Source organism: Hippichthys cyanospilos, chromosome 3 (genome assembly GCF_059441005.1).
Source record: "Hippichthys cyanospilos isolate Australia breed blue-spotted pipefish chromosome 3, RoL_Hcya_1.0, whole genome shotgun sequence".
In the NCBI taxonomy this organism is placed as follows: Eukaryota; Metazoa; Chordata; class Actinopteri; order Syngnathiformes; family Syngnathidae; genus Hippichthys; species Hippichthys cyanospilos.
In genome coordinates, this window is record NC_142371.1 from 28,298,004 (window position 1) to 28,366,001 (window position 67,998).

The 67,998-nt window shown below is 38.7% G+C and overlaps 1 protein-coding gene and 2 long non-coding RNA genes across 4 annotated transcripts in view; all 3 read right to left on the reverse strand.

The window, feature by feature from the left end:
- LOC148426683 (uncharacterized) overlaps positions 1 to 1,667 on the reverse strand; it is a 3,604-nt gene extending 1,937 nt beyond the window's left edge. Inside the window, exon 1 of the long non-coding RNA XR_015865158.1 lies at positions 1 to 1,667. This exon is cut by the window's left edge and continues 1,228 nt beyond it. This is a non-coding gene — a long non-coding RNA (uncharacterized LOC148426683).
- Positions 1,668 to 10,605: 8,938 nt separating this feature from the next.
- LOC148426684 (uncharacterized) lies at positions 10,606 to 21,999 on the reverse strand. Its single transcript, XR_015865228.1, has 3 exons — positions 21,856 to 21,999; positions 20,871 to 21,095; positions 10,606 to 10,741 (listed from the first exon to the last, which is right to left on the reverse strand). It is a non-coding gene; the product is annotated as an uncharacterized LOC148426684 (long non-coding RNA).
- A 2,935-nt stretch (positions 22,000 to 24,934) lies between these two features.
- Positions 24,935 to 60,702, reverse strand: LOC148426685 (receptor-type tyrosine-protein phosphatase U-like). 2 transcript variants are annotated; one of them, XM_088411671.1, is made up of 14 exons: positions 60,616 to 60,702; positions 60,455 to 60,531; positions 53,254 to 53,271; positions 50,005 to 50,041; positions 49,197 to 49,294; positions 46,672 to 46,788; positions 44,256 to 44,410; positions 42,161 to 42,296; positions 40,903 to 41,052; positions 37,877 to 38,191; positions 33,508 to 33,633; positions 29,977 to 30,134; positions 28,020 to 28,155; positions 24,935 to 27,934 (listed from the first exon to the last, which is right to left on the reverse strand). In XM_088411671.1, the coding sequence occupies exons 5-14, from the start codon at positions 49,257 to 49,259 to the stop codon at positions 27,872 to 27,874; spliced, it is 1,419 nt and encodes a 472-aa protein (XP_088267797.1). In that variant the 5' UTR covers positions 49,260 to 49,294; positions 50,005 to 50,041; positions 53,254 to 53,271; positions 60,455 to 60,531; positions 60,616 to 60,702; the 3' UTR covers positions 24,935 to 27,871. The 2 variants fall into 2 exon arrangements, with proteins under 2 accessions (XP_088267797.1, XP_088267796.1); XM_088411670.1 differs by lacking the exon at positions 53,254 to 53,271.
- Between the last annotated feature and the right edge of the window lie 7,296 nt (positions 60,703 to 67,998).

Genomic DNA, 67,998 nt, shown 5'->3' on the forward strand with positions numbered 1-67,998 from the left:
GGGGGCTAGCTTGCACTATTGCTTATTGAGCCTTTCAAGAGCGCAGGTGAAGTAGATGTTAGATCTGATGTTGCCAGCACCTTGAGCACCTAATGATCACCATACTACAGTGATTTGAATTGGACACTTAATAGTGAGAAAAATGGAAAGAAAGCAACACATTCATACACCTGCATGCACGCACGGGCACATGATCTTCCATACATTTACTAGATTTTTGAAAATTGTATAATATTTCATTGTGTATGACAGAAACAAAGGAGTTATTGTGACCGTGCACAAACACAGTCTGTCACATATGAATATTGCCTTGCATTGTTTTCTTTTTCCATATTAATTTTATTGTCCTTCACTAAAATTAATTAACGCTAAATCTGTATCATGAAGTCCCAGTTGCTCAAGATCTCTGACCCCTTGCTTGTGATTTTGATTAAATTTGGGGAGCTGACACACGCTGCCACAGAAACAAATTGTATCAGAATGCAAACTGTCTTAATGAGGGATTTAATTAATTTATTTATTTATTTATATAATTATTTATTTTGCTTTTCTGTGAAGCTGCTAGTCTGGCTGTGATAGCCCTCTTGTTATGCAATCCTATTTTTTTTTTGCTCACAAGCATGTCCATTACCATCTAAGTGACACTACCAATGTAGCATCTGAAAGGGTAACAACACTCACCTTTTTATTACATCATACTTGTGCCTCACTCTGCAAGCATGAGTTATCAATTTCCGCTCAATCAAAATGCACCCAAACCCCAAAGCAACGGTTGATTGGTCATGAAAGCTGGCGTAGGACGCCAAAAAGTATATATAGGTTAATTTCTCAATGACTAATGCAGATAAATGCAAAGGATAGGTGCCTGACGTACCATTTGATAATGGCCTAAGTTAGCACAATAGATTACAGTGAACAGCCAAATATTTATTTACAGGAAGACAAAAATAAAATGTGAGTCACATCACTGACAGATAAAAACTGAGTATTTTTGAAAAGAAGCTGCTTCATGATTAATACCAGTATGTTTGAATGCCACCGTATGTTACGACAACCCAAGAGTTTACCTTTCAAACAGTCGCCATATGAATGGAGACAGTGTGAAAACGACGCATAATAAAAGGGTGAATTATTTCTCATCCGTCGCACCAAAGGAGAATTCCCATATGTTGTTGTCTGTGACTGAATAAAGCGCACAGATGTTTAAGCATCTGGCTCATCCTTTTGGCATTTGCCAAGGCAGAAAACATCACCAATGAGGATTGAACATGAGCTTAGACCCATTTGTGTGTCTACAATTAGACTTTTCTTCAAAGGTCACAATGTTACAGTGGACTTTTTCATGACAAAGATGTGGTGCAGGTGGGATTTCTTACCAGGAAAATGATGGCTTTCAAAAGAGTAAAGTTTGAATTGAGTAACTTTTTCCCCTCAGCATTTTGTGATATATTAAATGCTTTTTGTTCAGTTTGCATATATTATTCCTCTCTCTGTGAGCTAATGAGAGCTATTCATAAAATGTTCAATTAAGTCTCACATTTAACCGAGATAATATTAGTTTTCATTATGATGCAGAGTTCTATTCAATAAACATAATTGTTTGATCAATTCGCTAAGAATGTTAATCGAACCTGAACAATATTAGCTTTGTAGAAGCTGGGTTTTTGATGCAGCTCTTTTACTGTGTATCATGCATGTGGTGTCTAAATTGTCCTTCGGTGTAACTGGGTGCATAAATAATTGTTTGTCCCAGTGTGTCCTGCGATTTTATTTTTTAGGGATGAAAAATACACATATATGCCGGAAAGAATGGTGACAACTGAGGTGGGTGTGAATGTATGAAGTACATAGTATAATTTTTGTATAAAGTGAACTATGTCAGTAGCACTGCAAAATAATGGTGCCACAATGATTGTTTTATTCTTGCTGCCCTTACTTTTTGTTGCTGTCTGAGTCAGGTTTTCTTTGCAGCACCTCACCAGACTATGATAGAACACAATGTCAGTGACGGCATTGCAGAAATGACTCAAAAGCTCCTGTCACTGTTGCCAAAGGAAAGCGGCTGTTAGCTTGGGTTTAAAAGTTACCATCTCATTTGCATAGAGTTTTCATTAGACTTTGTTGATGGGCTGTGGATTAACAGACGGCGTTAAATATAGTTATCATTATAGTCTATTATAGTAATCGTTTCATTTGCATTTCTACAGGCTATGTTTACAATGTTGGACTCCCATTGCAATATCTCTGGTTTTTCAAAGTGTTTTGAAGTCACCTTTTTTTATGGAAATATTTTTTGCGAAAGTCTGTTTTTGTCATAAAAACCCCACATCAAATGGTTTAACTGACCATCTTATTGGTAACCTTATTGCTAACCTTTCCTGAGGAAGCTCTGTGAGAAGCATTAGAGACATTGTTACATGGGCTCCACATCAGAATTTTTGTCAAGTGTGAAAGAGTCCACAGAGCACGGTATGAATATTCACAGCATAGCAACCAATTATCAGTAATTGTCACAAGTTCGTGACAGTACAGTGGAACTTTATACACTAGCCTGCTTGTTTTCCCCTTCCCTTCCATGTGTAATCAACACAAGCTGCATTATTCTGTATATGCTTGGATACAGTTTGACATTTTAGCGAGCGTGCATATTTACTCTCTTGCCAAAGATGAAAACGAACACTAATTGCAGTTTGCCAAAAGCCAGTTATCTTTGCTTTGCATAACCGCTGGATTTGGGAAGTAACCGTAACTGGCCAAGGAATAATCAGCACCGCAAGAGCACCTCAGTGTAACGTTTTGAACATACACACTTAATAGTTATGCAAACAATAGATGCAGAAAGGTGCTTCCTTTCTGGAGTAAACTTACAAGGCAAACGTAGAAAATCGATGAATTGGGCGTGTGATGGTACGCTGTAATTAGAAGGTAATGAAGAATGAGAATAGAAAGTTAGTAATTAAAGTGACAATATTTTTTACGGAAACATCAAATGCCTTGTCAATGAAGCTGAGTTGGAAGAAGGTTTCTGCACAAGAGAAGTGAGTACAAAAGGAGCAGCAATGCCAAAAGTAAGGTGCATCGAAAGTACTTGTATATGCACTAAAATACAGCATTGAACAAACTCCACATGTATTCATCGGTCGCCTTATTCCTTTGCCTTCACCTTTTGGCTCACAGATGTACAGGGTTTATATATAACCTAGTTAGTGGAAAAAAGGAACCACATAGACACACGCACACATACGTGCACACATACACACACACGCACACACAAAACATGTTAGTGATCCAGGGAAGGCCACAACCTTGGAGGTACATAACAAAAGATATGAACTCTCCAATGACTATTTTTAAAAAAAATGCCTGAATACTTAATACAGGTTCAGCATGTTTGTATTTCCCGTTATGCAGTAAATGTTTCATTGGAAAAAAATGTTTTGTTTTGTTTTGATACTGGTATTTTTGTACTGCAATATGTGAATTGTTATGATTTTCAGTTCCAAATGGACCTTGGTATGTTTATGGTGAGTTTTCGTAAGCTCGGCCTTTAACTAAATGTCATCCACCCAATCAACTTGGTCTTGAGGCTGACTTGGCGAGAGGGGCGGTACAAAGAGGATGCGCATGCTGATGAGCTTCGAAGACGTTCTAAGATGTTGTCAATAAGGGTTCATCTCAATTCCGCAGCAAAAAGTAATGTTACTTTTGTAATGCATTACTCCCAACACTGCGAGTATGCCTGTTTTGTTAAAAATAGATTGCTGAAGAAACTGGTTAGCAACAAAGGGAAGTGCATGCAAATCAATGAATTGAATAGGTATGCTATGACATCTGAAAATATTCTTTTGAAAATCTTGACTTGCCGAGATTCAAATATGACTTGGAAGAATTGTTCACTGTGGAGAAACTCCATAAACTAAAAATGTATAAACAATGTTGGTCTAATCCATTTGCCCCTTCTAAATATTCTCCATGAAAACATTGCGCAGGTAAGAACTGCAAAAGCAGGATTTCTATTTCAGATGATCAGGCTGTGATTTAACTGCAAATGGCATTTTGAGTGTCAACAGTGATTCAAGCGCAGCTGTGTATAATTTTCTTCTGTGCAGTCATACTAATTTGTTTTCATCTGAAAAGAAAATCATAAAAAGTTCTGGAAGACAACCAATTTATGTCAGAATTGCCACTTTAAACCCTTTAAACGTGTTGCTCAACTTTCTTTCACTTAAATGGCATCAGGTACATTGAGGTCCATTACTTCTCTCAAAGACTTGCTCTAGTCGAGAGTTTTCTAAGCTAATATACTTTCAGACACAAATTTCATCTGACTTGCTAGTTTTAACGAAACAAGGAACTCTTGGAAAGAGGCGAATTTCTAGCTGCTCAAATTTGCTTGATGGTTCCATTTATCATCAAAATATGTTATTAAACATAAATAAATCAATGCATAAATAAAATAAGTTGATACAATAATATATTTGATGTTGTCATCCATATATTTTAAAATGTAACATTTTATTGTCTTATTATCATTTCAAAAAATGTTAAATGAAAAAAAAAGTCAGTATCTTCCTCAAATCCCAATTTCTAAGTCGTTATGAAGTTGAGTTTTTCATTCTCAGGTATTTTTGTTTTTTACAGTTTTTTTTTTTCAAATCTTAAATTTCTCTTGTTTTCAAATTCTTTCATTGAATGAATTACCTTGCAATCCCCAACCATTTTCCATAATTTACCAAGACGTTACCAAGCACAGTGAAATAGTGGTGAGCACCTTTGCCTCACAATTCAGAAATCTGGGTTTGAATCGCCCCTACAGCTGCTTGTTTCATTCTGCATTCCAAAATATGCTTCTGGGAGACTGGAGACCGCAAGCTTTGTTCAAGAAATGCCATTGTGAATTTTTGATGTTCTATGTGATTCTTTCACTTGCAAAGCCCTTAGACACTCTGTTCTGATTAAGGGCTGTAAAAATAAATATGTCTTGATGACCAAATTGCGGATGTTAGTGTAAATGGTCATTTGTCTGTCACGTAATTACTAGCGGGCGACCAACACAGAATGTGGCCTGCTTCTTGATCACTTTATCAGGATCCAATCGTCCATGATCCCTATGAGGACAAGTGATTTAAAATTAGCTGAGAGGATTATGTATAAATCCACAAGAAAACAACCTTTCCGTAATACATTGATGAAAACATAAAGCTGTGTAAATCATTGTGTAGAGGATACAGCAGATATTAATAAAATAAAAAAAAGAGTGTGCGTCCCTTTGCCTTCTTGGGATCAATTAAGTGCTGAATGAGATTATCGAATTTCATATACGTGCTGTACAATCTGCACCCATATAGAATTTCAAATGGATCCGGCAGTTAGATTAAGAAAGACACATGGATGTGTCAATCAATATCAAAGTAAAATATTGCATATAGCAGTAGACCACAAGCTATTAATAGATTATTTTCTTCAAGTATTGATCAGCATGTGACGAACCGCGCAAAATCTTACAGGCAATATATCAAACAATTTCCCAGCTGCGGCAGACCTAACAATGAACTCGAATAATATGCGGCGAGATGTGTGTGGAAGCAGACAGTAAAATATTCTGGCCTCGTGCTCCCACAGAGCCGCAGTTCAGGTTTGTGGATAACAAGTAGCCTATGTTGTTTGCTGTTGTGATTTACACCGCTTCCCTATGCTCACAAGGCCATGGCGGGATTATTATGGCTGCATACACGCTGATAACCTTGTTTTCCACTGAATACACAAATGCACACATTAGTCAGGTGGCTGTGCTCACCTTGTGACACCTGCTGCAAACTCTCGCGTTGGATCTTAAATGTCTAAATCTGCATGAGCATCCCATTAATGCAAAGGCTTTTGTCGGTCGCGGCACGGTATGATAGAATCTCTGCGCTGATGCAAAATGGGTGATTGACTGTGTTCATGCCAGTGTGCGCGCGCGTGTCTCAACCAGAAACAAAGTACCTACACTGCGTAATCATGTATTTTGGACATCCGAACGTTGTTCTCTGCACAACAACATCAATAGTCAACATGATTGGTTCTTATGACGCCTCGCAACATGCACACAGTGTACGGCAGCTCTACCAGTGAAAGCCATTGCTACGATTGCTCCAAATGAAACCAGCGGGAGAGGAGGCTAGGACACCAGGCTCGAGATAAATCCGACTCATTTCCTGTGTTGACAGTCTGAGGCTGCTTCCTTGACTTGGTAAAATTAACGGGCCAGAACGTTATTTTCCCATCCAACATGCCTCCATCAATCATTACGTGCGGGCTTCATCACTTTCAAAAATGACGTGTCACTGTTTCCTCTAAAGGCAAAACAACCATTTTTAAACCTCTGAGCAGAGAGGTGAAGATGATGATGTAAAGTTTCTGGGCAATGAGACATAGTGGGGAAAAATATGTTCAGCTCAAGGCTGCACTGTATGTCAGCCTGATGTGCTAGTCAGGTTAATGCGGTGACATATTTGCCTCTTCTGCCAAAGACAAGTCGCCGGTGATTAAAAATATAAAGTGAGCAGTCTCATCATTCTGACACAAGCACTGACCTCACTTCTAAAGTGAATTAAAATGCATCTCAAAAGGTACGTACTGCTGTGAATGGGGCAGTTATCATTTTTGATCAATAGGCTGTATTTGAGTCTTATTGCATACATTCAATTAAGTTCCAAATGTTCAATTCCCAAACAAAATGTGAAGTATTTTAATGGATTTTTTTGCAAAAGTATGAAAATAATGGGGCTGAAGTAATAGTTCACATCATTGGGTGCTTATTCCAAATGGGCATATGAAAGCTCTAAAGGAGAAGTCAAGTCAAAAATGTTCTTCGCTGTAAAACCAGCATAATTAAGTATGCAGACGACCCTCACTGCAGGACATTTACCACACCAGCGTTCAGCGGAGGACACGCAACCTCGTCAAGGACAAGACACACTCACAAAATGAACCGTTTGAACTGCTGCCATCAGGTAGCTGCTACTGGGCCAGGAATGCCAGACTGGCAAACAGCTTCCACCCACAAGTCATCCGGATTCCCAACAAATCTCTCACACATTAAGATGCCTCTTAGTACATGAATAAATAATATTTTGCACTACATGATATTTGCCCTATTTTATTAGCACCATTGTTTCTGTTCCCCCTTCTCTGAGGTTTGATCAGGCGATGCTGATGTGTACTTATGATGTAAAGAAGTCGCTGTACGACTTCTTTTATGCAAAAGAAGTCTTGGTATGTCTTCTTTTCACCTGTGATGCCCTTTGAGACTTTGGTGATTCAGGGTTATACAAATAAACTTGATTTGATTTGTTGTTGTTTTATTGCTAATCTTATTTATTTATTGCTCGAGCATGGAATGTAGTCTGCTACACGGGGAAGTGAACGGAGTAAGAATTTCATTGTGTGGCATAATAATACTATACATATGACAATAAAACGCTTCAATCTTGAATTTTGCTACTTGATGTTTGGTTCTGTTGGCTACGTTCACACCAACTCCAGGGTGAGCATTCCGCGATGCTTTGTTCACTGTTGTTTCACCGCAGGACTGTACAGGGAAGCTGCATTCGCATGCACCAGCACAAAAAGAGAAGTGCGCCACTTGGTAGACACCTATTGTATGATATTTCAGTGAGCACTGCCAGTTCTTTCCTGGGACTAGAGTCAAGACACTTTTTATTGCCAGCAGCTTTTTTTTTTTTTCTTACGTGCCTCTCAAGCTTAACATTTCGCAACAAAGCCTGTCAATTTTAACGTCACAATCGAGCGGCCGATACAGTACTAAACATAATTTCTGTCTTGGTAAAGTTCTACAGCTTTTTAAAAAAACGTAAGTCCTGATAATAGAAGATATCGCGAGTTCCTCCATTCCATTCTTCGAGCCGGCTCTCGTTCGAATTTGTCTCCATGTTGTATGGTGAGGCATGCTGTGATGACCATAAACCACCATACTGTCTATACAACAGGACCCTGTGTGTGATGTTTTACGTTCCCCAAAGCTGTTTGGCACTTGTGAGGAGAGAAAAAAAAAATACAATACAGTGTATCTAACAAAGGAGCAACGACCTGAATTTCGGTGCGCGCCCCCACATCCCACTGCTCTAAACGCATTCTCTGCGCCAGCCCACACACATCTGCACCCCCACCACACGAATAACAATCACTTTAATTGAAATGCACCGCCAGAAACGCTCTCCTCAGAATCGGTGTCAACGTAGCATGAGAGTTCAATTTGCCAGTGTCATACGACCAAATGCAGAAACTAAGTAAACTACAGTTGAGCCATGATTGGTCGTTATCTTGTACAATTTAGAATATTACTATAAGATTTTAATTTTAGTAAGTTTTCACAATATCCCCATGAAAAGTGTGTGTGCACTAGCGGTGGGACATTTTGCTGTTTAAAGGGAACCATTCATTCACGAACCCAAGAGTTATTCAAATGACTGACTCTTTTATGTTTTGGAGTTTATTTTAAAACATCAAAATTTGCGCTTGCGCAACACCAAAACATCCATTACAGGCTTACGACTCTAATATGCTATGATGGTGCGCTCACTCGAATTGAGGTGCGAGGGTGCGGTTGGGGCAGGGTAAGGGGAGTGTGAACGGCTCGTTACAAAGACTCGAGTACAATCGTTCAGAGTGAAGAGGCGTTCAAAAGACTCCATTCCTTAGTGACTGACTGTAATAGAGGGTTTAAATATACATTCGATTTAGAATTCACTAATTGGGATCTTAGTAAATCAGGCTCTAGTCGTTCAAACGGAATGCTTTTAATTTCTCAGCCTTGGAGTGGCGTTTCAACGTTTTTCAAGCAATTTCTACCATCAGTATTAGAGGTTATACAAACATTCGAAAGACTAGTTCATTTGTAATAAAGTTCTCACAGTTAGGATGATAGAGAGGTGTAATATAACTGCAGGCTGTGACTACTCTTGCGTTAAGTTCCTTTGCCGAGCGGGAAATTGCAAGTGCCAGGGAACAGAAGTGAATGACACCACCGGAGGATGGTATGGAGAGGGAGCATGTAAAAGCACATCCTCCCCATTTCACTTCCCTGCCGAAGCTCTCCAACTCCCACATCACAGAACAGCAGGGCGGATGGGAAAGTGGAAGGAAGGAGGAATGTGATTTGAGGGCATCAAGCAGCGGAACTGACAGAGACGGATTCACTGTGGCCCAAGCATGGAATTGCTTTTCCTTTCCCCTGGAACTGAGTTGGAAGTGCAAACAATCTCTAAACAGCAGCTTTCACAACGTCCAAAAGCCAAAATGAAACCTCACAGGCAGGTAGGGGAAACACCGAACAACAATGATGGGAAAAAGATGAGGCATTGCAGTTTTAGTTTAGACTCCCTCTTGTTTCAACAACACAAACTTTCATGATATCCTTTTTTTTTTTTAAGTTTATTTTCCAGTGTGTGCCTTAAAAATAAATTCTTGCCTCGGATGTCTCCAAACACTTGCAAACGCTGTAAACACAAAAACAGCACCATGAGAAGTTCACACTACCTTGAGGTGTAGTGTTTCTGCACTCCAAATTGGATCAACAGGAAAAGAATGGCTCTACCTAAATGTTCAACTCAACGTTATTTATAGAGCTGTGTAAGATTTAGATTGTTTTTCATTAAAAACAAATAAATTAAATGATTACAAATTTCAATAAATAAATAAATCTGTTCTGAACGACCAATAGTGTGTTTTAAATATCACCGTAGGTCTAGTTATCATTCAATTATTTTACATGGGGGGTGGCACCCCTCCGGAGGCTGCCATGTTTGTTATAGCTACGGACAGCAGGTTTAGGAGGGCGTATTGCTGCATTTACCGTAATGCCCCTGAATTACACAACCCCCGTGGGAGTATGTGTAATTTCTCGCATGTGACTGTGGTAGCTTTAGGGGCATTATGGTAAATACAGCAATAAACACTTCTTCTGCTATCCATAGCTACTGTAAATCTTACAGTGTCACTTCAAAGGCAACCATTGCACTACATATAGATCAATGGGGAAAAAGGACAACCATGGACCAAGGATCGTGGACTCATCAAAAATGACAAGTCCGTAATGGAAATTTGGGGGGGGGGGGGGGGGGGGGGGGGTAATCATTGATCGCATGTCCTCTGGATTACTATCAGCACAAAGTTCAAGTCAAGTCAGAATCTATGACACATTTTGAATTAGTACTACAACAATAAATCAATAATTTGTTTATGTTCATCCATTTATCGGCCGATATCAAGGACCACCAAAGGAACATAGTTCCACATATGCATGCTGTAAAATGCCTTTTTGAATTCTGCTTTATTTTTAACTTTCCTCATTATATACTGAAAATCTACAAGCTCACACATCCATTCTCACAAGCGAAAAAAATAGGTGGCTGCAGTTTCACATCAGCATTGTGATCTGTGGCCTGTCCACGATCGCAAAGAGACTTCCACCCTGTCAAACTGAACAGCATTTTCCTCGAGCTACAATGTGGACATGCATTCATGTGTGAAATAGACCCCCCCCCCCCCCCCCCCCCCCCCACACACACACACACAACCACACACACATAAAGCAGTATCAGAATAGCGTGTACACCTCTGTTGTCAGACAGGATCCATTGAATTTGTGCAGAGAGAAGCTTCTTCGTTCGTTTATGTGCATTTCATGTGATCGTGAAGCAGCCCCATTGGTCCGAGCCATTGAAGCCTGCCGAATAGACTGAAATGGAAGGTGAGACAAACATCAATGATTACTTGCGACCAAACCCCTCAAACATTCCCCAAGACATTGCTCTATAAGTTTATCAAGCGAATACAAGAAAAATATCACATATATAGCATCCCCCACCCAAAGCTGTAGTCACAATTTACTCATCCTTGGGTAATTACTGTCAGAAAAAAATAAAAACATGTCAGGCTCAATAAAATATGAAACGCTGTTTAACATTGCCCACTATTTCTTCTCGTTCCAGCAGATTAGCATCAAATATGGAAATAGATACGCTGCAGTGAATTTGAAAAGAAAAGTACCATTGAGCAGCGCTTGGGAAACAGACTCACTTCATTTTTCACAAGAAAACAGCGGGGTGTCTCTTTTTTGAGGTAGTGCATGTCAGTGAGGGCCTGCTCTCCTTGCTAATTAAGGAAAAAACGCTCACCCTTTAGCAAGTCCACATCTTCGATTGTGAAATTTAATGCTGTATATTGTTGTAATGGATGCCTAAAAGGGGCGATTGTGCTGTTTGTGCAAGTGGGGGCCATTAGCCATTTTGTTCCCCCTTTGGTCATTTTTTAATGTGTGCCTCTGACTGACTTGAACCTTGTCACAGGGGCTCTGGATTTGGTTCCAATTATGACCACTCTAGCACTTGAAAAACAGCATCCTCTTTAGATTTACTCTTAGAGCTTTGTTTATCTTACTAAAGCCAGATTCACTTCCATAAAATGAAGCTACCTGTTTCCAAATTATTTTAAGTAAACTGTCAATGCTAAACTAGCCACAGTTAGCTTCAACTTTCAGTGGGTAAGCTGCCAAAGTTCAACTTTGAACTTTGAGTTTATTAACAAATCCGTCTGCATAATCCAGTCCTCAAGTAGTTTTTTGTTTGTTTGTTTGCCTTTTTTACCGTAATGGGTAAATGTAATGACCGGCATGGTTCGCACAGTTCAGAGTACCGAGTTCAATTCCAACTTGCGCCGGCCTCCTCTGTGTGGAGTTTGCATGTTCTCCCTGTGCCCACGTGGGCACTCCTTCTTCCTCCCACATTCCAACACCATTTATGGTAGGTGTATTAGGCATGCCAAATTGCTCTTCGGTGTGATTGTGAGCGTGAATGGTTGTTTGTTCTGGGAGAGCCCCTGCCCAAAGATGGCTGGGATAGGCACCAGCATACCTGCGACCCTAGTGAGGATATGGATGGATGGATGGATGGATGGATGGATGGATGGATGGATGGGTACATGCACTACTACTGCAAATAAACAGTAGATGGCAGTGGTGCGCTCCATTGTAAGCATGTGCACAGGAAGTAAAGAGCTGCAGACTTGATGTGAATGATGCCTGCCTGCATTTGTTTATGCAGCCTTGCTGGCAGGATTGTGGCAGTCATACTTAAATGAATAGGACATCATGAGATGCATGTGCAAGTTAGACACTGCACTAACATTACATTGCAGTAACATTACATCTAAGATAACAGGTTCCAATCAAGCGCCAGGAGTATTTTTTTACAACTTTTGCAATGGCAGATTTGTAGAGAATTGCCCTCTCTTACTACATACTGTAGTGTACAGCGGGGAGGCCCTTTGATCATACAGGTAGGTTACGTAGGTTACGGTAAGTTTTATCTATTGTGTTCCTGAGTTAAGGTGACTGTTTATTTCTATTTTATAGTTTTAGTAAATTTTATTTCTTGTAACACAGTAGTCAGTCATTTTAAGCATTAAATAGGGATTTGATTTCTGTGTTAATTTCAGGTAAATTTATGTCATTTAAATCTCTCATTGCAGACTAAAAAATAAATTTTATAATAATATTTTATTAAAGGCACAGCAGTAAAAAGTGAACATTTTGTCTGTAATTTGATAACTGCATTAAATGAATTTGAAACAAAATATAAACATTTCTAGTACACACGAAACTTGACCAACTAAAGTATCCCTTTAATGCTAAAAAAGATACAATGCTAATGCAGGGTTGTACCTGTAACAATTTGACACAAATGATGCAAGGCGGCGAAGCTTTTTTATTTGGGGGGGAGGTATGCATAATTACATTTGATATCTGTATTTCAGGCACTTTGATGCACAAAGTAGCTAACGGTTGTTAAAAGTTTATTTATTTTGCTTTTTTCCTTTGTTAATATTAAAAACATAAGGATACAATTCTAGGTATAGTCATACCATTTTATAGATAATCTTATTTTTAGTCAGCACGATGAGTGGGGGGGGGGGGGGGGGGGGGGCGTGGACGGTCTTCTCTTTCCTTGGGGGGGGCATTGCAAAAAAATAATTGGGAAGCACTGCAGTAACATCGCATCTGAGAAATAACACCTGTCAATGTATTTGAGACAAAGATTTCTCTTTAGTTTTTTTTTTTTTTTTTTTTTTTACATCTAATTTACACAGCTTTTCACCACATCAAGCTAAAACTGTCACATGTTATGACTCATCCATATTTTGTTCGAGAACTCTCATGAAAGCTAACTGATTTGGCTGCAGGGTCATTCCATGTCAAATAATATGTCTTCCCCATGAGCACCCCTTAAATTTGCAGGATTTTAATTTTATTTGTGCCTGATTGTCAAATGAAAGAATCCAAAGTTTGAGCTTCCAAGCACAAATGGCTTTTGAGTTACCGCCCTTTGAAGTTTGGTTACAACACCCACTTTGGGATACAATTTGGGAGCACATTTGGGTGCTCTCATCTTTTGGAATCTCATATCTTGGAAATGTTTTGTGTTGGTGAGGTTTAAAGTCATTTAAAGTCATCATATTTGAGAGCTCTACTCTGAATTTAGAGAGCTTGTGGGTGTACAGGAGCTCCAAATGTGGCTATGGAAGAAAATGAGCATTTTAGAACTTCCATGTGGCTCTACATGATGATGGAATAGAACTTCACCTACCCCATTCAGCAGATGAAACATGAGGGTGGCACCCAAACGTTGAAGCATCTAGGAGGCTCAATCGTTGGATTTCTTTTTCCATCTGACATCATAAGAATGAAAATATGATAATAGAATAAAAATGAGGCAGTTGGGGAGTTGTAAATGAAACTAGATTTTTTTTTTTTTTTTTTTTTTAGTTCAGTGTCCAACTTTCAGTCATTGTCAAACCATTCTGAAAGTGAATTTCTACAGGTCGGCAGTTGTGTATACAAGGATGAAAAACTTAAAAGCAGAAGAATAAACATGTCTATGGATCAACTTTTACAGAGTTAATGTGTGTGTTGAAGTAGCCCTGGAGACTGTCCTTATATCATGTCCGCTGCTCTGTGGGCCAGGGCATGACTTCAATGGAAAAGCCGCAGAGACAAATAAAGACAAATGGTTCTGTCTTCAGTGTAATTAGTTTCAAGTTTCGAAGAGACCAGACCGCAGCACTGCTATTGCCTCTCTTGGGACAGGACTCATAAAGCCGCAGACCAATTTGAAGCCAAGTTCCTCTCAAATCGGCCAGACAAGAAGACCAAAAAATAAAAAATAATAATAAAAAAAGAGGACATTCTGTGTCCTGTAAAAATGTTTTCTGAAGAAAGTTGAGTTTAGAGAAGTGTGATTCATGTTGAACAGCGAAGGTGGGAACTTTTTGCGCGAAGGTTGTGAAACCCGTTTGTCAGTCATGTGGGAACCCACTATAGCTGGCCAATTAAAATCCACAATCTCCACTTTGTTCTGCTTTTGACTATAACATGTTCTCCAGGTTGTTGAAATGATCAAGCCAAGCCACTAATGTTGTATACAGTCATATTAAATATTTTGAGTACTTCTGATCATTTATGAATCATTGGCTGTTCGGCTGGGTAATCTCAGTTAAATATTTCATATAGCGGACAAATTCTGTGGTATGAGAGAAGTGAAATTAATTTGAATATTAATATTTAAAATCAATATAAAATTCATAGGATTTACAGACTGTTGTGAAAGAATTTATACATTATGTTTATTCTGTGCTTGGAATTTTGTTACCATGATGTGTTTTTCGCATACTTCATTTCTTGCTATAAGCTCATTCCTTGCTTGAAGCAGAGGAATCTTTAAAGAAGACTAAGACAAAAGTGTGCAATAATTACTTAAACAAAAGTCGGCAGGTGCATAAATTTTGGCACGCCAACAGAAAAATTTCATCAATATTTAGTCGATCCTCCTTGTGCAGAAATACCAGCCCCTAAATGCTTACCATAGTGTCTGGATTCTGGTTGAAGATATTTTTGACCTTTTTTTTTGTTGTTGTTTTGTTTTGTTTTTGTTTTTTAACAAAACATCCCAGTTCAGTCAGGTTTGATTACTTCCCAGCATGGACAGCCCGCTTTGAAGCACACCACAGATCTTCAATCATGTTTAGGTCTTGGGATTGAGATGGCCATTTCAGAATGTTATACTTGTTCCTCTGCATGAATGACAAGTATGAGCAGTGGGTGGGGTCATTGTCTTGTTGGAAGTATCCAGCCCTGACACAACTTCAACTTGGTCGCTGATTCTTGAACATTGATAGCAAGCATCTACTGAGACTGACTGGAATCCATGCGACCTTCAACTTGAACAAGATTGCCAGGACTTGCACTGTGCACACAGCCCTACAGCATGATGGAACCACCACCAAATGTTACCATGGGTAACAAGTGTTTGTCTTGAAATGCTGTGTTTTACCCCCACACATATCACCCCTTGTTATAAGCAAGTAACTCAATTTTACTTTCATTAAAAAAAGCAATATAAATCAGGTTTCACTCAGGATTCACCTTAATTACTTTTGACAGTGTTTATATGAATTACAGCTTCTCGGAGAAGATACAAAGAGAGCAACCTTTAAATACCATTTCTCATGGTTGGCTTCATCTGTGTGTGCATGTCAAGGGTCATTGAGTTTGCCAAATATTTTTTCCCCAGTAATTAGTGCTAAAATGGTATTCAAATCAATCAAACAAAAAGGATGCCCAAATGTATACACACCTGTCTACTTTTGTTTTTAAGTTATTATTGCACACTTTCTGTAAATCCAATAAACTTCATTTCACTTCTCAAATATCACTGTTTGCTTTATGATATATTTAACTGAAATTGCTGAGCTTAACAACCGATGATTTCAAAAGGAAAATCTTGAAAATGTTCAAGAGTGCCCAAACTTTTTCTATCTTTATTCAATTCGTATTGTCTATGAGAGACGAGCAAAACCACAAAACGAGCTTTGTTTTAATGATCCAATTGTCAACAATTTATATTATTACAACAAAATAAAGATATGACTGACAGTAAGAATGTATTGTTCTGTGTCTTTGCTGAACCAAGTTTGATTTGCCGCTAAACTACCGATTACACCGATTTCAATTTATAATTGAAAATGCATTGTTCTAATTCATCAAATAAAACTCATTTGCATTATGTTGTTACATACATACATATTTATGTTGCTTTAAATCATTGCCTCGAACAATTCCAACAGCTTGTCATTCAAATTTTGTTTCAGAACAAATACTTAATTATTTAATGGGTACAGAAATCTAAATACTGTTGACTTGGTAAATATTTAAAATTTCTATCAATAAAAAAATGATTTTTCTTTCCAACATGGTATCAATCTCGAGTATTGTTTTGTTATTTTTGCTAGTAAGGACTCGAGATTAAAAATGTGGTATTGTGACAACACAACTGCACTGGAGCATACAGAAGAATTTTAATAGAGAAAAAGGTCTAGTGCGCTGTGGCAAAATTTTTAAAGTAAAGATAAGCTAGTTCTTAATACACTGTTTGAACTTATGTAAGAAAAGAAGCTATGTATGAATAGATTAGAAAGAATTCCCTCTAAATGTAGTCATGTTTTTTTTTTTTAATAAAAAGAAGATTATGTAAATTCTGCAATTTAATAGGCCTGCTGCAACATCAATGGTACTTCTGTGAATGACATGGATATTAATGGTGGATACTTGGATTTTTTTTTTAAGAAAACGCACATATGAAAATATGACGCTTAAGAGGAAAGAACCACCTAAAGTGCCCCCCAAAAAACAAAGAAAAAAAAACACACTGGAAGTAACATCTGAATCAATTTTCAAAATATGGGGTCATTAAATGTACCTTCCTTTTTTAAGGTAACGTTGGCAAAACTCTTTGCATAATGGTGACGTTTTGTCTCCAAAATAAATGAACTCAATTGACATGGTTTGGTTTGAAATTCATATTGAGTATTACCCACTGCTCCTAAACAACAACTGCAGAAAATGTAAATCTATGAATGTGTGACAAATACATAATTCCGATGCATTATTGTGATGTCACGTTTTATTGGCCTATACATGCCTTTTTTCACGAGGTGGAAAATAAATTAAAATTGCCTGTTTTCCTTTTGACGTTTGTCAAGGATCGCCAAGATATAAGATTGATGTTAGTCATTGCTGCTAGCCTGGTTTTTCTGCTCTAAATAAAGTGAAGGATAAAGCAGTCCCTACGATGGCTGACCTTTTATATAGGCCCATCTCTCACGTTTATGGCAGCTGTGTGATGCTTTACGGCCACAACCTACAAATGGTTCATCTTGACAAATTCCATCGACTACATCTCCATGTGTGTGCATATGAGGGCTTATGCTGCATTCAAGAATGCTGGAAAATTGTAAATATGCCACCGCCTGGGATTGAATTTTGAAAAGGTATAAAACTACATCCTTGGTATCGAATGAGTTATGAAAAAAAGCTACCATTCATGGCAGCTTCAATCTTAGCTTGCGCCTGCATGTTCTACAGGTTTGTTGATTAATTAGTGAATGTTGGTGGACAAGCGCCACATCTGCAGGAATTAAGCTCATTTTTACTCTTGTAAGAGGGTTACCTCAGAGAGCCCACTGCATATTCACTTTAGTTGGCGTATTTACTCAAACCAACAATGAAAATACTTTTGATACAGACTAAAAATGTGAGTAAAATTAGGGGTATAAGTATGGCAGATTACTTGCAATAGAGTAGTTAGAGTTGTAAGTGAAGTCTTTTTTTTTTTTTTTTACTTATTATTTGTTTTAATCTCTCACTTTGAGATGCTGAATAGATAGATCCTTTTTTAAGCATTGGGCTTCTTGTGCTTGAGTTGTTGGGGGTTGTGAAACAAAGGTCAATTACAACCTGAAATCGGCATTGATTGGCTGTCATTGTGTGTTTGGCATAACTGGGCAAGATCCTTTTGTGGGTGCGTGAGGGGGGACAGAAGGTAGACATAAAAATAGAAAAGCATGTGAGAGTTGTTGGGTCAATGAATGGTGGATTTAATTTTTCAAAATTCCTTGATGGCACCTTTGATAGGGGTAGACTAATATGCATTCTACGTACTACATACAATACTACTGCATTCTATTACTACATAATCGTCTTGAGTTTAGCCTACCACATAAATGCAAAGCACCTAGCTGTGACTACAGCCGCAGCTAATAGCAAAAAAATTGCTAATGTAGCAAGCCAGAGCAAAGCCAAACTAAACTCTAGAACACCCCGTGTTTCAGTAAGTCTGTGAAAGACGTTGTATTTGAATGTTCATTTTTTTTCTAATAATTTGACGACAAAACCATTCCTCCTGATGATAGAAACTAAAGGTTGCAGCCAGCACTTGGGACTAGTTTCAAAAATCGCAATCCCAATCCCTGCTATTTTTTTTTTTTTAATTTAACTCTTGACTATACTAAGGTAAATAATGAAACTTAACTCAAATGGAATGCTCACCACTGCCCCCCCCCCCCCCCCCCCCCCCGTTGCTACATAGAATGAAATTTACCCACCCAAATTCCTTCCAAATGGATAATACTACATTTCACCAAACAACCACAATGTAGGTAGCCACCATAGATGTCCGATTATTTCATTTGAATCAAATTGACGCGCATAGTTTTGCAGTTGTCTCGTGTTGGCCTTATTATTGCAAATGGCTGGTAGCATTCCGTCTCCACAATGCCTTAAGTTGATATGGAGCGTTTGTACCGGCAACACACGGCAAAGTTACGCTTCACTGAAGGTACTTATCAGTTGTGGGTTTCTTGTCCCCCCCTTTCATCTGAGCCGTGACTCATAGTGGACTAAGGGAAGCTTACCCCTCTGACTGGAGCAATGGAACCAGTGAGGAAACATGGTGGACGGCTCCATCTGGCCTGCGCCGCCACTTCCTCGCTCCGCTGACCAAAATACAAGAGCCACCTGTTGTCTGACTGCCACACTATCACACAGAAAGCACTCAGACTCCTGGACAACATTGTATGTGGTTTTTTTTCATATTTCACACTGTGTGCTTTTTGAAATCAACACAAACTGAGTGAACCTTTTCAGAGAACAGCAGTCTGCAGGCTTGTGTCTGAAGCAATATTTTAGTGTTATGACAACATTACAACATAAATGGTCCAAGATACTAACACCAAATACAGTGTGTTTATCAAACATTGTCACATTTCCGAAAACCGAGTACAGTATTCCCATCTGCTGACACGGAAAAGTACAACATCTGAGTTTATTTTGTTGTTGCACTCAATGAAAGGTTTTAGTTTTTTATTTTAATGTAGGGCAGGATTCTGACATGTAATTAGCTTGCATCATTTTGTGCAGCCTCGATGACATTCTAGAAAAAGATTATTTAGCCTGTGTCGCACATCCATTGCGGCACTTGACTTACACATGCCAATGCCGATATTACCAGTTTACACAGGAAACAACGGAAATGCATTTTTATTCCACATCATCCCTGAAAAACTGGCTTACAGATGTATCTGGAGTGTTAGTTTAGACATCTCAAGTACACCACATACGATACATACCATCTGAATATACATGCTAATATTCAATAAGTTAAAAATCAGTATGCATGGTTTGCAGTTGAGATGCTAATTTCAGACATAGCTAGACCCAATTGGAATGCTTTGAGGGACCCCAAACATCTTACTATATTATGTGGTGGCTTAACATGGACACACTTCGATCAAAAAATGAGAAGATTAAAAAGAATAAAATATATAAATTTTGGTTATTTTAAGTACCATCATAGGTATGTGTGTCTTATTTTTATGGCGCTCAAGCACCTCGAACCTGTATCCAAGCACCCCAAAAATATAATTAATCTAAAGATAAGTCATTTTTGTTTAAAGAGCTAAAAAAGGTACATGGTACAAACTTTATATTGTATTAATAATATATATTTTTTAAAACTAAGCATGTTTGAAACCGCTTTTTTAGTTTTAGAGCGATACCAGTAAGAGTTGAGTACTCTTGAACAGCCACTGATCAACATCTGACACCAGTAGTATTTTTGACACACAAAATCTTCCGCCCAAAATCACAGCTCATCTGAAAACAAAGACATTCCAGTATAGCATTTAAAACTTCACAAAATTGATGGCGATTATCAATTCTTCTAAATTTGAAACAGTAGAATTGGTCCAAGAGATAGTGTGCAGATACCTTGCGATAACACACCAATATTTGGTATCGATACTCGTCATCCCCACAAATATAGTGACACTCTCAAAGACAGTTTGATCTGGTGCTCTGAAACTAACAACACCCGTGAACGTCTAATCCTAGAATGGCCCGTATCAAGTCTCTTGAGCTATTTTTCAACAAGGGATCACCTGTTCCTCAACCGCTATCGGTTATCTCTCGCCAAACCTTCACAACGCCAGCTGGCACCGCTAGCTTTCGGCCGTGACTGCCATTTTGAAGACGTCTCTCACGAGAGGGCGAATAGCTTGAAAACTCAGCAGGGAAGCCAGCAGCGGCTGACATCCATCTCTTCTGGACGAGGAATGTAAGAACGCGAGCTCGGAGTAGGAATGACAAAGCTCAGCTGGATCTCAGCCCGGTGATAACTTAACTCGCCCAGGACAATTTGTTACACCGTCAGAATTAAATGATAAGATTCCAATTACTTGCTAATTTAAACCAAGGGGCAAGGATGAGCGGTTAAGGATGATGGAACATGCTGCAAAGGATTTCATGACCTAATAGCTTTCTTCAGGTGAAATGGGGAAATGGAGAAAATCTTGCCGCTGACATTAGATAGATAAAAGTTCTTAGCCAGGTCACATTGAATCTATCACATATTTGCAGATAAAGTGTCACGTGAAGGGCATATGCATGTGCCATTAGACTCCATATGAATCCCCATTACCTGCACTGTCTTCAAGCTGACACTGGGTGGTCTTGTCCTCTAATTATTCGGGCTTGTCTCCCCACTAAATAGTGGATCAGGTTGTCAGGAGCGCTGAATTATTCAACAATGCGGTGGCTGAGAGAAGAAGCCTGTGGACTGGTGTCACCTTTCTCCACAGAAAAGAATGGATGGAATAGGAGATGAGATGTTAAAATAGTCTTCAGTGCAAACCTTCATTGAGATCTGTAAATTAAGGAGAAAAAAGTATTTTATTAGCGAGTAAGCAGACTTCTTTCTGGATCATGACGGTTAATTCAGGACATTTTGACGAGATGGGTGGTGACATTTTTTTCTGGGGACAGAACGATCTATAGACGGCGGTGTGACTCAATCCAATCCATTTTCTACCGCTTATCCTGTTCAGTCACGCATGAGCTGGAAACTATCCCAGCGGACTGTCACACATGGCGCATAGAGATGCACATTTACAACTACGTTAGCTGAGCGGGGATTGATCCCACAATGGGTGCACGCAAGTCAGCCATGTGTAACATTTCACTACCAGTGACGGAAACGATGACTCAGTAAGCAAAACCGACAGGGTCCACAATTTTATCCAGACCCTCGCCAAGATTTGGAGCTAGCAAGGTAGAACCTCACATTGCCACTAAGTTTAACTGTGACTCAAATGGGCCCTATTTTCGTACCCAGTGCAAGTCTAGCGCTAATCGATTCATATACGCATCAAGATCCTCATTTACAACAACTCCAAATCAATGATAAAAGTCCCAAAATTGATTTTATGAATTAAAAATATAAAACAAATCCGCTTAATGTTGCTTCTGTGTATCTACGCCGAGGGAATACTGCCAAGGCAGAGACAACATCACAGCACAGGCTAACGGTGTTAAGCTAGCTGATAGTAATTTCTGTAAAGGCCAATTTCAAAATAAACACAACAACTAATACATTGATGTCAATGCCAAGGTCGTAGTACTCATACTTTGAAGCAGTGATTTCCAGCAGCTAGCTTTTCTCCTCCTTATGACTCAGTTCTTATTGTCATCACATCATGACCCACGTGACTGCCGCTTGAGGCAGCGCAGAACTTGACCGCTCCCGTCGGGGCTACTTCATGGCCACGAATGCCCCAGTCATCTAAATGTAGTGCAAGATAAGTTGTAGTGTCTTTTTGTTGGTGCATGTGCAGGAGATATATTTTTTTTTCCAGACTTGAGCCAGGCCCTCTATTTGGGGCGTGGACAAAGACTTTTTTTCCCCTCTCCCCTCCATCAGCCCCATTCAACCTTACCTCTGCTAAGATCTCAGCATTCATGACTGCATAAACATCAACATACTAATATCAGAAAAAAAATCAAAATTGAATTGTGGGATTAAGGACGCGAAGAAACCACTAGTCAGTTACACTGTCATTATAAGATACTGTGCAAGTCTCCAGCATTAATGCTAGTTGCTAACTACAAGGTGCATTCAAGTGTAGTTGGAAAGTCCATATATGCATTAAAAATTAATAAATTCTGATATCCAAAAAATGTGAGCTTTCTATCAATTCATACCAGCTGACAAATATCAAGAATGAAGGGGGTTAAATTACTTTGATGTTTTACTTAATTACAATAAATAGCCCATCAAGACCCTAACGAAGCTTCCATCTTCTATTCTAGTAGTTAATATTTCAATGTATTAAAAAAATAGAGTAGCAGTAGTTGTTCACATGTTGTTTTTGTGGAAAAAAGGCACATATCATACAATCCAAATTTAATAAATGTTAAAAAAAAAAAAAAAACTTCAATGTCAGAATCAAACCAAATTGTAGGACAAAGATTCCCATCCGTAATAGTTTTATTTACTTTGGCATTTTCGTAAATGTTAGAAATGGGTGCTTGCTTTGCTGCGGGACTGGACACAACCAACTTGAATGTGAATTTTCACCCGTGTCCGGGCCAAGCTGCCATAATGACTCAAAGGGTGTAATGTGAAACCGAATTCCTGGATACTTACTGTGTGCTTTGGCGGTATTGGACAATGCGGGTTACTGGGCTCCCCGTGGCTTGTCGGTGCTGGAGTCCCAGTAATTCCTTGGCTTCTGTGTCCTTGGGGGTGGCTTAGCTTGGGGGCGGGATTGCCTGCTCACCTTGCCGCACCGGTTTGGGGCCGATTACGTGATCCCAGCCCAATACATCAGCAACCACTGCAACCCAATCTTTAACTTGGACAGACCCAGAGTTGGTGCTCCTCAGTGTTTATTGCTGCAGCTGCTCCATTTATGAATTTGAGACTCCCAGATATTGGGGTGGCAGAGGATGCATTTACTGTAATACAAATCATAAATCTGCCACTCAAAGTGCTTGCTTATCCCTCTCTGACTGCCTTTGGCCGTCTTGTTGCATATAAGGCCTATCATCCCCGTTCTGGCATAATGAGATAATAAAATTTAATTAAAAAGAGGGCAGCGATAATTCACCACACTCACATGAGCAAGACTAAAACTTGTCAAACTGCAAGGAAAAAAAAATGTTGCCATTCTCTATAATGGTTACCACCAGTCTTGCTATTATGTACCGGTAGAATATACAGTATTACCGTATTTTCCGCACTATAAGGCGCACTAGATTATAAGGCGCACCCTCAATTAATGACATATTTAAAAAAAAATTCAATCAGAATATAGTAATACTCAAAGTAATAACAATAATAACTCAAATAATAACTCTAAACTCTCAATCGCATCATAACTCAATGTCAATATGACTAACCTTGTTCAACTGTAAACACAGAAAAGAAACAGGTAAAGCTTACTTTATCAGTTCATTCACCATTTACAAATCCCAATTTCAACATTGATTCATATATAAGGCGCACCTGATTATAAGGCGCACCATCAGCTTTTTAAAAAAATTAAGGGTTTTAGGTGTGCCTTATAGTGCGAAAAATACGGTATATATGCATACAGACAAAAGAACAGCTGAAAGTAATTGTAAGGGCCAAATGCAACATTTCTAGCATGTATCCTTGGGGTGGCGCTATAGCTTATATAAGCGCCAGGTTTATGGGTGAGGTGAGGGAGGATTGAACCTGAACGGCAAATGGTTTTGACCGCAGGTATGTTTTATTTTCAAATGTTTGGGAAAATTGTTTATTTTGCACAATATTCAATTATAGTTTATGTTTGAATACACGGATTCGACGATGTAATATTCGCTGCCGCTGAAAATAAATTCATGGACACAAAAGGTGCAGCTGTCAAGTGTCGAATTGTTTGACTGGTTTGCTGAAAATGAAAAATGCAATAAATTCTCACCAGAATTATTATTCATACCAGATATACCAATTTGACCTTTTTTGCTACTAATTGTACCTTTTTTTGCTGCCAGCATAGAAACATTTCTATCTCTTTTCCACATAAATCTCGAGTTGAATGCAGGCACTTTTTTTTGTCAAATCTTGTTCATAAAACTGAAAATCAATTGGCACAACACAGCATCCTAACATAAGGAAGGGTAACGTTCAGAAACGCTCAGACTGCTATGGCCTGAGGTCATCTTCTATGATTCTTCAAAGCAGAAAGTACTTCTGGTTCTGGTATGACGTGATTGCGAAAGTAGAGTTTAAAGTCCTTTTTAAGTGGTGTACTGCATGAATCGCATGACAGTTGTGTGATTGATGTGCACACGGCCCAAACAGATGGCTTTCTGACTAGATCAAAGAAAAAAAGTGACGTCGGGATCGACCTCCGGGAAATCGTTACAAAACAATGGGGCTTGCGAAATCTGTTGGCATTCGGGACACAAGGCTTAAAATCGGGGCTGTAGCAGTTGTTCACCCCACACAAACTGCGATCAAAACTGCTCCCATTCACTCTTTGCAGAGAGGATAATCGGGGAATAAGAAAAGGGGCGATCAAATGATGGATGTGAGAAACCATAGAAACGGTCAAAGGCTAGCAGTAGGAGGTATGCACTGTTCTTTCTTCTGGCAAGTCAATTATAAAGCCACTTTTTAACAGAATATGATTTTGTTTTGTTTTTTTTGTTTTACACTAAATGATGTTAACACAGCCATTTTTCGCCATCTTGTTCTTTTATTGTTAGACTTCCTTCCGAACAAACAGCACTCTTCTTCTCTTTCCGGCTATGTAAATACACACTTCTTCACAAACACAATGCTCAGAAACACAGTAGTCATGTATCATTGGTTCATACAGAAAACAGGTGAAGTCAACAGAAGTCTCATGGCAGTCAGAGCGCAATCATCGTTAAAAGCTTTGGAATGACAAAAAGTACAGTGCACTCACATGGCGGGGGTAGCTGCTGAAAAGCACAGCAGGGATGGGGTCTTTTCGAAATGACCACGGAGTCAAACATGCTGCACTCAAATGGACATGTTTGTTGAAACAGTAGATCAATTAAGAAAAATGTCATTTACAGGACATTCAATTTTATGATTATGGAGTAGTCACAATTGGGCAAACGCATACTATTCACAAAGTATTCACAAGACAATATACAGCTGTATATACACATTCTCTCCAACTGCCACAAAAAGTATTCAGGCACTTGCTGCTTTAATCCAGCGATTGTGTTTTGATCACTGGCTAAACAGTAGCTACCTCCCTCTCCTTCACGAGTCATTCTGTGAGTGTAAGCAACTCACATTATTTTTCTTCCGCGCAGCAGCAAAATGTTCACCTAGCTGCCATTTGTCAGCTTCTGTGGCTTTCAGGGGTCTATTAGGGCACGTCCAGGAAAAAAAAGCTGCTCTTTATGCTGTTTCGGGAGATATGCTAGCTAGAGCTTTTTAAAGGGCGATGATGGATGATAATGGTTGGTCGCAGGTAACATTTTCCTGCGTTTGGATCAAAACGCGAGGAAAACTGAGAACGAGCCTCTCGTGGTGCATTCATCTTTTTAAATGTGTTTCAGATGTGCGCAATATCTCGGTGACATTGTCACTATGCTAATGGGATTTATATAAAATTACTGCTGATGTGATTGGTAATATGTTCCAATTTATATCTAATTCATCATCTGATGACAACCCTGTAGCTTTTCTACATTTTTGTTTCACATCACTTCCATGAATAATATCCAACACCAATTGAGAAGAGAAGCCTTGACGCTGCTTAATTATTTCTGCAGTGCTAGCATGTGTTCGATAATTTCGCTAGTGTGTAAATGTGAATTCAATAGTTGTTTTCATTATGTTTTTGGTTTCAGCGGTGCATGGAAAATATTAAGCATTGAGAACAACAGAAACTTTAAAAGTTGTTGTGGTATGTACACTGTACTAGAGCTAAAGATGCCTAATGTACGTGTAGATCGCACCAACCATAAGAGACTTCCGTCTCATCTGATTAAAATGTTTTAATCGTAGTGTATTTGATGTTTGGAATCAATAATTAGCCACAACAATCTTTCATGACATATTTGACAACATGATTTAACAGTAAAACCTAATGCAGAGGATTACCAAATATTTATAAAATGAAAGCAAATGTTTTCATCCAACTGCGATGATGACACTTTTTATCCTACTCCCACTGGCTTTGAGATACAATCACAGCGTAAAGTACATATTGAATGTAGATATATATCAAGATAAAGCATTAAAACAAAGCAAATAGAGTAATCAAGTCAGTCGTAGGGTTTGGCACTGCAACAGTAATGAGTCCAGGGAAAAGCTCATCTGTGTGAGACCAACTCAAGATTGCAAAATGGAGAACATGGCTCAAAATCTCTTGGCTGGTCTGTCTAGACTTGGGTCTTATTGTGTTTTATTGTAAGAGAATAAGGCAGTTTATGGTATTATTTATGGTACTATGGTATGTTAGGTTTTATATATATATATATATATATATATATATATATATATATATATATATATATATATATATATATATATATATAGTTTTCACAAAATCAGGTTTACAGCAGATTACAGCAGTTTGAATATTTTCCATAATTTTCCATACGTTTTCGACTGTTCATTCAAGAGGCATCATCTGCCACACATTGCATGTTTTACTGTTGCAATTATTAGAGTAGATGATTACTCAAAAGGCATGTCAAGACCTTTACCTTTAAAATAAAAATCGTTGATCTGACTTGAAATATTCTCTGCCGTAAACAAACAAACATGCGTCAAAGCATGAACGAGAGCATTAAGTTCAAAGTAGGAATCGACTCAACGATCGAAATTGATGGTTAAAAACATTTGGATTATTCACTGATGTTCAGTTGAATGATCTGCCTTAAGGAAAGGAAGTGCACCTACCGTGTGTTACATATATCGCACATCCAAATGTTCGCTAGTGCTCGCCATCTTGACGGGATAAAAACACCTTAGCAACGGTGTATAGTACATCGTCAACTAATATATTAATTTCATACACTTGGATGACATTTTGAACCACTTGGCTACTGGGAAATGAAAGCCGAGACCTGGAGGGGGTTATTTTTGTAGAAATCCTTAAAATCCTTAAAACTACTATCCATGATATACACCTGCGTTTGTGAAAACACATTCTTATATATATATATATATATATATATATATATATATATATATATATGTATGTATGTATAAAGTACGGAAAAGAAAATGTCCATGTTGCGATAACGCTGTTGTAACTTGAGAATCATCTCCGTTTATAATTCGTTCACGATGAACCACGGCCAAGGTGACCCCACTTCACGATAACACGGGTCAATTTTGTCTTTCATAGAATTTTTTTTTCCTCTTTTTTTCTGGCTACAGAAAGCCTTGGCACAACAGAGCTTAAGTACATAGGCGAACGCACAAAAATATTAAAAAAGGTAAAACGTCACCACAAAAAGGAAATCACAGCTGTACATTAAAGGTTAAAATGTTGAACCACATTTTTTTCCATTCATGTTCATTTTCAGTTCCTTCAAAAACACAGGTCCAAGCAGTGACATTGAGGAGCCCCCCGACGACCTTAAATCAAGCATGTGGGATACTTGCTCTACATTTAGTTGCTATCTCCCCTCAAAGCAGTCCAGGTACTCCAGAATGAGGTCATAGCAGAATCGATATTGGTCCTGAGAACAAAGACAAACCAGTTTTCAAGTGATACTACATTGTGAAAGATCCAAACACCTTAAGGCGTTATTGACAAACTCTCACCAGGGATTCCACCATGTTGGGTTTGCAGTTGCGTAGTGTTTTGACCGCGTAAAAGATGTCTACCATGTTCTGGTACTGGATCATCTCCAAGAGAATGTTGCAGGCACAGAAGGTCCCACTGCGACCGCCACCATTTCTGGGAAGGAAATACCACATGGAAGAAATGTCCATGTGTTCACGGAAGACAATATAATATTTAATTAATATTTAATATAAAAACATCACTGTTCATTATATACTGCTAATGTCTCCTTAATTTCAGTAATTTTAGTAAAATAGTATTGAAAATTAATTGCAAAATCAGATATTCCAACATGGATTAATATGCGTTATGAAATGTTTTTACTTTCCATTCTTTCTTTTTCCATTCGAGGTGCAAAATTAACCAACAACTAACTGATAAAATATTTGATCATTTCTGATAATTGATTAATTCTTTTAGAAAACTAAAATTGTTCAAATCCTCAGAATTTCAGCAAATATGTTTTTCCCGGAGAAAGCAAACTCTTAGACTGTTAGACAACAAGAAGAGATTTATGAAAATCTGCTTTTACCTTGCTATTACTTACTGCTTTTCCTAGAAAAAATAATCAACATTTGCCTTTCTTTTAATAACATTACCAAGCAAAACAGGAACCGAATCATAAGCAGTTTGTGTTCGTAAACAACACTTTTAATTTGAAAAAAGTCCTGTTTTATAATGAAGTGATAGAAATTAAAATGTTTTTTTTTTAATTCGACTCAGTTTAATCCAAAATAAATTATATTAATCGATTATTGAGGTAAACCTCAGGGTCAAAAAGCATCAAATTGCATGATCGTTAACGATTCAATCACATAATTTGAAAAAGTCCTGTTTTAGAATTGACAGAAATTAAAATGTTTTTTTGAACTTGACTCACAGTTTAATCATCAAAATAATTGATATTAATCGATGATTGAGGTAAACCTCAGCATCAAAAAGCATCAAATTGCACTATTAATTTTACAAATATTCTTACAATTTTTCTCATAATTGTACGAGCACACAGAGGGTGCAAGAGTCCCTTTTACACTAAACCACTTACAGATGAAGTCACGAGAAAAACATGTTGTAATATGTTCTATGCAGCCCCAGTAGCCTAAACACTCAATTCTGATTAATATTGTGTTTGTGGAATACGATTGAAGCAGCAAAATTCACTTGTTTTTATCCATCTGAGGGAGGCAGCAATTTTGCCGCTTGCTGTCAAATGAAAATGGAATCACATTGGCTTTGTGTCCGTCCCATGACCAAAACACGCAAAACAGCTTACCAAACAAGGATAACACAGATAAACAACTAATAGCAATATTGGAGTGTGACGAAAACAAGATTAATCTGACGATCCTCCTCAGAAGAAAATATTAGACGGTCTGCTGTCTGGAGACACGAATAGAAAATTGTGAAAAAGAGGAAATAAGAGCGCATCCTGGCATTTCCTCGAATCTATTGCTCTAGTCATCAAAAACCTAAGACGATATCAATGAAGTACTAAAGGACAATCCACTCGCAATCTCCTGAGGCAAACGCAGAAAGGTTGCGAAAGAAGCCGGCGCAACCAATAAAAGCAATTGGAAGCTAATCAATTGTTGTCAGCGCTGTGGCAGCTCTGGATTTGCTGTAGAGAGAAGCATCACATTTTTATGAAGTCATAATTGATTTGATCTCCATAATCTCTTTCTCGGTTGTCGGAGGTAATACTTTGTGACATCGCTGAGTGATGCGCTTTCGGGTTGGGGGGGGGCGAGCGTGCGATGGGTTGGCAAGGCGTCGGTCGGCCCATTCTTATTCATCAAGCGGCGTGTGCGCTGTGGGATGTGGACAACTGGGGGGGAGGGAGGGAGGCTCGCACACACAATGCAATCCAATTCCAAATGACAACAACGACAATGTTGACGGTTGTCTTGAAGTACACCACGCTGACTGCTTACTCACAGGCAGTGGACCACGGTGCGACCTTCTCCGCACTCCCTTTGCCACTTGTGCACTTGAGCCAGCAGGTTGAGGAAAGCCTTCTTGGAGTCGGGAACGTCCCGATACGGCGACCAGCGAAGGAATTGAAACTGACATACCACCAGCTGGCCCTCTTGCAGCTGAAGGTGACAAATGAAATTCAAGCATGAGAAACCGACTGGCTAGTTTGCTGACTCAGACCAATTATAATGTTCCACCAAACGGCCATTTTGACAACATGTTCGGGTCTCTTTGTTCTCCCTTCATATAGGAATGAAACTACGGGGGGCTAACAAGTTAAATCTGTTCTTTCTTACGCCGCAGAATAGTTTAAGTGAAATATGACTTTTCATTTTGGACTGGTAAACAAAACTGTATTTCTGTGCTCACAGTAAATCGATGTGCATACCGAGGTTATTACAGATGACAAAAATTAATGAAATAACTAGGCCTGTCAAAAGGAAAGTATTAACTTTGGAGATTCATTAAATTTTCTAAAGTGTTTAAAAACCAAAACCAAAAAAAAACTCAGTTATTTCTGTTCTTTATAATTCTACGTCAGGTGAACTGCTAACGTTGCAACCAAACTGAGTGAAGAGTGACTGGCATGAAAACAGACAAAACAATGTTTGCATCGTTTTAATTTTGAAAAATGTTCAAAGGCTAGTTTGGGAAAATAAATAAATACCGGTAAATAAAAATCATGCACTTTGCAGTCAGTTTGGTGTTTTTGTTTAAAGCTACTAAAGAGCTACTAAAGAGCTATTAAAGCTACTAAGCTACAAAAATCATATAAAATAATCAAAAAAGCTGTTACAACAGTCTATGAAACAAAATGTTTTTAATTTGAATTGCCAGACTTTATTGGAGTAAATATTTGTTACAAGTTTTATAGAAAATATCTTTTGAAAATGCAATTAATCGAGATGATGTAAAATTTGCATTTTTTTTTTATTTTTTACATTAAGTACAGATTGTAAGGACAGTGCCCTTTTCCATTAAAACAGTGTGTGTGTATTCTTTTGGTTCACATTCAAATATCAAAGTAATTACGCCCCCATTTTTCTTTATGACAAACGCCAGCTTTTACGGATTGATCGAAAGCCCACGGTGTTGAAATATTTACAGTTTAATGCATAGATGGATCTGAGTTTGAAATGTCAGACTCCATTTGAATGCGCAAAGCAGTTAGCGTCTAGCACTCATGCCGACCACTTGTGCCGTACTATGACATCATAATTGACTAGCCATTTCTTAGTGTCCTTAAACAGCAATTGACTTGGATTTTTAAGTTGGTGTTGGTAGAGATGTGACATTATGGAAAAAAAAAAATAAGAGAAGTGTAGCTAGCCGGTGCTATCAAGCACTGCGAAGGCCTTCTTCAAAATAAAAGCATACTGCAGACTTTAATTACATGTATAATTATGTTTATTTTTAAGTTAGCACAGGGAGAGGATAGAAACTCCACACAGGGAGGCCAGGGTGAGCTGGATTTGAACTCAGGTCTCAGAACTGTGAGGCAGACGTGCTAACCAGTCATCCACAATGCCACCCTTTAAAAAAAAAAAAAAAAAAAAATCTTATATTGGCAGTGAACACTTGTCTGGGTTTTTTTGTTTGCTTGTTTTTGAGCAAATAATTTACCAATCCGAAGTTTCTAAAATGGCTTTTCCCTTTTTACGATGCAATGCTAATGGTTGAACATTTTTGCGGTCTCCTCACCTATATTTAATTATACTCATTCGAACATATTTACAAATATGTTTGAACATGCTTGAATACTTTTGGCCATTTATAAGTACATTCAAACTATTTTCAAAAACATGCAACCATACTAGAACGCTAAATGCTATTTTTTTTTTTCAAAGCGCTACAGGTTACATAGCATAATGAGACACAGATGCTCAGTTCTTACTTTTTAGCTTACAAGTATGTTCCATTTCTTTTGTGAGTATGTGTCAATGCATTTGAAAGAAAAACATTAAAACGTATTTGTAAATACACAGTAAATTTGAATGCTTTATTTATATTATAAAAACATTCAAATGTACACTCAAATACGTTTGAATAAACGTGTTAGTCAAACATGCTTACTCCACATTGACAGCCCCTCGCTTTTGTATTTTTGCAAAACTGTCATCATCATTGTATTGGAAGTCACTTTGCAATTCCCACACAGACACATGAAAGGATTTCTTTCCTTTGGCTCTCATGTATTTACAGCTGCATCAGTATTTTTTTTTTTTGCAACTGTCGTTTACTAGTTGTGTTTGAGCATTCCCCTGGCTGCCTGCTGGCATTCTCAGCTGTGCTCAGTCAGCACAGTGACTCTGAGATATATGGGTCTGCAGTAGCAAGTGGCGCACCAACAGTAAATGTGTGTGCACGCGCATGTGTGTGTGTGTGAGACAGAAGGAGGTCTCAGTGTGTTCATAACCTTGCCCTCAAGACTCTCACCTAACACTTAAGGAGCAGTTGAGTACTGTAAGTCATGCAAATTGGGTTTCCAAAGACATCAATGATACAGGGAGGAATTGCTTTACAGCCTTCAAACTGTGCTGTTTTTTTTTCTTTTCACAGGCACATGCTTGCATGGCGTTTTCTTTGGCTTTTCTCCATACTTTCTAAATCATTGTCACCTTTCTAGCAAAATTCTTTGTGCGTAGTTTTTTTTTAAGTGATTTGAGTCCTCCCTGAGGCATGTGCGCCGAGTGGGACACATGTGCCAAAGCGATAGAGGGTCAAATCAAGGACGGATGACAGAGGAGGTAAGGATGGCAATCAAGACAGGAAGTCGTAGGCACGCCGTGTAGCAACGCTTGCAAAAAGGCGACCAGGTGGACACCTTGCATGCAGATTTTCCTTTGTAATTGCTTGACAGGGAGCAGAATTCATGCATGTGTTTATGCAGATTTTAGCGCATAAAACGTTACTTGCATCGATGCAATCAATATAATGAGGTGTGTAACAAAAAAAACATGATAATTAATGCAAATTTTAGGTTGGTGAGAAAAGAGCAAATCAAACATTTCGTTAAAGAGAATTTTTTGTTCTACTACCCCTATCCTACCATACGTCTTTGCATTTTGGGTTGTACCTTTTCAAGCACAGTCATTTAAAAAGAAAGAAAAAACATCCATGAACAACCTAACCGACAAATTTGTGGTCTGCATTTTAAAACTAATGTGCAGAAGGTGACATGCTGTTGAGTAAGCAACAGGAAGCAAGATAAGATGAAGCGGCCAATGCTGTAGAAATCCACCATCAAGTTATGCATTCAGCCTTCAGCTGGCATGCACACAAAGTAGTTGTATAGAAATTCAAATCATTCCCCTCAGACTTCAGCTTTTTTTTCTTCCCAGACAAGCCTACAGTGCCTTGACTTTGAGATGACTCGCATATGGTCCGCAGCTCATGCATTTCTAATGAGGTTATAATAATAAGCTATCATGTGTTCTTGGAGCAACATGACAAATGCATGTGTTTCTTTTTGAAAACCCTGATGATGCTCACCCTTGTGACGTTCTTGACCCGAAAGAGACGAGTAATGACATCTTCATCAGCTGACATGGAGAGAAACTCCACCTCCATGGGCCCATACTGCTGTAGACCAGGCTCTGGCCAGTACTGGACACACGGCTACCGGGGGGACAAAGATATATTAAAACAGATCACTTAGTAAGATTTTAGTAAGTATTTTTTGGGGGGTGAAGCGTATATTCTGTTCTGCCATTCTGTTCATATGTGGCACAATTCTTCTAATGTAACACCTGGAAATTGTATGCCCTCACAGTCAGCCACAAGTGCATAGGGGTGCGGGTGCCCACTTCACAGCACATGAGCTTCCATCTTGTTGAGTTTCATCTAAATGAGGATAATAAAGAGCCACTTTGATGTGACATAGTTGAAGTTGTCTGTGATCACACCCACAACAGCGAAGCCCACTCTCATTTGCAAAATGCATCGGGTTCAGCCTGCCAACGATGTGCGGAATTTATTTTGAGCGACACTTCTTCGATTAACCGTGGCAAAGTTTAGCTGAGAACACATAGCAAATTTAATGTCAGTCACACCATACCATTAAATAACAGTGAGTCTTGCACGCACGCACATATTCTCTAAATTTATGACAAAATGTCGGCATAATCACTATTTCAGTATAGAGTATATGTTTGTTTTGATGTTTGTTTATTACAGTGCAATGAGACATTTGGACTGTAAAATGTGTGCCTTGCCCAAGGGCTTAAGAATTACTGTTGTACAGAACTACGGAGTTTTTAAAGTGTGAGCTAATGAAGGGTCAATAAGAGAAATAAAGTGTGAGGGCAGCCAAGCAAACAGTCCTGACAGTGACAGTAAAGATGTTTTACACTCTAGGGAAGGGTATATTTTCGATAACTCATGAAACTGACAAAATAATTTGCATTTGTTTGTCTGGTAATTACAGCTGAGACATGTAAAATGGAAACAAAATAGATCGATAAAACACAAGCCTTTCAATTAAAGATTCCCCTATCCTTATGGAATATGTCTTACGACCACTTTGACTGAAACTCGATAGCATGTACGGTCTCTCGTCATATGCGGTCAAAACAAACAAATCAAGCTGCAGCGACCCATCATATGTTAACGCTACTTTCCAGAGCACCACGCGGCACTAAACTGCTTGGTGCTGGTTTCATCTGGTAGATCAAGAGACCAAAGTACGAAACCAATGACCAGTTATAAATTATTCTCTTCCCATTTTGGATGTGTGACATCATTAATTTACATCGGACCATTTCAAATGTATAATCAAAAAGTGAGTATTCGCAGCACTTTGATATGAAGGGAAACGAGCAGATTTGTATAACAGCAGGCAGCCACAATCACTGGGTAACCCAATTTTTGTTAAGTAAAATCTGACAGCTGTTATCAATTCATTTGGGGGCACCGAATCCGAAACTGATTTTTTAGATGTGTTCAATCTCATCAACTTTTTAAAATAGATAGCTCCCATTTTCTTAAAGAAAAAAAATGAAATAAATGTGTTGGTATGCAAATGGAACACTTTGAATAGTACCGCACTTTGAAAACTAAAAATAGAGCAAAAAAAGAAATAGTACCCATGGTTATAAGGCTAACAGAGAATCCATTGCTAGTCCTCTTAATTCTTACTGAACTATCTTTCTATTTGCAGATATTTAATAACGGGAGCTGAACACAACTCTCACTGCATCTAAATTGTGACTGCACAAAAAGTTGCCATGCAACTCATTAGGGATGACCGATTAATTGTTTTTTTGTTTTGTTTTTTGCACCAGAGTCCTGATGACCTGATTCCGAGGCTATGTCAATACAGAGTCATGAGATGATACCTCTGCAATGGAATAAGCACAGAAAAAAAGTCTATTTGAAATTTTCCATCCATCCTTTTTTCGATAGCTGCTTATCCCCACAGGGGTCGCAGCCTTGCTGGCGCCTATCTCAGCTGGCTTCGGGCAGTAGGCGGGGGACACCCTGAACTGGTTGCCTGCCAATCGCAGGGCACACAGAGACAAACGACCAATCACGAGCCCAATCACACCTAAGGACAATTTAGTATGTCCAATTCACCTGCAATGCATGTTTTTGGGGAATGGGGGGAAGCCGGAGTGCCGGGAGAGAACCCACGCGGGCTCGGGGAGAACATGCAAACACCACACAGGAAGGCCAGAGCCAGGTGGACTTGAACCGGGACCTTTGAACTGAGGCGGACGTGCTATTGACTGCGCCACCGAGCCGCCCTCTATTTGAATTTTTTTCTTATTTAATTTTGTTTTTTTTTTTTACAAAATGTACAAACTCATTTATATGAGGAATAAAGCAGAGGTTCAAAACAACTAGCCAAACTCATTTGAAAGATTTCTCTTTTCTGATAAAGTGATCGGGATATGAACATTCCCAGTAACTAGTGATAGATGAAAAGGAATAGATAAAAAGGAAAACAACAGTTGATATAGATAGATGAGTCCAATCGTAGTCAACTTTTCTTAGCAAAGCCAATCAGAGCAATTTTTCTTATCTGGAGGGTAAGCTATGGAGAAAAGCTTGACGTGCCAATTTTAGATTTAATCAACATCAAAATACAACTCAACACATTTTTTTTTTTTCAAAATGGTTCCCCAGTGTTATTTTATGATATACGAGGTATGTCAGAAAAGTTTCATGACTCATCACTTATAGTTTGGATTTGAAATATATTGTATCATTTGTCAAGTCACTCGAAAAGTTTTTCTGTCACACATCATGCGATAAGATGCGAAGAATGCGGAAGGGTGTTTCTGGCTATAAAATATCGAAAGGCAGCTCATCTGCTATACTGAGGAGAGCTGATGCATTTAAAGGCAGCCTATATTTCACATGGGTTACAAAAGTCATGGAACAACAGGAGGTGCCCAGACACAGCAGGCTGGTGTTAATAATAGCAGAGAAAAAGAATGAGGTGGGGAGCTGTAATGTTCTTTATGAGATTGCAGCAAGAAGGGAGGCAGAGAACTCCAATCCTTCAAATTAACTCCCCAACAGCGCTCATAACAGAGCATTGTGATTAAAGTTGCCAAAAAGTGGCAACAACTCTATTTTCAGACAGGACCCAAGAAGTGCTGCACTGCGCCGCAAAAGAAACAAGAAGAAAAACATTTTACCAGGGAGTCGATAAAAACAGGAAGAAAGCCACCTTCCTACTCAACACGCTGCAGTTATTGCATATCTGCTTTATACAAGCGAGTGGAACCGGTTACATGTTTTAAACATAAGCCTTTCGACTGACTCGATTCAATTTCGACCGAGATTAATGATTTCGCCTGAGCGACTGCTTTTTCAGGCCTGCGACATAATGAAATATGTATTTTAAAATTGTCCCGAGCCAAGTTTGATTATGCAAAGGTTGTAAGTGTTTCATTTGTAAATGCAATCTTATGATAGTGGCGGAGCGGTGTCTACGTTCAAGTGGCTCGCGTTTCATTATCTCTTACATTTTCAATGTTATGTTTCTTTTTTTTTTTAACGTTTTCATCTTGATCACACCTGATACTTTCCTCTGTTGTCACGACAACATGAAACGCAATTAATATCGAGCAGGCAATGGCGTCGTGAAGGGGGAGGAGGACAGAGAAGACACGCGGCATGCTCCGAGATTGCAAAAGTGGGGCGCCAACAAAAAGAAGCCTGAGATAGGGCTGGAGGGCAGTACAAGCCTATTCTCCGGAGATGGAACTTAAGGAGTGGGAAGGAAAAAGTGGGGCGGGTGTTATCTAGTCGTTCCTTGAGATCAATGTGGTCAGGGATCAAAGCCAGACAAAATGGCATGAAGGAACTAATCCCAAGCGCAGTAAGACACAGATGGAGTGATGGCAGAGGGTGCTGGAAAAAAAGTTGGGACTTATGTGCAAAACTATGGAGAAAGACTCACCTGACATGAAAAAAAATTTCATCAAAGTCCATACATTGAATTTAGTGAATCCCAAAGACAAATTTTTACTTCTTTTTTTTTTTTTTTATTAATCCAAGACATTTAATCCCAGCTAATTATTTATTTTTACTGAATACTTTTTAAGTGTTTGGCAAGTCCACAAATCACATGTTTGACCTGACATGGAGGTAATTGTTACTTTAGTACCCAAACTAAAGAACCCAAACTAATGTATTTGAATTGATTAATTTAGTAGTTATTCACCCAAAGCAATGGATTAATTAGTGCCAGCCATTATTTTGACCCACCTTTAGTCAAACACTTGAAGAAAAATGCAAAAGTATTAAGCACCTGCGATCGTCTGGATTCTTTAAAACAAAAAGGTAATAACACGTCTTTGGGATGAAATGAGTTAACAGCAACAAAAAGAATATAAAACTTTGAGCTCACCCAGGCGGAGTTGGACTGATTGAGTTGGTTGAGCATGACCACGGCAGTGCAGCCGTAGTCAAAGACCAGCCTCCAGAAATCGGCCGTGGTGCCGGGCAGAGGGTGCGGGGTGACGATGAAGGCGGCTTGCTGGTGGAAGCTGTCGGCCAGAGCGGCGTTGATGTAATTGTTGCTCTCGCCCTCTGTCGTGACGAGAAAGGCCAGCGCGCGATCCGGTGGAAGAACATCCATACTGCGGTTCTTTTCTCGGTTTCTGGGCAACAAGGCGATGCTGCACTCCTCAACATCCAGGTGTGGTGTCACAGAGTTTAGCGTCTGCAAATAAATATATTAGAATGTCAGGTACGAAGGAAAAAATCTGAATACATTGCATTTTGTTATAGAAGAATTCATCTATTACTGTTTCCTAGACTTTCGTTTAGGATAGATACAATTCGATCCTATTTTTTTATACGACTGCAATGGACCCACCCGCAACTGTGTACAATTATCCAGCAAGTGCTGTTGCAGACAATTCTTGTTACAGTAAAATATTTTGCAGGTATTGAATCATAGTCAATATTTATGATCGTTTACAAATTAGGACAACTATACATCAGGAGATAAGGTCATGCTGTACCTCCTTGACCGAATCAATGGAAAAACCAAATCCTGTATGATTAGAACAACTGAAAATGTTTCCAGTGCAAAGGCTAGTGTAGACGCCCAGTCAAAGAATTAAAACTCAGAGGCCGTCTGCAGTGGGATGGGAAGCATATGCATAGAATCTCCCCAGCATCGCTGGCCTTTCTGTGCTCAACAAAATAATGTTCACAAAAATCAAGACCTGTTTTTCCACTAATGTCTTCTTTTAAAGTTAAAATAGGTGATCTGTTTTGCTAGCCGCTGGTTGTTGCAGAAAGCAAATGTATACAATCTCCCCAGCAAAACATGCTCCTTTCAAGTACTGTCATGTTATGATTTGTGGCCACTAGTTAACATTTTGTGTGCATGTACATATATTTAGTGTGGCTACAAATTAAAAAGAAAAAAAAAAGAGAGAAAACAAACGTCAAGTCAGGCGCTCTCTAAGTTTGAGCTGTCGACAAAGTATAATAAAAATTGAGGTTTTTCATTCATTATGCAAACTAACTCACACATGACCCAAACTTGCTTTTTTACCTGGCAGAGGCTCCACATCAAATATTGAATTTGGCACACATATGCCACAAAAAAAAAAAAAAAAGCAAAGCAGAGTGCTTTTTGGGCGACAGGGAGGCTTCTCAACAACAGTCACAGTCGGCTAAGGCGGCAGCATCAATGCAAGGCATGTTTGTAATTACAGTGTCACACTACTCGCACATGTTCCTAATCCCGAACATACATGCTTCATAATTCCTATGTAGAACATAGGGGATAAAACGGCATCAAATTAAAGGAAGTGCACGAGCTTCCAGAGCGTCACTTTGAAATGCAAAACCGGGATTCATTGCGGTTGGCGGTCGGCACGAGCGCTGCGGCAGAATGGGGGTGGAGGATGAGGTAAGAGGAGCACGTGAGAACACAGCTGGTTCTCTTCTCTCCATATCAACATCTAATAAAACGTGCAGTGAGCGTGTTGCTCCCAACCAAAGATTTTAATGCAGTCACACAGTGAAGTGGCGCTATCATCATCCCGCACGACACGTACACACTTCTGCGGAGGCGCATGTGGCGCAAACACAACAAAACAAGCTCATTAAACTACTTCCTGCTTTCCGTGCACATCTCAAAATGTCATAATAACACAGGAGGGCAGCTGTCATCACTGTCTGTCTCTTTATTGTAGTTTTAACTGAAGATCTATACGTTCGCACACATGATGGCTATGCAATACGGAGCCAAACACAACCGACAGTCAAAGTTCACATGCTTTTATTGCCTCCGCTGAGAAAGTTTTCATTGCGTTTTTGTGTTTATTTCCGCTCATGAGCAGATTTGTGAAAAGGCAGGGCTGTGCCAAAGAGGGAACTTTCAAAATTAATTTGGGTTTGTTTAGTATCATTGCTAACATTGTTGACTTGTATTTGTTTATAATGAATAATGCATAAATCATAATAAAAGTGGGCAGGCATGGGTAGTTGGAGTGTATCTACAAAGGTGTGCAATTACGCACTGGTATAAATTAAGATGGATCAGCCTTTGAGACATCAGCTAAAAGAGTAGACACTCAATTCCAATTAATTTTTGGAACAAAATTTTGGGGAAAGTATTTCTCTACTGTTGCACAAAAACATGAATGAGTAATTAAAATGGATGGATTTAGTCAGAAGCAGTAGACATATTTTTAGGTTTATTTACGTTTGCCACACATCAGCATGTATCAGAAGTGCACACTATAATTTAAGATATCAAGTATAATCTTTATACATATGAACTTTATGAGTATTTATGTCAGATTAACAGGTTAATTGTGATCAATTAGATATTGCCAAAGTTAAAGTGTTTTTTTTTCCATCTAATCTTTTTCTCGATTCTTCCGTCCGTCTGTGCATGCGCGCATTCGCTCTTTCGTCTGTTTTTGGGTCTCCCATTTGATTCAGAAAATATTTTCATTCAAAATAAGTTTTCGATTCAAAACGATTCCATTCGATTCAATCTATAGATGTACGACAAATTGTCATACTACTTTAGTCTGCTTTCCAAGACGGAATGACAAAAGGAGACGACGTGTCAATTTTGTCAATTATCACAATATTTTACAGTATTTTGACAAACTGCCTCCCTATCCATCCCCTTAATTTTTTGTTCAGTTTTTTTCAAACAGGGCTATCAGGTGGACGTCTTTTAAAACTCTGACAGTGAAAATGGCAAAAGCCAATGTGATTGAAAATTTCAAATGAAATCCATTTTTCTTTGGCCAACAGTTTGACTAAGCAAGACTTTTCCTTTTTCCGTTGTTTACTATGTAAACTCCATTGTTTAAAACAATAAAAAATACTTTCAAAATTCAAAATGTGAACAACTTGCAAACAGATTGCAGTGGGGTAACAATTCCAAAAACTGACCTGAAATTCCTCACGAAGTTGCGAGGAATTACTTTGGGAATCCACTCTCAGTAACTCTCTGTAGGCAACCGAGAACTCGTTCACCAAGATGGACGTCTCGCCACACAGGCAGGCTTCCAAAATGGCATCATGGATGAATACATACTGCTCCTGTAGACAAAGAGAGACAAATATCAGAAACACATATGATGTATTATTCAAACACATGTAAAATTTAATATAACAAGTCTGACCTGTCTTGTTATAAATTAAACACGTTGGTAGGATAACAAAGCTGTTTTAGTATAAATACACATCTTCAAGAAAACAAACATTTGCAATAACACGGTTTTTAATTAAGGGAAAGAGGCAAATAGCTACACATGTTATAAGCAGCAATGCCAATGTCTGATTTGCATAATAAATGTTGAATATGCAAATGATCAGCACATGCAAACAGCAACGCACCTAGACAACATTGACCTTCATTATCAACCCAGAGGGAATTGAATAACAACAGTATAAGACTTACTGGATTTTCTGAAAAGAAGCCGTAATGTACAGTACCAGTCAAAAGTTTGAAAAAAAAAATTTTTTTTCATTATTTAAAAGAATTTATACTTGTATATTATCTCATTCCATCTCAGAGATGTATTTTTTTGCTTTCTTTCATTCAATTAGAGGTAATACTTTTCAGAGGTGGACATCTTACATTTTATTTTATTTTTTTGCTGGCCCATTATTTACTGCACCATCAGGACATGGACCCCCCCCTTTGTTGTTGTCGGTCTGTTGTTTTTGGATGTTTATTTCCCAGAAATTTGGAAGATTTAACTGATTGAGAAATCATTACCACCTGTGTCAGGTGACAGAGGGGGTGATGATTACGACGATGAATTAAAATGGACAAAATTGACTGTTTTCCGTCGGGCTTAGTCCATCGTTTTTAATGACATCGTTGTCATTCGGCGGTCCAACGGCAAAACATCAGTTCGTCTCTGATATTTTTATTTGTTAGGTTAAAAGAAGGTGAGAAAATGTCTGTCGCCGAATGCGTTAACATTGGAAACATCTTAATCTGTAGGTTTTTCCAAACTTTAGACTGGCTCAATATCTTTTAAAATAGAGAGATTATGTATTTAATGTATTTTCAAACCCCTTTGGCTACCAGCTCAGGTTTTTTTTATAAGAAGGCTACTCCCTTCTACCAAGTCAGTTGGGATTAGGCTATAAAATGCTTTAGAAAATGGATGGATGTTTTGACCCCTGTTGATCTGACCTCTGTCTGGATCATGTTGATGCGCCGTGAGCAGAGGGTTTTGACACAGTTGTAGATGTCCACCACACCTTCACATTCAGCCATGTCCAACATGACATCCAAGACAATGTAGCAGCCTGTGCGGCCCGCCCCCACACTGCCACACAAAGAAAGAACATCATTAGGAACCTTGCACATCTTCGAGCGTAGAGCGTCTTTTGAGGTGGCCCTCAATAATTAACACATGCAGCTGTCGCACTCGGTGGGTGCTCTACCCATTTTGAAATGCAGGAGTCAAAGATGACTGTGGGAGACTTAAAGATCAAAGTCTTTTTCTTTCTACTGTATTCTGCTTACCGCAAAGTGGTACCTTACACTTGTTGTTGAATCTACTGGGAAAGATTATACAACAACATACGCTATGTTTTCTGACTACAACATACTCTGTTTTCTGACTGAGATGCTGACAACGCATGCTGAGTCTTAAATGAACAGAAGCTTCAAAATGGAAGTTCAATGAAGGAAGCTATATGTGTTTCTTGATTATTACATCTGGGGGAACCTCTCTCCCCAATGTCTGTGTGTTCAGTTCAGTGAGCAATAAAAAAAGAATTGAGAACCAAGAGGTTACGCATAGAAAAACTTCCACTAAGCTTAGTAACTGTTTTGTGATCTTAACAACAGCTGGGTGATTCAGTTGCTTGTAAACAAGAGAATAGCACCTGTCGACCGAAGGTCACCTGCTTCAATGGTTTATGATATCAGTAATTAAATAAATAAACAATATTTTCATTATGTGGCAGAAGAATGCTATTCATAATGAATGGATGGATTAGACACAACACTCTGTGCTGCATTTATACTCAATTATAATATTAACACTGAATTCTAACAATCAACCTCAAGTGCTAGCGTCAGCAATAGTGTTACTGGGCTGCATGTAGTGCTAACAGACACTTTGCAAAAGCTCAAATGTAAGCATGCTTTTTAATGCAGCAAGGCGCCTTGTTAATGTAGGTCAGATCACCTGCAACAACTTCATAAAGTCGAGAATTGTATTTCTGGAGATATGGCATGTGAGGGATGAAAACATCAAATCATGCAGAATGATGTGGAATTATTTGGAATTTTATGGAATAATATTGAATGACATGGAATGAACATGAATGAACTGAATATATTGAAGTTTGAATGTTTGAAAAGTTCAATAATAGGGAGTTAGAAAATCTTGTGAAACTTTTTGAACCTGAATAATAAATGGCATGGATGATAACAACACAGTGAAGTTGGGATAGTATTAATCAGTCAAGTAATCTGGAGGGACAAGTGAATAATGTTGAATATGTCCTAATAATGTTTTTGGGGGTGAAAAATAGGAAATTTTTGGTACGTGTCGAATATCTGTACATTAAAAGTCATTCCCAAGGTGATTAGAATGAGCTTAATAAAACATTCATCTCTTAAATTGAATTTTAAATTGAAAACAACTGGAAACATGTAACAATTTGAAATGAATGTTAAATAACTCATGGGGGAATTTCGGAATGGATCATTTTTGGGTGTAAAATTTTAAAATTTTGGAAGGTGAAAAAAAAGCAGAGGTCATTTTACGGAATTCACTTATTGCGTGGTTGTATGGAGGGTGTGAACTGTTCAAAAGGCGTAGAAATATATAAGAGGATAAAAAAATATTTTGGAAGGTTATTTTTTTTATTTTTTGTCAGTTGGTTTTGGATTTGTTAGGGGGGGGGTAAGCTGAACAATTAAAATTCTCAATGTTTTACATCGGTCAAAAAATAAATTATAGAAAAAAACCTGATATTTTTCATATTTTGGGTTGGGTGTTTTAACAGAAAATATGAGATTTTTGGACGAGAAGACGAAGCTTCTCTTTGGAGAGAAGCAAAAACAAACCAAAAAAAAAATTCTGGTGGGTATTTTATCAGTGGCAATGTCGCAGTCAGTCCACACAAATCATAATATAATTGTTGTAGTGAATATAATATACAAAACATTTGCATTTGGAATCATAGCCATAGTATAATATTCCCGGTTAATGCCATTATTTACCGGTTGCGTGCCTGTATGATGCAAAAGTTGCTTAAAAGAAGGTTACCTGCAGTGGACCACCACAGGTCCAGCATCAGGAGGCGTAGAGGCTTTCACCCTTCGTATAAAGGCGAGCAAACCAGTGGCGTGATAGGGCACCCCATGCTCAGGCCAGGATGTGAAGTGAAACTGACGGACCTCATGCTTGGTTGAGTATCCTCTCTGTCAACAGAAACATAGTTAACATGAGCGTGTAAAACACAGCATTTTGCATCTGAGCCAGGGGGCCCTTTTCTGAGAGGCGCTCCCATCTATTCAGTGATGTTCCCCGTCTGTGATAGATGTGACAGATTTCTTGGCTGTGGGCATTATTTATATGGGGTCTTAGGTCTTCTAGGACAGTCGGGCCTCAGGGCATCGCAGACTCGCAGCAGATGCAGTTTTACAGACGTGGAAGGGAATAACTCAGGCCCTCTGAGCTCAAGGGGGTGCACAACAATTTCTCCCTCTATACTGAGATGACAAAGTAAAGCCGCAAAGCAAAGATTTGTTGAGGACAGAAATCCAGCGCCCCACACCTCGCTCAAAAAGCCTCTAAAAACAAGCTGTCACCGGCTCCCAAATTCTTGCTGATTTGAATAAACAGCGGAGTATGCTTGCGAGAGCGAGTGTGACAGTGTGTTGATAATGCTGCGTTTGTGCCACTGACACGTTTGGAGATGCTTGGAGCTCCTCCAGTGAGGCTCCCCAGGAGATTGACAGACGGCAAAGAAGGCCAACCGGGCCAAATTCTGGAAGAGTCGCGCTGCGAAGACAGGCAGTGCCGTCTCTATAATGACTGTTAATTCTCCGCAGATTAACACGTGACCCTCAAGCCTATCGGCGGCCAACCCTGTCGAGTATTTAATCCGTTTCTAATACGCTATTTCTAATTTGAAGGCTTACTTCGGCAGGTAAGAGCGAAACTTGAAAATGTAGTTCCTAATGATCCTCAGAAAGCGATGGAGCAGAAATAAGCCCCGATCCTGCCATCAAACTCAACCTTGCTCGACCACTTACTGCAAATGGATGGTACCGGTGGAAAGCTCGCTACTTAATTTATGGAGATAGAATCTGGATCTTTACATTCCTCGCAGAGAGCCCGATTGTTGGACCGCCAACATTCTGGTGAGAGTACTTCCAAATTTTGTAGAAGGTCGCGGTTGATACAGCGTCCGAAATTCAAGGTAATCTGATGGTCTGGGGCAGCCACATGGTTGTCCAGCCCCCAGCGGTTCACAGAACTACCGGTCCAGAACAAATTGAAACCATTCAATGTCAGCTACTTTCGGATCCTTCTTCACCAGTTAGAAAAAAAAAAACTGAGGGTCTTCATATTGGAGATCTTTAGAATCCTATCGATAAACAGTCATTGGGGGGTAATTGTTTTGCAAAAGGCGGCTCGATGGAGAACTGTTTAGCAGGTCCGCCTCAGAGCCCTATTGTGTGGAGTTTGCATGTTCTCCCTGAGCCTGCATGGATTCCCCCTGGTTACTCTGGCTTCCTCCCACACTCCAAAAACAAGTATGGCAGGTGTATAGGACATACAAAATGTTTCTTAGGTGTGATTGGGTGCATGGATGGTTGTTCGTCTCCGTGTGCCCTGCAATTGGCTGGCAACCAGTCCAGGGTGTCCCCCGCCTACTGCCCGAAGTAAGCTGGAAGATGCATCAGCAAGTCTGCGACCCTTCTGAGAATATAGATAATGGATGGATGGATGTTTTGCAATACTTTAATGCAACACGCAATTCCATCAATTTTTCATCTGATTTCCTCGATTAATTGAGTCATCGGATGAATTACATTGAGCATTAAAGTATTGCAAAACAATTTCAAAACTGTTTATCGTCACCCTCACTTTCCTCCTAAAAAGAACATTTTTGGAGAACATTTTGAGGATATTTTAAACAGCTAGATGACATGCTGTGGATATAATCTTCGATAGGCTGTTGTATGAACTTTTTACCAGTAGAGTGGCATAATGTGTATTTCACTGCATATATGTTCCTGTTGGCCTTAATTTAAAAGTCATACGCTCTACATTTGCGGGGACATGTCAGTTATCTTGTGTGGGGGTCAAGAATTTCACTGTGTGGTTTGGTGCTATACATGTGACAATAATTTTCTACAATCTTGGGGATCCCAAAGGTGGCACAGGCCCTCGGAACCCTCTCTGGCTCTGCCAGTGCTTGATACGCACATCTTTTTTTGACACTAAGTCAACATGCGCGAGGGCAGATAGGCCTACATATTTGTAATTTGGTCAAGTATCGTTTCAAATCAAGGCCAGCGCAGGTTGTTGAACTGCCACCACAACTTGATGTCAGACATTATTGCAAAAGACTTGATGTCAAACCCTTTGATAAACAATTATACTTTTTAAAATGACATTTTATGTACCAATTATTCTAAGGGCAAAATGCACATGTTGGCCTTCAACTCACCCTCTCCAAGGCAAAAGTGCGGACGGTATATTCAGCAAGCGTTTCCGTTTTGAGCAGGGTGATTTTGATGTCACCGTACATCTCGCTGTCATCAGGCCAATATTTACAGCATTTCACCTGCATATGAAAAATATTGCACTGTCAACATCCTTGTTAGTCATCAAGCAAAATGGAGAGCTCGACTTGCTGTTGAGTCAGTCTCCAAAAGTTCAAGATTCTAGATTCAAGATGCATGTCAAATGCATAGTGACACTACACAATTAAATCCTTATGCTGTTCGCTTCAGTTTGTGGTCTAAAGAAGAACCACAGGACGTCAGCCCTGGGAACTCAATGGATTTGTCAATTTGGATTTCAAAGTGTAAAACAAATGAAGCTGTTTTATTGTTCCCTGTTTTCTATCAAAGGAATGTAGTAATATGCTCATCCTTATTGATGTTCTACTTGATGTTCAAATTTACTTTAATTGAGCCACAATGGAACATGACTTAGAGTTAAACATTTGTTAACATGTTAAAAAAAAAACAATCCAAAATATCTTGAATAAACCAACCAGACAACATTTTTCCTCACTCAAGTTAGATCTTCATACGGGTGTTGAGAGTGACTGGAAATCCACTCACATGACTATAGAGCGCATGGCAGATGAAGCCATTTAAAGAATCCCAACTATTTACAACAATGGGAAATCATATGAGGTACACCTTCACTTGAGGCAGCAGAGGACTTCAGTGGGGCACATTAGCATTCAAGTGGTTTGAAAACAGCCTTGTCGTCTTAGGAAGCATAAGAAAGGCACACAATGAATGAAAGTGATTTTGAACATTTGGAAGCAAGTGAGGGAACTATCAAAATTGGAGATAACCAGGTTACACTGAATTTATAGTTTATAGTCCATCCATGGCTGCAGCTCCTACTTGCACAGTTTTATTGTTTGTCTGATGCGAGTGATAGTTGCTGATGTTGACATTTTGTGCTCAAAACAGTACTTGACGTCTCATATACTATGGGCCATAAAGAGTTTGCGAGTTTCTTTCTTTTTTTTTTTAACGAGGGAGGATATCTAGTGGGATTTGTGAAATGTGCTGTTTGTTGTTTCATAAAACTGCGTAATAAACAGTGGGATAATAGCATAAAGAGGGCATCATTTGGCCAGACCCTGAAAGCATCCACTGTACATTTGTTGCCTCTTCTGACCTTAGTTCTCAAATGGAAAAAAGACAAACAAAAAATTGTGTGTGCCACAAAATGGTGTGATTTTAACCATTCATTGAGGTAATAACTTGATTGGGAAAATGGGACATTTATGACAGAGCGGACCAGCATTTTCTGTGTATGAAAATAACCCCAACCCGGCGGGGTGGTATCCGTGTCATCCTCAAGCTCAGGTCCTCCAGAGGCCTGGGAGTTTGAGGGTTCTGCGCAGTATCTTCGATGTTCGTAGGACTGCACTCTTCTGGACTGAGGCTTCAGATGTTGTTTCTAGGATTTGCAGGAGCCACTCACCTTGTTTGGGGGTTACTGCTCCAAGTGTCCTCACAAACACAGCGACCATGTAAGCTTTGACCCTCCCTATCCGTTCCAGCTGCTCTTTCAACCCGTGACACTTCTCAAGTTTCTCATGTTCCTTTTTTCTGATGTTGGCGTCAGCTGGGATCGCCAAATCCATCACCATTACCCTCTTCTGCTCTTTGTCCACCACCACTATGTCCTGTCGGTTAGCCCATGACCTGTTTGTCAGTCTGCAGGTCCTTGAATTGGAGCCCGCGGTCGACATTAGCCATCACTTTTATTCCATTTAAAAACAATATAGCTCTCTCACCTTGCAAAACAACTTCCTCTGCTGCTGCGTATTTTTTTTAATGTGGTCAGACAAAAAGAAAAATCTGTAACCTTGTCAGATTTAAACTTGCTCATTAGTTGTATTTAATAGAAAATGATCATATAAAGCTACCAAAGAAAGCTAATACAACAGAATTTGAAGCTACATACAGTATAACTAAAATATTTTGAGTACGCTGATATTAAATGATAAACGATTTTACCCAAGTAGATGTGCTACAAGCTTTGTAGAGAATACTGACTGAATAATGACTATATAAGTATCGCATATCTTAAAGAAGCAGTTCTAGGAAAGAAAGAAAGAAATATTTTGTGACAAAAGAATCTTGAAGTCTTTACTCAAGTAAATATAACAGTTGTTGAAAAGCGTGATGAGATAATTGGAAAATTTGCAATTATTTGCTTAAAAAAAGGATCCACTTGACATCATTAGCTGTATTATAATTAATGTGCAGTTCATCTTGTTTTGGGAAATGATATTATTACGGGTCAACACAACCCTTACTATGTCATACGGTAAGATGCTTGCAGGAAACTCACCCAATTCTTTAATTTATTTAGTCTGTGGTTTCACAGTACAATCAAAATGTAGTGAATCGGAACTTGGGTGATCATCTTGCCCGGACAATCGTTTTAATAGTGGGTGGAGCTAAAAGGGGAGAAGCTAGGACGTATATTCCTTACCCTGCCGACTTCCACCAATTTAGTGATCATGACGATGCTGAAACAATTTTCCTGCCACACCATCCTCCAGAAATCATAGAGCGTCTCCTGCTTGGGTCCTGATAAGCAGAGGGAAGGAAGAAAGAGCAGCATCAAACAGCTGTCAACTCAATGAGGGAGCTTCTGCCTTGAGAACTTCTGTATTATTGGGACCTTTAGTGTCCTTCCTCTGATGGCAGGATCTCACAAGATTGTGCCGTTAATAAAGCTATATAGGAGAATTCCTGGCAGAGGAAAGAGGTGACTGGCAAGGAAACAACAGAGATGATGATGAAAGTCTGGAGGACCATCAATCATCTTTCAGACATTTAAAGTAGCAAGTAGGAACTTTTAAAAAAAGAAGGGAGTGAGATAGCAAGCCTATTGGCATCTTTTTTTTTTTTTTTTCTGCCAGAGTTTCATCTCCCTGAAAAAGCGCTCATGAGTGACTTAGTGACAAGAGCTGCCAAGGAGATGACGCTCCTCCTAACAATTTGGAGCCAGTGGAGCGAAATTTTAAAAGCTCAGAGTTCATGGGAAATGACGTGGATGAACTGCATGTTTATTTGCAACAATGCCGACGCCTCGATGCTGTTGGGACTGGGACGATCCCACTAATGCGTTAATTATCTGCTTCCGCTATGATTAATTAAGCAACCCCTAACAATCTGGCCACAATAACACCTTTGGATTTGCCTGTGCATGAGTGGCTTCACAAGCTACATAATCCTTAATTTATTACACCCTAGCTCACCATCAAAACACACACACACGATATGAGGACACTCACCCTGAGAGGCGATGAAGTGGTTGGATCGATGGTAGCCCTGAAAGAGAAAAAGAGAGATGACATGCTGAGTAAGCCATCTGTCCCACACACAGCTGTGTGTCTCACCCTTTTCCTCTCATCATCTCAACCGCTCCCTGACAGTGCTGTGTTGTGTTGTGTTTTACTGCTTTCTGACCGACCGACTGCTGAATCGCGTCTTTGCACCCCAAGTCGACCCACTCGCTTTTAAGACTCTACCACGAAAAAAAAATTAATACGGCAATAAATATGTCAAAATGTGATTCCTTCTGCAAAGTTTATTCCCAGTCAAGTCGAGCCATCTAAATGAGCAATACCTGGATCCCGAGTATAAATTAGAAGGACAATGAAAGGTGCACTATGTCATCGCCGTGCAATAAAAAAAGCATCTTCAAAAATAAAACTATTGTTTGGTTAAAGGTGAAGGTTGGAGATGCTTTTCAAGTGACAACAAACATTTAAAATATGTGATGTCAATAGACTAATCTGAATAAATCTGAAAAATCGCAGTAAAGTCCCTAACGGGGAACACATGTTGCAGCATAATCTGGGTTAAAAAGTTTGCTCACACAGCATGCTGCCGCGCTAAATCACACAAACCCCGCCTGCACTCTGCCCTCCACTTAGATCACACGATGATTTGTTGTAGAAATTACGGTTGCCTGACCTGACCAACTGGGTAATATTTTGGTGGTCCATGGTTAGGCATTAGCAGTTAGCTTGTATGCAACACAGGACTCAATAACGTTTTCTACATTAAAAAGTTTTACTTAGCTACAATTTCCTAGATTTTTTTTTTTCTTAAAGGGATAATGTGTAAGATTAAGACCGTTTTTCTCCGTAGGAGGTCGGAGCACCGTAGGAGGTGCTGCAGGTGCTGCATTTACCATTGTCCCTAGCTATAACAAACATGGCCGCCTCCGGAGAAGTGCCACCCCCTTGTAATATAATTAAATGATAACCAGACCTATGATTATACTTAAAACTTACTGTTGGCCATTAAGAACACATTAATTTGCAAGTTTTTGAAATGTATTATTTATTTGTTTATTTAATATTTATTTATTATTATTTATTTATTATTCATTTAATTTATTCCTTTTCAATTAAAAACGGTCTAAATCTTACATACTGCCCCTTAAAAGGAATACAATACTTATTTAACCATTTTCAGCTGTATTTTTTTTTTGATTATTAATTATTTGAAGATATTTCTGTACAGTAAATTAAATAACATGTGCTATGGATTCAGGTAACGCAGCACCTGCTTTCTGGGTTTGGTCATGTGACGCTCCCAAGCTGAGTCGAGATTGTTAGCCAAGCCCTGAGCGCATGATGCCTATTTCAGTCGGCAAAATGTGATTCAAAACATATTCATTGACTGTGCATGAAAAACAAGGAAGTTATCAAATGAATTCTAAAAACAAAATATTTACTTTTTGCTGCTGAAGAAGGATAACCTAGGAAAGTATCTTTAACCCTTTCACTCCCGTTGGGATAATGCAGCCCACAGTGGGTATAGGAATCGTAGCAATAACATGAAATAGCATCCCAGCGGTTCATTATACACCGACCAACACATTCTAGTGCCATTTAGCAACTTTTCCATACACAACAAGCCAGTGCTACACCGACTATTAACAAGGCAGGTTACGTTGTACAATTTCTCGTCAATTTCCCATCTAGTACTGCGGAAATATATTGATAATATGTACAATATATGTGTGTTACTATAGATTACACTGATGACGATGTATTGTAGCTGTTTGGTGATAACTTTCACTTCTCTGGCACATCTTTTGTACAAGTATCATGGTCTATAATATACTGTCCCAGTGGTATTTATTGGTGGAAGTGGAAGTCAGGAATGGACATTTTCAACACATTTTTCAAGTATCCTTGACTTATAAACAAGAAATGTGTGGCTTGAGTTTTATTATATTCAGAAAAAAAAAAATCGGTAGTGAAAGGGTTAGAACTTCCAAAAACATGGCAGAAAAGTCATTATTTATGTTATCAAAAATCAAGGATTACATCATCGGAAATTCTCTCAAGCCATATGATGAAATTTATTTCTGTGGCCATTCTGTTATAACAAAATACACGCAATTTGCATCTCAAATGTGAAAACTGGAGCTAAAACCCTAATTAAAAACAGATTTTTGGGTGTTGTGGCGTTTCATTGTATATGTATATTGTATTGCTACAATGGCAATTAACCAGCTCACCAGCCATTTTTTTCTACATGCATTTTTCCCTTTGCGTCACAAATAAGGTGTCTTCAAATGGAATTTTACATAGGTTCCTCACATCATTCTATTCAAGTTGGCAAGAAACAAATATTCTTGAGATCCTTTATACCAAAAGCCTGGCGCAGCCTTTGGTATACAGATGGCAGACGTTTTCATATGGTAGGGGATGAAGTGAACATGGATTAACAATGAAGTCACCTTCACAGTCTTGAGAGGAATAAACACGACAAAATATCACCTGGGGGAGTTTAATGCGTGGACACAGAGAATGAGCAAGCGTCCTCCTGAAAAGAAGCGTCTGTTTATCTAACCTTGCGAGGAGAAAGCCATTTTGTTTTCTGAAAACTGTGGCCTGAAAACCTTGCGGACGCTGTCGTGTCCGGTGAGAAGATAAACATGCGGATAAAAATTGTATGTTTAGAGAAGGATGTCGAATATAATCAAAAGAAACTCGAAAAAGGAAAGTTCCAAGGATTTTCTGTATGCAAATGATACAGACGGCGTGCATTTGAGTTTTGTGAGTGCTGTAAAAGCCATCTAGCCCAATAAGTTGAGTCTGTCCATATTACTGATGAATGGCTAAACCGAAACGTAAGCAAATTCAGATGATTGGGATAATGTTGAAGATGGATGATCAAGCCTGCAATTCCACAATTCCTCTTGCCCCTGCCAACCTATCAGCACGGACGCTTCCCCTTTCCTAAGATGACACGGTCACCATGGCAACTAAACTTCCTTCCCGGGCCACTTATGAGGACTAACAAAGACAGCGGGGTTCAGACTGCTGAGAGAACATGCGTACTTATGTTCATTTCAAATCATTAGGGCTTTTTCGGTCCTTTTCATGTCTAATAAATACACTCCTAAAAGACACGGAGCATTTGTGGATAGAGGAGCGTGGAAAGAGGAGCACGAGGAGAAAAGAAGGAGAAAAAAAATGAGCGATGGCAGGCAGAAGAACAAGCGGTGAAGTACTTACTTCCCTGTTAATCCGAATCTACAGGGGTGCAAGGTTGAGGAAATGGGGAGGGGAGTAGAAAAAGAAGACATATACGCTAGTTAATGAAAGAAGCTTTTTTGGTAGACAGCTTGCTTTACAGACAGGTGGGAAGGTGTGTGTGTGTGTGATCATGAAAAGTGATGTGGGTTGAGCAGCCAGAGTTGATGTTATGTACATTTTGCCATCCGACGCCGCCTGTACGTATATTCACGACACATGTTCGGTGAACGAGGATGGCGTCAGCATTTAAAGTGAAACATTTTTAGAGTTCTCTGCCACATGTGGAATGGTGCGCTATACATTTAAGCCCCAGACATATTCAAGTGAAATTGCATTTGTTGCTGCTGCCAATGACAGGAGAATGTGGTAAAAGGTTGTGTAATGTTGGAAATTATTCAGATTCTAGATTATATTTGACGACTTGGAAGACGCAAAAAATTTGAACTATTGTAAAGGTCCTGGCAACGCCCGCTAATAGCTAGTTTTAACGAATGAAAACTTCTCAAACTGTGCTTGAAATGAGAATATGTCACAAGATATATAGCGTAATAATTTCAAGCACATACTGTATATTTTTTTATACATAAAATGTAATACTTTATCGTGCCTTTTCCTATGGAAGGTAGGAGTTACCAATGAGGAGTAAACATTTTTGGCTTGAAAACTTGTTCAAAAAAGCGCGTTCAAATTGTACATTTAAAATACATATTGATGTACTTTACATCCACCTTTACATCCAAGTAAAGGTCTAGGTTAAATGCTAAAGACATAACATTTGTTGCCATAACGTCGTTAGGATTTGATGAGCTTGGCCTTATGGGGATAAAATGAGATTAACGTTAAGCTTATCATAATATTCGAACATATTCACAAGTGTGTTTGAATGCATTTGACAATACGTTTAAACATATTTGCAAATACTTTCGAACGTACTTGGAAATACATACAAACATAGTTCAAGGTTAAATGCTAAAAATAGCACAAAACAAATTTGATCCAATACAGGGCATGGCCCAAAGCATTATGGAAATAAATTCTGTTTTTAGCATCTAGTTTAAAACTACATTCAAAAATTATTTGCAAGTACGTTTGAATGTGTTTGCAAGTATGTCTGAGTATATTTGAAAAAACATACTTGCCAATATGTTTGAACGCACTTCTAGATTTAATTTTGAAAACATAGCATGTGTTCCATAAATCTCATTAGCAATATGGGAAAAAAAAAGCTTAAAAGTGTGTTTGAACATATTTGCAAATACCTCCAAAACATACTACTCGGTTAAATGCTAAAGACATTACATTTGATCCTATAATGACACAAAGGGTTGACCATTACAGCCCAAAGCATTATGGGAATGAATACAGTTTTTGGCATTTAGCTTACACGTATTTCCAAACATATTTGCAAATAGCTTCAAACATATTTACGAGTACATTTGAATGAATTTGAAACCATTTTGGAACACAGTATTTACAAGATTTGAGCACATTTATGAGTTTACCCGACAAAAAGTGTTTTCTTCACATTGGGCGATGCGCATTTCATTGATTTCCAGCTGAAAGATTTGTGTTTTAAAAACTACCTGAACCAAATCTGTCCATGGTATCAACTATGTGGAGCGCCTACTGTATATAAGTGGTGCTCACAGTGTTAAAATCACACAAAAAAATTCTCTACATTTATAAAAGCATTTGCAGAAATAAATGCCTCCTTCAATACAGACTCCTCCCTCAAATAAATTGAGTAAGTAAAAGCTCCCAGCCATTATTGGAGGACATTGTAAAGAAAATTTATATTTCCGTGTACGTGATAAAGACAAGATAGCAGTTATGAGTCAGAAAATGGTATATTATTTTCCATTTAATAGATTTTGTTGGTGGAAATTATAACTTGTCAACAACATAGCTTATTATTTTCATGTGTAAGTGCTAAGGGGAATAATTTCTGCATAAAATTTTTTGTTTGTGTCTTGATAACAAAGAAAGCATTGATTTTTCACAAAATGAAACTGACTGGCACAGATGAAGTACATTTTTAGTGAATACACAGATGTCAAAAATGTGGTTACATAATAACATGGATGCCGCAGTGGTTTGATGAGCCAAAGTAAGACTTGGATTGTTTCACTGCAGATGAAATGAAATGCAACATAGCCTCAGCCATGCCACATTGAACTGTTCTTCCTTTCTCAACAGGCTGTCAAACGTATGCAAAAATCTGCAGCTCTTCTTCGAGCAAAGCGCACCGTAGGAAGCAAAGGCTCAGGCATTCAATAATGGAAAGGGAAGAAAAAGGGCAAAAACACTTCTCTCCATCTCACCACTGTTTTGAAAGCGATACATCTGCTCGGATGGAAGAATGCTTTTCTATATAACATGTTGTGAAACAAACACAAGTGCGGTGGACACCAACATATTCCTGGTTTGATATTTGCCAAACTCACACTTCCGTGACTCACAGAAAAATATGCCTAAGAAATTTACTTTCTTTTTGTGGTGAAAATAATGTCCACAATGTATGATTAGTTAAATGTGTTTCAGATTTCCCGCATTGTGATCGGTCAGTGAACACCTCTCTAGAAGCATTAAATGCGCCGGAAGCAGTTGCTTTTCCTTTTCCTTGCGACGCTGTTCGAGTTCATGTCGTGATAAATCCCCCAAGTTAAGTTAAGCAGCATACGTGTTTCACCGAGTATGATTGTGTGAAAATGCCGAAAGACCGCAATTAATAAACAAGTCAAATGGAATACCGTGTTCTCTAACCTGTGCACTATTAACCGGGCAATCACTCTTAATTGAATCAGCTGGTGCCACAGTAACTTTTTCCTCTGGGTTTTAGTAATATTCCCGTATGGGAACAAGGATGAACGTTGGTTCAGTCTGTCCACTTCTTTGATCAAAATTAATGCAATAACAACCTCAGCTACCCCGAGGCCCGTGCAATAGGCATGTGATGCTAACAGCCAACCGACGTACCCCAGCTCTATCTCGTCCCATTACAGTAATTATTTTTAAGTAAAAATACAGCCAATATAAAAATGCATGTCTGTGCTTATGTGACTGACAGATCAATTGTCCTCGAATGGTCTTGGGGGGGGGATTTTTTAAGTTATCGTACATATGATTCACCCATACTTTCAGCCTTCATTTTGGGGAAAAAAGTGCATTTTATATTTGGGAAATTATGGTAGTTATCTAATGTACCATCTCTGTATGACATTTATTGAATTGTAGTGTCTCTTTAGGCTTCCTGTTGCATTGCGGGCCAAAATGATGTCGTTTGAGTGAGAGAAACAAATACATTAGCTTCTAGCAAGGAATCTTGTCACCAACAGTCAATAAAAACAAATAATTTGCGAAGAATACAGTTTAATAATCTACAATAATGTTACTTGGGAGGCTTTTGGAACATTAAGAGGATTGAGTCAAAATGACATGTTTTGTTTTTTTTTTTAACTACAAAAAAAAAAAAATCACAACAGACTGTAAGCTATGGTTTGTTTTTACTTACTGGTACATCCAATTAAAATAGAATTACAATCATTATTTTTACATTTTCAGTGGAAATGCTATATAATGTTGAGTGTGACACTCCCAGACGTAACATAACCTGGGTCAAAAAGACCCATTTTAGAATGTAATCACCAGAAATAAGTCATTATAATAATAATAATTAAACTTTCATTTTGACATGTTTGCATTGAAACCTTTTCCTCTTGAGCTATAATTCATTATCACTTTATTTTTGTCCGGTGAGACTGACAGATCATTCAAGTTTCACAACTACATAAAGTCGTATCTCATGGTGACAATTTTTAAAATGGTTCATTTGACATATTTGCATTTGATAATGTTTACCGGGATGCATGCCTGGGTCATATTGACCCGGGAGCATGACTGGCGTTCCTGAGAAACTAACTTCCTGACTAAGATCGGTTACGGTTGGCCATTAATACTCAAAAGAAAATATAAATCTATTTGTTCATTTAATCAGATTCTCAGCAATGTATTTACAGTTAAGTGACCGTTTTGAATTCATAGACACTCATTCATTTTCTTTACTTATCTAGTCTAATAGCAGCAATGTTAGATTTGGGATTAACAGTCAGACAGGGTGATTAATATAAGACTATCCAAAAAAGAATAAACACAGCACCAAACAAGTGAACACCATGACATCAGAACATTGCTATACCTATATATTACTGCTATTTTATGTTGTTGATTGAGTGGTTTTGGGTCAGTAAACACTCAAGCGCTAAGTGCTATGCCAGCCCAGTGGTTGAAAAAACAGCGGATTTTGCCACCAGCACAGGGTGCCCCAGAGCATTGCCATCATTAATGTACTGTAACTCACTTTCTTTGCTGTGCAGTCAAATGCTCCTTGTTTTACACTAGACTGCACTGCTACAGCAGTTCTTCATCATCATCCTCACAAGAAATGTTGACGTGTACAGGCTGCATGTACGATCTTAGCTACTGTATCAGTTATTAGGTGCACTTAAGGGACACCGATGTTTGAAGATTTTGGAAGCAGTCGAGATGGTACAAGAGGATTTTGGAATCATGATTTGTGATATATTTAAAGTAAGTTGAGCCTGCAGGTCCACACACAATAAACAACACAAAAAGCACAGACCTACATTTACGTGAAATGGTTATGTTTTGATTCCGGTCTTTTGTCTTCAATTTATAGCGTGTGTCTTGGCTGATGGCCTCCAGTTGTTTGTGGGTTAGTTTAATATTTATTTTTTTAGTCCAATTTTTAGCCTAATGTGTTGCCACTAGGCATGGGATGACCTCAGATTCTGATGGTAAGATAACATTGAGCAAAAATATTGCGGTATCACAGTGTTGAAATTCCAGCTCTAAAATGTACAATTTTCAATTTTTTTTTTGCTAAATAGCCATGTTTCCATATTATAAAATAGTTCTATTTTTAAACAAAATACACAGAACAGCCTTTGTTATAATAACAAACATTTACCATGTTAAATTATTTAAATATGTAAATAAAATCAAAACCAACCTTCAGTAAGGAAAACGGCTTTGATCACCAATAAAAGTGTATCATATTCTTTCAAATTGAACACATGCAATTTAAACTGAAAAATGGGCTCTTAATATGAAATAAGTATAAATCTACGGTACAATAATATATTTTTTAATGACTGATTTTAAACTACCATCTATGTGTCAAATAATAGTACATTGTGGATTCTGTCATTTCAAGTTGGCAGTCTATTTCCCTCACACACTTACGCACACACACACTCACGCAAACTCGCTAGCGCTGTCTCGCTAAATCGCTCCCTCTCTCTCTCTCTCTCTCTCTCTCTCTCTCTCTCTCCATCTCTCGCTTACGCTCAGTCTCGCGGCCTCTCTCTTTTTCTCTCACCCTCTTCCCTCTCTCTCACACTCAGAACTAGCTTATAGCTTACTTGCAAAGTCAACTGCTCTTTTTTGAAAACTAAAAACTTTCTCCAAAGCCGACTTCATTTGTTTGGACAGGGGGAAAAGTTTGATCTTTTTTTTTGTTTGCATGGTAAGCCATATTCAAGCAGGCTAGATGTTTTGTGTCTTCCCTTGAGCGATATCACATAAAACACTTCATGAAAGTAGCATGTTAGCCACATTTCCAACATTAGTTAGCTGCAGGAGCAAAATTATATTGATATTAAAGCCCACAAAGCAGGACATGGACAAAAATTGTCTGCTGCAGCAGAGGAGGACTCACGTATGATACATAATGAGAGCTGCCCACTGCAGTTGCTGTTAAGTGGGATGACGCGGGAGGGATTTTTTTTTTAATACTGGATTTGACAGATTAGGACGGTTTTAAATCATTGTGACTTTTAACATCGCAATATACTGCCAATCCAGTTATCGGCCCATGCCTAGTCCCTAATTTTAATCACTTTTAGTGTCAGTTTAATCACTAGTCTCAGTTATTTTCAGATCTTGGCTGGTCGGTCTTATCAAAAAATGGGTCCACTGTGGATGCTTTTAGTTTTTGATATGTTGGTTTTGCCATGAAGACATGATTTTCCCTCGAAAAATACAATCTCTCAAGTCCAAAAGTAACCATAGTAACTCGGCGGGATTTTAATACTATGCCATTCTAATGAACTCCATAAAAGCCTTTCACCACCAGCCATCATTCCACAAGAAAAAAAAACACAAAAAAAAGCTTCTCGCCACAAGCCATCATTCCACAAGGGGGAGAAAACCTTGCAGTGTTAAAGTACTGCTGTTACTTGATTTGATTTGTCATTAAAGGTTAATCCAATCAAAGCAGTTCTGAGTGCATAATAAGTTTATGTTTCCAGAAAATGTGCTCTCAAATCTTTTCTTCAGAAAGGCTTTGACAAAAATGGGATACTGCTTTTAGCCATCCAAGGTAGTACAGGGACGGAATCGTTCTACCTCAGCTTGCAGAGTGGCAACGCATGGAGTGCCAGTGTGAGGTGTGCAAAATAAATCTAGTGAGACAAAGGATCCATATCAGATTGCCACACTTGCCTTGACATAACTCAACATTTCCACAGCCGAGACAAGCGTGTACTTCTTCATCTTCATCTTTAGTTGCTTGCTACAGCTTCATTTTTTAAAACGCCTGCTGATTTTTGCTCCCAACAATTTTTTTTTCCCCTCCCCGAAACAAGGCGTGATTATGAATGAGAACATGTATTGATGAAAAGGCATGGAGTCCGTTCACCTTTTAATGATCGGTGAAAATTACTGCGGCGCTAAGTGTGTGGAAAACATTCAAGGTTAACAATGGAAAGGATCATTACCCATCCCTGATTCTCAATCCTCAATCTCCACCACACCCTCCCGCCCACGCCCAACTAGAGATTGAAGAACATCAATCAAGTGGATTTCATTTAGAGGGATTAGTGGCATCCTACAAAAAAGGTTCATCTCCTCTCCATGGTATTAAGTGCATGTATTGTCGTGTTTTAATAAAGGTGATAGCTGACTTTGGGTCGGGGAATGCGATGCAGAGGTTGACAAGCGTGACAAAACGAAGCAGGTTGTTTGATTGGATAAAAGCTTCCAGGTGAAAGTGGGTCAGTTGACTGATTGGCTTACAGGACTTTGACAGGCCTCGCTGGAGGTTGGCTCTTTTTATCTGCTGTCAAACATTACAGGGAAAGTCAAAGAGAATAAAACTTACATCAATGTAGTTGGCGTTGATATAGTCGGAATTGGGGTCTCCCAAGAGAGGGTTGAGTTTGACTCTGTGGCGATCGTCTGACAATTTAAAACAAAAGAACACAAGCACATTGAAGAATGAAAGGTATTTTATACTGTGCCTATTTAACTTTTGTGGCTTACATCCCAATAAGGTATCATGCCTCCCTTTAGTTTTGTCTTTCTTCTTTGTACAGTCCCAGCCATCAAAGAAGCTCTACAAAAAAGAAGAAAAAAAAAGAAGAATGAAAGGCATACCTTTTGGACCATCTCGATTAACCTCTCCGGCAGTCTTTAATGAAAATGGAGCACATTTTGCTTAAGCCGGTACAACTGTGATGCGGGACGGCTGGCTTAGTTCAGCAACCGTTGGCTTTTGTGAAGAGGTTTGATGCTACATGCACGCTATGAAATTAAATAGAACAAAGCTGAGCGTTGTCCCTCATCTCTCTTTGATCCTGAAACATAGGACAACATGAGGCTGCCAAATTCACGTGTTCTTTTGTTTACGCTTGTGCTAATTTATTATAAAAAATACATTTAATATTGGGTCGTTAATTTCTAGAGATTTTAAATGTAAAAGTGGTGCCAGTACAGTACAAGTTCCTGTCTATCAGTTCCACACAATAGCGAAGTGTACCATATTTTCCGCACTATAAGGCGCACATAAAAGCCTTACATTTTTTAAAAAGCTGACTGCGTGCCTTATAATCCAGTGTGCCTTATATATATATCTCGATCATATCATGTGCTGACTGCATAAACTGCTTACTTCTGATCATTGAGTTGACACTCCGTTGAGTGCAGCTCCATCTAGTGGATACATAACAGAATGCAAATGCAGTCCCAGCCACCAATTTGATTCTATGTAGTTTTGATTCCATGCGCCTTATAATCCGGTGGCCTTACATGTGAGTTTTTATTTTATTTATTAATTTTTTTAAAGGCCATTCATTGGAAGTGCGCCTTATAATCCCGTATGAGGGGACAAGATTTAGCTCTCAAAGTGGTACGAAACCAACGAAGTAGACTACGTTTTCAGCATTTATAAGAAATACATAATTAATAATGTTTTAAAAAATTAAATATGAATTGAACATGTTGAAGATGAAAGATAAACTGTGATATATATCTGCTTAAGTTAGTACTTTCTGCACAGATGGAAGTATTACATCTATACACCTTAAAAATACAACTTTTGGGGCTAAAGCAGTGATGTAAGTTGAAACATTGTGCAATACTTTGACCAATCCTTTAAAGGAAAAGCATTGAAAAGACACTAGGGAACTGAAAATTCCACCCAAATGATGACAGCATGCCCAATTTCAAAGTGGCTCGACCAGTTAATTTATTACCTTAAAGTTACGCCATCACACTACCAGGAGTGCACCATCCCTTGGCTAAATTACTGCAAGAATAATGCTGAAGAAAATGACCCAAAAATTGTTAAAATACTGCACAAGGGTTCAGATAGAAATTATTGACATTTAAGGCAACAACGCTAGTTGACACAACAAAGCAAGCACGTTGTTTACTTTTCAACAATTTGCTGAGGGTTTTTATATATCTTATATCTTTGTTGAGGGACAATACAAATGATAAAGTTGAGTACACTTACATAGCACTTTCTACACCAAATGGTGCTCAAAGCGCTCACATTCTCTCATTCATGACACAACTATGTATCTATAAACCTATTTCTCCATAGGAAATGTGGGGCAGTCAATTTTGATAGTAGTAAATATATTTTTGTTGAATTGCCAAACTTAAAATGTTACAGGAGTGTCAGAATGTTTATTTATTTATTTATTTATCTATTCATTTATTTATGGCCTGAACTTGCATCCCAAAAAAGCAATCACTGTTGCTTACAATTTAAAAAAAGAATCCTGAATCCGTTCAAATGATACATCTAAAGCTCTTTACCAAGCCGTCATATTCACATTTTGGAAACAAATTTGTTATGTCCATAACCAACCAACGCACGAACGTACCTTTGCCATCCTATGGAAAGATTTTCCATTTTAATTTAAAATCACCTTAACCTCTAAGACCCCTCACTGTACACGGGCTAACAATGTTTTTTTCGGTCAAAGTCAGATCCGTCATACCTGTTACCTTTAGGATCTAAAACAGGAAGGATTCAACTTGGCAAACTCTCTTTATGTCATCCAGCGAAAGAGGCCGACGGAAAAGTAATGACAAAGGCTTTCATTGACTGATTGCTTAACAGTTTAATATCATTCTTATTAGCGGGCCAAAGCATACACAAACACTCCTCTGACTTTACAAGAAGCCTCCATCAAACTGTGGTTATTCAATCATAGAAACCACAAGCACAGTGCATACCCAACAAAACAAATCAACAATAATGTGCAATAAACATGCAAGATGTTTGAAGCTTTCAAACGTATTGAGTATTCTTATTTTTAAGACCCCACATTTTTTTTTCCGTTCACCCCCACAGCATGACAATTACAGTGCATGGCGCGCTATCAACACTCTTTGCAATTCATGAACAAGCGCAAAATGTTATGGAAAACAGGAAGCTTTTTGCACTTGTAAACAAAACCATAACCAAACCTGTTAATTCAAAAATTGTGACTTGTCTTCTCATAAGTCACCCTAAACTTCTTTCAGGGGTCCACTGCGGGAGCTGAAATTAGTTCTACAAATAGCCCCCTCAGATGTCTGCACACAAACATGCATATTTGAAGACTGGCAAACCCCCTGTGGTTTTCAGCCACTGGGGAAATTCGATGAAACTCTGCCAAAGTCTGCATGCTGAGCAGGGGATTACAATGCAGTTTCTCCCCACAAGAGAGCCAAGAACCAGCCAAATCCTGCATAGGATTACACCCGCCTCCTCCTCACTTCTTCCATGTGCCGCCTCTCTCTGAATCCCTCCTTTGCTTTAACTCCCAACTCTTTACATTGTGTATACCCTACATTTTTTTTTTTTTTTTTTTGCCTTTCCTCTTAAATTTTGATGCCAGACCTCGGAGCTCTTTGTTTCTCTGCTCTCATCACTCCTCAGACGTCAAGAGAGGAACTGAGAGAGGGAAAAACAAAGAGGACCGTGTGAGGGGGTTGTGCAATATCGAAGGAAAGCAAGGAAATACAAACCTGTGGAAGATTGATTAGAAAGCCTCACTGGCAAGGATCACTGGTGTGGGTTGGTTAAGAGGATCAATTAAAACGAGCAAAATGAGATGAAAGCAGTCAAACCCCAGTCAAATACCGTTTTCTTTGGTTTCCAAAATTAGACATTTTCAGGATACCTACATTATACCTGCACGGTGCTCTGCATTGTTATACAAGGGCACAATAATCCTGCCTTTAAAAGTTCTACATGTTATTCTTCCCAAATTAGTGTGTTGTGATTCCGTGGTAACCTTTGCTGCAAGTCCACTTTTTACTCAGCGAGTTCATCATCCTACCTGACCTCAAAACAGAGAGGCCAACCGCTGTAATGAAAGCCTCAAGTTCCCCAGCAAATCTCGACTGTAGCGGAGTCGATGTTGAAGTTTGTGTGTCTGGAAAATAAGTGCAGTGACAGCAAGTGCCACACGTAAGAGGCCCCTTACAACTCACTATAAATTATTGATCACTGTTTTTACAGAACACAGGTATTCCTCAGGGAAATAAAAAGCTTACACGCACTAGGGCAGTGTAATATGATAGTCCTCATCAATTTCCTTGGGTTGAGAGACACTCCATCAAAACATATACTCTAGCAAAAAGGTGTGTATTGATTTTGTTTCGAGAGGATTGTGCTGTTCCCGTGAGGGACAGTTTAATGAGTCTACAAGGTTAGTTCCAAAGGTTGGGACACCAACAATCAGAGAGAAAAAGTGTCCGCTTATTTTGCGTTTGTTTTTTGTGCTGTTGTTAGTTTTGTTTTTTTTAATCAATGCAACAGGTTTGGGTGACAGCGACAGACTTTTCCCCAGGGTGTGATCTCACCACTCAGGCAAAAATTGATTCACTGGAGGAAAGTACACAGAGATCCTGGCCCTTGAATATGTGTCGTGAATCTTACTCGTGTGAAGGCGGCCACAACCGCAAAATAATCGAATGGAAACGTGTCTTTTTGGGCTGCGCATTTACGAATGCTAATGACGACAAGTTATCACAACACAATAACTTCTTCTGAAGTGATAACATACATTCTACTCGAATTAAAATAGGAAAATAGAGATGATTTGAGATGTGACAAGTGGATGAACCTATTAGAAATGTCCATTAAAACAGATTTTAACTAATTTAATCGACCGTTAATCCAAAAAAATGGTTTGAAAGAATCAAGATACCTCTACTGAAAACCACATAGCAAATTGGATTCACATTCCCCAGACATTTGTGATAAAGCCCGTGTATTGGATCGCATTAGATCGTGCAGGTGTGCATGTAAATCCAAGATAATTCGATCATTCATGAATAAAAATGGAGTTACATAATCACTGGAAACCAGCTCATGTGATCCAGATTAGCTTTGCGATTCACAGCAACGGCATGGTGATTAAGGAATACTGTCAGTCTTTTGCCAGAAGAAGAACATCCCTCTATATACCCATCTTCTACTTTGTCGTTCTGGGTAACAGGGAAGCTGAAGGCAATCCTAGCTGACTTAAGGTGACAGACAGGATTCAACCTGAACAGATCTCAAGTCAATTACAGGGTCTGACAGCCATTCTCTCGACCTGTGCCTGCTGTTGACCAATAAACTGACAGCCGCGTGTCAAACTATAGCTTCTGGTTTACCAATGTCATGTGAGGAGCGGGATTTGGACCCAGAAGCAGACAGGACACGGAAAAGTAAAAGTTTTGTACTTGTATATCTAAAAAAATAAAAATAAAAAAAACAAAAATTGAAGAACAACAAATCTCCTGGAAAACAAGATTTGGAATACTAGACCTGGAAGGAAACTATGAAGACTGCTTGCCAACTTGGGACAGCTTGGGAGCCAGAAACATCCAAGGTACAAACTAGGAAACTATAAGACAAAGGTGCCATACATTCCCATACAGGGCTCGATATGGTTTATCTTTTGCACTGCGGTTTTGTGAATCACTGTCAATGTGAGGGGAACTTTTCATTTGAATAATAAGACATTAAAAATTCTTATTAGGATTAATATTATTCCTACTCTTATTTTTATTCTATTATTAATGTTTATTGCATCAATAGTCTCTTTTTCTGCCTGAGTTTAAAATGTCTAACTTTCATGATAGTGTGTTGACCACCACACAAATGAAAATAAATATGAAACTTAAACTAACGCTCACATACTTTAAGTACCCAGTTTACCAAGGACTTGCTTTACCCCTTGTTGTGAAAATCATTCCACACATGCAACTTACATGTTAGCTTGATATGATTACGCCTCTTCTGACAGCAAATGTGCAGTGTCAATTGAACGTGCAGCCTTCACCAGAACGCACAATTGATTGATTGATTGATTGATTGATTTTTTGACAGAGCAATCCATGAATGAGCAATCCATAAACCATGTCCAGCCCGAACTGTGGCAATTGTGACGTACAGATCACGAATTAAGTCTAACAAAAAAATGCCACTCTTGAACACAAATGAACTGTCATTCAAAAACCATTTGGCACCGTTGGCAGTTGCCTGATCCTCAGTTTAGTGATTCCATGTGTTTACATGAGGCATTGAAAAACCTCATTTGGATCCCAAATTTAGAGATTTTCACAATGAAAAAGCAATGAAATACCATCCAGAACTGAATAGAACCACCAACCATGGGTTTAAGCATTCAATGCTTGTTATCGACTGTGGGACAACCTCGAGAGAACATCCGAATGTTACACAGAAATCCACAAGCTAATAAAAATTGTTCAACGAATAATTCAGAAGTGCTACCAATTCTCCTCTAATGCTAACCACTCTGCTTCAGTGCTAATGAATGAGAACATTTTCTAAAGCCAAACATCACTTTTCACCAGGAAAATATTTTTTTTGCCACAAAAGTGAGCTAACAAGTCTACTGGGCCATAGAAAGCATTAAGAATGGCAAAAAACCTTGGATTGAATGCCTCTCATGAAAATCAAGATGTATCAAGTGGGATGTATAGAAACGTTGAGTAATTTGTACTGAATCTTGCAGGAGAAAAGTCAAAGACTCCTCATTTGCTTGCCTACAATCTGTTAACAGAGGACCGAGCGTCTCGTGAGACATTTAACCTCATCAGTCTTGCCTTGCGACACAAGTTCTTCTTTTGACACATATGTGAATGATTTATTCATACCTTCAACCTCGGTGTGATCCAGATGCCTTTTAACACCACTAATTAATTTCAGTGGGCTGTGCAAAGGGCTCATGGAGGATGTCAGAGGACGACGAATGGCTTTCTCAGCTCACCATTAACGTCAAATACATTTGCCAAGTTTGTTGTTTTTTGCAGGATGTGAAAATTACACTTTTATCTCATGGGGTGGAAGAAGCTGTTCAACGTGTTGATTACTTCTCAGACTCTATAGATTGTAACAACGTGGTGACAGGACAATGTGTAACTGTTAAGAGTCCTATGTACCATTGGAATCTCAAGTTTCAAGAATGCACACTTTACATGCTATCTAATCTAGTATTTCTCAGTCCTATGGACAGGGTCAGAGTGCAGAAGAATACATACTAGTCGAAGGACTCTGGGCCGAATCCACAAAGGAAAAAAAAACTATTCACAAATGATATCGTGCTATTGATATACCAACACCAGAGGTGGTGCGAATGGGACAGAACTTTCAATAGGACATCTAATGCCCACACAGATGTCAAATTTTATGGATATAAGTTTGTGGATATAAGGATTTTCCTCAATAAGCAACAATAATTTGTTATGAGTAAAATGGAGTTGTAAATATTCATTTGTTCTATTATTCATTTGACATGCATTTTATCCAAAATATCAGCACATACATTTTGATATTTTCAGAGATTGAAGATGGCATTCGTAATGATGTGGATGTGAATTTTAGTCATCCTTTTCTGACATTAACCAATGACGCGCTTTTTATATTAATTATTTAGAACGTCCCGGTGCAGACCTCTTGCGTAATGTGCATTCTGCTAGGGGGTCCCACTTTCAGTTGCCGTTATTTGATCTGGCTTTTGTTATTTGCATCAGTGAATTAGGCAATTCATCATCTTTGTATAGGGGGTGTAAATTTCTCTGTCAAATATATGCATATTATTGCATATGCTTATTTAAATATGTGCAAACTTTACAATGCACTGGGATACATTCTGCTTGACATCTCTGTTAATGATGCATTTCCCCATATGTGCACGCTTTGTGACTTGAACGTAAAATATATTTGCTCCATTTTTACCTGTTAGTGCCATGCAATCCTTCAGTGTATCTGGCACTATGTGTAACACACAGGGGGCCAGATTCACACAGAGGTTTAGTACCCGTGCTGAAAAGGTTTTATGCATTAAGGCCCCATTCATTCTCTTAATATTGTGATAACTTTATTGTCTACTTAAAACTTTATTTTTCATT

Coding starts and splice junctions, on each gene's coding strand:
- LOC148426685 (XM_088411670.1), bottom strand. CDS start 49,259: ATGGTGTGGCAGGAAAATTGTTTCAGCATCGTCATGATCACTAAATTG. Junction 44,411..46,671: donor GCACTTTTGCCTTGGAGAGG/GTGAGTTGAAGG, acceptor TTCTGTTGACAG/AGAGGATACTCAACCAAGCA. Junction 30,135..33,507: donor GGGTCAAGAACGTCACAAGG/GTGAGCATCATC, acceptor TGTCACCTTCAG/CTGCAAGAGGGCCAGCTGGT.